The 68198-nt window shown below is 41.1% G+C and overlaps 1 protein-coding gene across 9 annotated transcripts; it reads left to right on the forward strand.

Moving 5' to 3' along the window:
* The first annotated feature begins 25682 nt into the window (after positions 1-25682).
* CAPRIN2 (caprin family member 2) lies at positions 25683-59725 on the forward strand. 9 transcript variants are annotated; one of them, XM_075727373.1, is made up of 19 exons: positions 25683-25943; positions 27941-28003; positions 31729-31815; positions 34373-34611; positions 35983-36065; positions 38054-38218; positions 38733-38776; positions 40152-40774; positions 40883-40997; positions 46242-46373; positions 46555-46642; positions 47361-47416; positions 48060-48161; positions 50593-50745; positions 53697-53880; positions 55402-55587; positions 56766-56866; positions 57629-57695; positions 59157-59725. In XM_075727373.1, exons 1-19 carry the CDS (start codon positions 25695-25697, stop codon positions 59723-59725), a joined length of 3306 nt encoding a protein of 1101 aa, XP_075583488.1. In that variant the 5' UTR covers positions 25683-25694. The 9 variants fall into 9 exon arrangements, with proteins under 9 accessions (XP_075583488.1, XP_075583535.1, XP_075583595.1 ...); XM_075727420.1 differs by having other exon boundaries at positions 55405-55587; XM_075727480.1 differs by having other exon boundaries at positions 55465-55587.
* Positions 59726-68198: the final 8473 nt, after the last annotated feature.

The raw sequence follows: 68198 nt of genomic DNA on the forward strand, positions 1-68198 counted from the left end.
GGGCGCGGGGCAGCGGCTGCCCCCGCCGGCTCCCTCCGCCAGGGGGCGCTGCGGCGGCGGGGCGAGGCCGCGCCCGCCCAGGCCCAGCCCCGGTACCGCAAGATGGCGCCCGGCCCGGCCCGGGCGAGGGGCGCCGGGGGGGGGCGGCGGGAAGAAGCGGTGGTTGCAGCCGTAGGCGGGCGGGCCTCCGCCGTGAGGCATAAGCCCGGCTGCCCGAGCTGCTGCTTCTGCCGCCGGTACGGGTTTTTACACGCAGCGTCCCTTTCCAGGACGGCGGTCACGGCGTCTTGCGGGAGGGCCCTGCTCAACCCCCGGGATGGAGATTTTAATTGCCCTGGCGCGGCCACGGGCCCTTCGCTCGTCGGGCGCTGGCGAAAGCTGAGTCACCCAACAGTATTCGTTTCTCCATACTGCACCGACACGGCCTGCCAGCTCTGCTCTCAAGCCACAAAAAATGAGAATAAACCTCCTCCTTCTCCTCCTTTTCCTCACTCGTGTGCGCAGGCAGGAGCCAGCGCTCTTCTCTACTGTGGCAGGAGAGCACGAGGCTGGCCCTTTAATTGCTTTTCACCTCAGCAATGAGTTAGTGGATAAAGAAATAAGAAAAAAATGCTTTTACCTGGGAAAACCTAATGGCTGGACTTGTAACCAGCCAACAAATCATACCCTTGCGGTGCTCTGACCACCTGGTGGGGGTTTGAAGCCAGCCAGGCAAATCAGCTGGCAGATGGGGCTGGGAGTTGCAGAAAGCTGGGCTTGGCTGTTCGTAGCTCTTCCTTGCTGACCAGGTTAAGAAAAGCATGCGAGAGTGCGTCCTGGAAAGGCCGTGTGCCAAACCCTGAAGAAGAGAAACGGGGAAACGGAGGCAGAACATCATGTAGGTACAGGCAGCTCTTTTTTTGTTTGGATCAGCGTGCCTCAGCAAAGCATTTAATCTGTCTCCGTTATCTCTTGCCTGTGAAGAATAGCTGCTTGGTGTGCTTAAACGGAGGGGAGTTTCGGAGGAGTACTGGATGTGGGGCCCGTTTCCGAGGAGGGGGTGGCCAGACAGAGCTCTGGGGACACAAGGAGCGAGGGCAAGAGGCCAAGGAAGAGGCAGCGTTTGAGCCTTGTTGGCCACAGGGAGTTTCAGAGCACTTGTATGACCAAGAGTACCAGCCTGGCTCAAAAAGGCTCCACTGTGACTGTAGGTAATATTGTCACAGTTACACGTACGCCTGTGACGGCTATTAAGAAGCTCTGACAGCAGCTTCAGGGCTATGGGAGATGCTTCTTTGTTGTCTCAGAGATTTTACCTGGCATCAGCAGAACAAACTGACTGTTCAGTTTCTAGTTTAATTATTTGTTTGTGTTCTGTTTAAATGATGGTCAGTTGTTCCTTATGTGGGTTTTATTGTGAGCATCATCATGGCTCCAAGGCTCTTGAGAAGAGGTGAAGACGGAGCAGAAAGCATTATGAGCCCAGACAGTGCTCAGCCCAGATCAAGGGCTGATCCCAGTTAGCCAGCATGATTTTGGACACCACAAGCTGCTGACTGTTCAGTTGGGCTCAGTGTTGTATCCTCTGACTAATTGACGTGCAGGTGTTTGGAGTAGCGGTAAGCAGGTCAGAGAGCCACCATGCCTTCTCGAGCATGCTCCTGCTGGCCTGGTCTTGTCTCTGTCCTTCAACCCTCTCCTACATCTTCAGAACTAGAACATGGTGAGGGGGTAAGGAAAGGAATGGTGCTCCCAGTCTGCTGAAAAGATTTTGAAAAGCTTGTGTGGCAGGGAAGGAAGTGGCTGGATATTTTCTCTGGATGACTTCAGCTGGTCTGTGTGGTGGATATGGAACAGCTCACTCACCTCACACCCTCTCCGTCTCTCCCTGCCACCTTCCCAGAGTTGCCTGCCACTTCTAGAGGGCAGCTTAAGGGAAAATGAGGCAGGCTTAAAAACACTTCAAGGTGAGGGGCGTAGTGTTTTGTGTGGAAATGGAGATGCCTATCATTAAAAGCCTTCCTGAAGGAAGGGGTGTTAAATGATAGGTTGTTTCTCCACTGTGGAGAGGGAGAGTAAAATTCCAGACTTCACACCTTTGCAGACCCTTTGCTTGGGTATTACTTATTGTCCTTTAAATGACCACTTAGGAACCAAGAAAAAAGCAAACCAGCTGAAACTCTTCAAGCACCATTCTCCGTGCCCTCCCTGCCCTGCTAGGCACAACGACTCCCTCTCCTTTGGATCTAAATTCTCCTTCCATTTTTGTTCTTCCAGTCATCTGCATGATTGCTCTTGGGTTGGCACCCTTGCCAGGCTGTTACCCTTTACAGGGCACAAGGCGGGCAGCCTCTTCCTTCCCCTGGACACAGTTCCCTGATTGTCACCTGCCCAGAAGTAAGCTGTTGAAGAGGCTGGTGCCACTGTAGCACTCTGTCCCCTAACTACAATCTAGCTTTTAATGTGTATGAGATGATAGATAAAAGACAGAAATACACAGTTGTGGGGTTTTTTTTTTTAAATTGGAAGAGCCAGAGGCACTATTATAAAAGAATAAAAAATCCTTTATTTTTGAGAGTCATCATCCAAAATTCCTGTACAGTAGCAAACCTTTTCCCCTGGCACCTTTACGTCTAACTAGGAGGGAGGTCAAAAGTAAGAACACAAAAGGACTAGTATTATAGCAGTGCCTGGTAACAACACCTTCATTAAGGACCTCTTGCATGTTTTCACATAAACTCTTATTTTCAGATTGTAAAACTCGGCCATAAAGTTCGCCTCCTGGCTGACACCAAGCACTTAAGGTTTAAGACTATCAGCACTTCAGTCAATCAAATTTCCGGTTAAAGCAGAGTCCTAAAAATCCTCCTACATATTCTAATTTGAATTTGCTTTTTTTTTAACGTGTCTGTACTTTAAAGTACAGAATGGTTGAGTGAAATAATTTATCATGTGCACACTCTATAGGTTTCCAAATGAAATGCAAATGAACAACAAGTATATTTGATTTGGTACCTTAATTTTTTTTTTTTTGCCTTAAAGCAGGTCTAATCCTGATGGGTGCTGAAGACCCATCAGAAGCCCAGCTTCTTGTTTTGAAGATGATAGGAAAGCCTTTTTAGGAAGGGAAGGGGATGGAGATGGGAGAGACAGCTGTACAGCTGTTTTTTGTAAAAGTCATTGAGCCGCAATGAAACAAAAAGTTCACTAACAAAAAATGGGATAATGTTTGCAGCTAGGTGAAAATCCACTGCCAACCTGGGTTTTGCACACATTCATAGCTAGAGAGAAATCCTTCCTGGCAAATTTTTCTGTTTGCCTCCCTCAAAAGCTCATATAGTGAAGTATTTGCAGTATCCCAAGAGAACAAGGATTGTGATGAGCATGTTTAGTTGTGCTGTAAAGGAACTGAGGATGAAATTAATTTGTCTAAAGGCAGAGCTCTGCAACATGCATGTTTCCCTGTAACACTGGACTTCCATTTATAGCCATCTCAGTTTAGACACTGTTATCTGAAGGAGGCCGTTCTAGGAAATACTCCAAAAATCCCATCTTGGGAACATGTTGAGGATGTCCAGAAATCCACTGCTCAGGTACATTTTGAAAAGCATCTGTATGGCATCAGTCAGGGCCATCCTGAAAACACCCCATGCCCACTCCCTTAGCAAAAAGTACTTTGAAAGTGCCTAAATTAGTGGAGTTGGTTAGAGGACCCCCTCTGTGCTCATTTCAGTATGTTCTCAGGGTCCCACCTCATGGAGAAATAGGAAATACCCAATCTGAAGACCAGTAAGGGAGTGCCCAGGCCACGGGGAGTCCAGTTTGAAAACTACAAAGGGTGATCCCTTGCCTTGGGAAGCTCTAGCAAGTCCCTGTGAAAATCACGGATAGAATTTTTAAATGACTGAGCAGCACCAGACGGGGATTCTTTTGGACGTGCACAAGGTCCCCAAACAGAGGCCACCCTGATGTCCCTCTCCAGCATGAGATCTCTTTCAAAATCATTTCAGTGGTCTGGTGGACAGACATTTATATACATCACTTATAAATCTTCCTGTGGTAGTTTGAAAATGTTTCAACATCCAAAAGTGAGGCTTTATTGAAAACAGTCAAGAAATAACTCTTCACTTTATAACTTCCTCTTGGATCCAACCACAAAACTGGCTGGAATGACAAAACACAAACACTGCAACCTTCCTTCCTGGCTCTCAGTCACTTGTGAGAAACTGAAAACCTCCCAATGGTGTTCATTTCCGAAACAGCCTCTTCAAGCACAAAGGAATCGTTTTTGAATGGAAATGTCACTCTTATTACACTGGGTAGCATTTACCTTTTTTTTTTTTTTTTATGACAAGTGAAGTAAAACTGTTGGATGTAGAATAATTTGAAAACCTATACATTGGAAGAGGAGCTAAAAAGCCATAATTGCAGTCTTCACTGCTCTGGGGTGTATTCCTCAGGCACCACAAGGGTTTGAGAAATAGAACAGGGGGGTTTAAAAGAGATGATGCTATGCTGGCGGGATGGAAAGATGGTTATGAGATGTTGTCTAAACAAAAAAGGATCCCTTTAAAAAATTACCAGCAACACTGATCGCATGTCCCAGTCCCTCCTTTGCCATCTCTTCTTTTGTGGTCTGGTCCTCTGATCCTGAGGAACAGACCTCTGAGTTGGTTTCCTTCGGGCTGGGCTGGTGCCCACCTGCGCACACCCCGAGACCGGCAGCTTCAGGTGGGGCAGGGAAGGGCAGCTCTCACCCTGGGCCCGGGCAGTCCTGTCCAGAGGGAGCACACAGGACCTCTGCCTATGGTCGCAAGGGTCTCTGTATGGGTGCTTGAATACCATGTGCAGTTTTGAACCCTCCAATATGAGAAAAACATGAATAAACTGGAGCAAATTCAGCAGAGGGATAACAAGATGGTCAAGGGGCTTGCTTGAGCACTTTCCTTGTGAGGACCTGTGTGCAGTTTTGAACCCTCCAATATGAGAAAAACATGGATAAACTGGAGCAAATTCAGCAGAGGGATAACAAGATGGTCAAGGGGCTTGAGCACTTTCCTTGTGAGGGCAGACTGAGGAACCTAGGCTTGTCTGGCCTGCAGAAGACAAGGGCTAGGGGAGGACTGACAGCAGCCTTCCCAAGGTCAGCAAGAAGATGGAGCCAGGCTCTTCCCAGTGGTGTGTGATGGGAGGATAAAAAACAAGAGGCATAAACTGAAACAAGCTGGGAGTAAGGCGAAACTATTTCACCATAAGGCCAGGTAAGCAGTCTCCACCTCTGGAGATTTTCAAGACAAGACTGGACAATAACCTGGTCTGACCTCATAACTGATCCTGGACTAGAGATCATCTGAGATCTCTTCCAATCTGAATTATCCTGTGATCTAAAACTAGTCAGAAGAATCGCATCTCAAATGTGTTTCTGCTGAATTGAAAGGTAGCATGGGCAATTGTTAAGGTGTAGAAGTTTATATTGCCAGTATTTAAAATTATGGGTTTATTTCAGCCTGGTGGACAAAATCAGCCAGGTTTTAGTCCTAAGACTTTACTAGCATACAATGAAAAGGAAGAGAGAGAAAAAAGTAAGGCTCTGGTTAGGTAACTATGGCAGTACCTGAACTTTCAATTGTTCTAGGTTAGTTTACAGAATTTAGGGTGTATGTTAGCTGTGCATTGGTCTTGAAGGACCTTACACTGCCAAAGTGATACAAAGCACCCTTGCTATTCCCAGGGGTAGATTCTTTATTGCTAGAAAATAATAATTACAGAAAAACTCAAAACAGTAATTCACCCTGAAGCAGAGCATGGTTTAACACACTCTCCTCCAGTGCTTCCAGAGTGCAGAGATGGAAGCACCACAGGGGCTGCACTCCTCCCAAGCAGTACACATGCTAGTAAATGTTCTCCCCCAGCAGGCACCGAGCAAACCGTTAAGCCCCAGAATATGGTACAGATTCAAAATACAGAAGTGAAGGGCTTGGTTGTCAGCCAGTGTAAATTCGTGTCATTGTCTCGTCCAAGCCAGGTGGCACCAGCTGAAGATTTGGCCCACTAAAAATAGTTGGAGACTATAAGAGCTGCAGAGGAATTACTGCTAGTAGGATCATTTAGCAGGGAAAGAAGCTCAGTGAGTGATGCTCATGTCTGTCTTCGCATCACTGCCGGAGCACCGTGACGTGAAGTGAGAGCCGTAGCTATGCTCTCGGTAATACTGGCCCCTGGTGCTTTTGTTCTCAGTATGTGGCATCCCTGCAAGGTTGTGAAAGCAGCACTCCGCTTGGCCATCCTCCACTGCAAAATAGGCCCACAGTCCCAGCGCCGCTGCAAGCTGGTACACGTGGTGGGCAATTATTTTCTTAGAAGCTGGGCTAGAGATGCTAGATGTGCTTCCCTGCTGCCAGGTCTGTTCCCAAGTATTTAAGCTGTGAAACAGCATGATTCCCTAGTGATCGGCAATGCTGCAAATCATGAGTGTTTCACCTTCTGACATCTAGGAAGTAATTGCTCCCTGATGACTCTCCCTGATCTGGTATAGTTTGACCCTTGGTATTTGTCTCTAAGAGATGATCTTTGGGCTCCCCTTCTGCCTGAAAGGGAGCTGACCAGGGACCATGACCTCTTCCCCACCTTCTGTAACAGTGAGAGAAACAGATCTTATACCCACCTGCAGCCTTTTTGCAACTCTGCTTTAGGGAGGGTACACATTGGGTCATAAACCAGTAGGTGGGATTTGCTGCTACATCAAGAGGCTCTGGCATTCTTCATTGCCCCTAAGCCGCTGGTGCACCTTCTGTGATTTTTATCTTCAAGAAGTGAAATGGTAGGACGTGCAGGAGGCATGCATGGCATTTATCACTTGCAGAGTCCACTAAGTATCAAGGGCCAAATCCTGCTCAAGGATGCAGCCATTTCAATTGAGTCAAAAGACCCTGTTCTTTCATCTGAGAACAGATGCAAATTAAACGGCTGTGAATTTTACAGCTGATTCTCAGACATGACATAACTAGGATCAACAACTTCTGTTCCACTCCAATGAGATTTCACAGCCGTGTGCTGCTGCTACTTGTTAATATCACCTTAATTAGGCCTTGGCATTCCACAGCAGTTTGGTACTGAAGCAGAGGGTTGATCTAGTGTGAGGAGGTCTTCCATGTGCTTGAGAAACCTTACGAAGTAATTGGAAAAATGCAGTGGATCAAATCCAGGTAAAGCATCACAAATCAGTCATTAATGTCTCTTTGCAAGGGTTACTTTCATGGTGAGGCCACCTTGTGAGTAATCGGAGAGCAAACCATAGTCAGAATCCTTTACAGAAAGGCTACAACCTTGTAATGGTGGCACAGGGTGAGTTCACGCAGAGCTAATTAGATCTATGTAAATAATTAATGGTGAATACAGCCTCCTTTTTTAGGTCTGATCCCCTCACACCCCTGGGGGTCAGGGGACTCTGTGCCAAAGAACCACGCTGGGGGACTCGGCAGGGGTTGCGATGCAGTGCTGGACAGGACGGCCGCTACGCAGACGGCAGGTGTATTGGTGTGCTGGGATGTACCCGTGGGAGCGTGCTATACGTGTGCACGCTTCAGTGTGCCTGGGGTGCAGCAGTGCCGTATGTGCCCTGAGTGCCACGCAGCCAGTCCATGGGCTCCTGCTGAAGCAGCCATAGGGACAGAAATGCCAGGGGAGGAAACAAGATGGGCAATTGTTCCTGAAGCTGCTGTAGCACAGAGACTACTGGAGTTAACATGCTATTTCATGTCCTGAAGGGGCAGCAGATTTATTTTTGTCCTTTACGCTGGATTGAAATAAATCGGGAATATAGGAACCCCTTTGTTCCTTTTTCTGTTATTTTTAATCTTCAAAAGTTACAGAGCTTCTAGAAATTTTAAAACAGACATGAACAGAGGTCAAGGTACCCTAGAAAGAAAAGCTAAGTAAAATCTAATCATGTTATATACTAGCTCCCCTAAGTAACATCACCTTCTTAGTCTGATCCCCTCCCCTTTTCTCTCTCTCTCTCAACTTCATCTCTTTTAATGTTTCTGTCATTTCTGTCTATCCTGTTGGACACGCTTTTGAAGTATGAGTGATAACTAATCCTAATGTTTTTGATGCTGACTCTGCACCTTTGGGAGTAGACAGGAGTCCTGATATGAGTTGAATGTTTAAGACAAAGATCAAATGGAAAATGGGAACAGACAGTATCCACGTGGTTTTCTATACAGGAGAACTGAACAAACATGGCTCTTGAGGAAGAAATGGAAAAGAGTAAGTTTTCTAAGCAAAGGAAAAGATGATTTTTCTAAATATAAGTGGTGGCACTAGTATAATGCAAGTTATATTGCAGGTGAGGAAAAATGTGCCTTTTAGGAAAGGTCTGAGAGAATATGGAGATATGTGGGAGTGTGGAATAAAAAAAAGGAGAGCTGACAAATATCGGGACCTGAACAGATTTTCAGTGGTGTCAGCATACAGTAACCATCTGTTGTCTCTTTTGCTTCTGGAAGGCCTCTGTCAGCAGACAGGAAGCAGAAGTTTCGCCTCATCTGTATGACCAGCTTTCCATGTGAGACAGGCTGTTTGCTAGGCAGGCACTTTCTCCTCTTTTGAAGGCGGGTGAGTGAAGAGCCCATCCCCTCTGCATCACCTCTCATCGTTTATACAAGCTAACCCTCGGCTATTGTTTGTGCCTATGTGAATAGTGCTCTGTACCACACGATGTACGGCTCCAAGGCTTAGATGGGAAGCTTGCGAGCTGCAGACGGCTGCACAGTGACAGCGTGGGGCTGCAGGAGGCACGCAGCCAAGCAGAGATCCGCTGGAGTAACAGTGCGGAGATAGCTGGCTTCCCACATGTCCTCCCTTGAGCAAAATCTCCATCCACAGTGACCTGTGTAGATTCCTCAGACCACTTTTTACCTGCAGGGAAAACTGAAAAGAAACTAAAACTAAATAGAAATGACTTAATATCCATGCAGGAAAGTGTAATTCAGACTTCTGTAGGCTTTGAGGGGCAAGGGAGAAGTTACAGAGGTGAAATTTCTGCCGTGGAGTTTGGAAGATGATCTGGCAGTCTGATATGTAATTACATTAGATCTGATTTTCTAAGACAAAAATCTCAGGAAAGTCAAGTCTCTCCCTTTCACATTAGTTCTTTATTGTTTCCTACATTGCTTGAATTAGGTTAAAAGCAGCAATGTCTGCACGTTGTGAACCATGAGGTAGATTTCTCTTACTTTTCTAACTTGGAGATTATGTACCTATGAATTGGCCAAAATAAAAGGGCAGTGTTTATGTAAGGAATCATGCTTTCTGGCTGCCTGTGGCTGCAGGGGAACCCATGACCCAGGACATCCCTCCCAGCTCTATATTTTGTAATGAGAATGGAGATGTGGTTTTAAACTGTGTAAATTATTGCCTGCCTCCTTGTTTGGCCAGTTACTGCCAAGTTATTGGCCAAACATAGTGAGAAGAGAGTTCAAAAATGGTGCTGTCACATCTGCTCTTGTCTAAACTGGAACAAAGTGAAAATTGCTTCTGTCTGTTTTGCGTTTTTCCCTTCTTTTATAGTCTTTGAAGATGAGTAGCTATTTGAAAAGTTAAGAAAGACCAAGAATCTGATTTCTGTTTACACTCAGGTCACAATACCCTGTACTGACAACACAAATGGCCTTTAAAGTGGCTGTAAATGTACATGTAAAATTTACAGATAGTAAATCAGTATTTATGTGCGCAGGGCCCACTATTGCAATGCAGCAATAGTGTTAAGTTGTATGCATATGTGCACAGGATGGGGAGTTTACCCAGGGCCCTTGCTAACTTTAAAGCTGCCCCCCCCAACTTCAAACTGTCTTTCCCTTCTCTTTCCTCATTAGTTCCTTTGCCCTTGATTGCTTACATGTCCAAGAGCATAGTTATTCAAGGGCTAGGATAATATAGCTAAAATACAATAAAGTTATTCCTACTGAAAGGGCGTTCTTGCTGCATTACAAGAATGAATTATTTCAGTTTGACTTAACCACTTCCATAACACACTTGCAAACAAAGCCCACTGAAACACAGACAGCAGGTACTCGGTGGGTTGTACACTCTAACTATGTATTTTTACTTTTGCAACTTTGTTAAGCTTAGATGCATGTGCATTGGTGAACAGATGAATTGTTTGAGATGTTACTGTCTAGGAAGTCACTATAAGCTTGTTAGAAGCTATTTGTCATGGTTTATCTGCTGGAGGCGAGGCTACTGAGGGAGAGGGCTGTGGGAGGAGAAACCCAGCGATGGCAGCGCACGCAGAAGGTCCCATCCCAGTGCTGGCTTGGTAATCACAGGACTGATGCTGTACTGTCATTTCTGCTCCGTTTTTTCCAGTGTTTTGCTTATTACAAGAAGTAACTTTAAAGTAACCAAATTTATGACTTGAATCTCAAAACACATCATAGGACCCCATGTGTAACCATTTGGGGGCTGGATCAGGCCACAAACCCTGTTCAATTAGAGCTGTCTAGCACAGAGCTTTAAAATATTTGTGGGAATGTCTTAAAATCAACGTAAGTAAAATGGCTTGTCAGTAAGGGCCATTGGCAGTAGTGTGAGATTAAATAGTAAAGGATTATTGTATGAAGTTTAACAAGGCCAAGTGCTGGGTCCTGCACCTGGGTCACAACAACCCCATGCAGCGCTACAGGCTTGGGGAAGGGTGGCTGGAAAGCTGCCTGGCCGAAAAGGACCTGGGGGTGTTGGTTGACAGCCAGCTGAACATGAGCCAGCAGTGTCCAGGTGGCCAAGAAGGCCAACAGCATCCTGGCTTGTATCAGGAATAGTGTGGCCAGCAGGAGCAGGGAGGTGATTGTCCCCCTGTACTCAGCGCGGGTGAGGCCGCACCTGGAATACTGTGTCCAGTTTTGGGCCCCTCACTACAAGAAGGACATTGAGGTGCTGGAGCGTGTCCAGAGAATGGCAACAAGGCTGGTGAAGGGTCTGGAGCACAGGCCTTATGAGGAGCGGCTGAGGGAACTGGGGTTGTTTAGTCTGGAGAAGAGGAGGCTGAGGGGAGACCTTATCGCTCTCTACAACTACCTGAAAGGAGGTTGTAGTGAGGTGGGTGTTGGTCTCTTCTCCCAAGTAGTTAGTGATAGGACGAAAGGAAATGGCCTCAAGCTATGCCAGGGGAGGTTTAGATTGGATATTAGGAAAAATTTCTTCATGGGAAGAGTAGTTAAGCATTGGAACAGGCTGCCCAGAGAGGTGGTGGAGTCACCATCCCTGGAGGTGTTCAAAAAACAGGTAGATGTGGCACTTTGGGACATGGATTAGTAGGCATGGTGGTGTTGGGTCAATGGTTGGACTTGTGATCTTGGAGGTCCTTTCCAACCTTAACGATTCTATTCTAGTTTTACTGTCCTTAAAAAATAATCCAGCCACTAAGCCAGGAAACATGAAATTATTACCTTACCCTTAAATGCTTTAGTGGTGGACTTGGTAGTGTTAGGTTAATGGTTGGACTTGATGATCTTAAAGGTCTTTTCCAACCTAAATGATTCTATGATTCTATGATTACCCAGTACTTGAGGTCCTCTGGAACCATTGGAACTTCCACCTAATTTAAGAATTTGGTTTTTTTATTTCAAGTTTTCTAAAAGCTTGGGGTTTTTCTAAATTAAAAAAAACCACACCAAACAACAAAACAAACATACAAATTAATTGTGGCTATTAGCTGAACACTACTGTGTACCTTCAGCCATAGCCCTTTTAAATACACTGGTTGTTGCTAACAACCCAACACAAGGGAAAATGAGATTTTTGGTTTTAAGACTGTCTTTCTGTCATCTGTTGTAAGCTGTAAATTCATTTAAATTTTCAAATTAGTTGAAAACTTATGCCCAACAGAATAAGTAAAATGTTTGGCTTTAAAAAAACCCACACATTCATCATCACTTCTACCTGCCTTAGTATATAGATAGCAATAAAAATAAAAAATGATTCAGCCTTCAGTACATTCATTTAATAATTATAATCATTCACTGGGCTAAAAATATTCAAAGGAAATTAAATGTGCAAGTAACAGGCCTCATGACTATGCAACAAAGTGGGAAATTTTCAAATCATGGTTTTAAAGCATGTGTGTTAGTTCACTCTTCTCTATTATCTATTTAGAAATCACTGTCACAACTCTCTTATTAATGAATGAGACAGAAAATAAATGTATAATAATTCCAATCAACTTCATAATTTTTTAAGACATTGCTTTTAAACTCTCCATTATCATATGCAAAATGGCAAAGTCAGTTCCGCTTAATTTATTTCATATGTTATTCCAACAGCATCACAAATAGTTCATTGTTACATCTCTCTCCAAATAATGAGTTCAAGACATCCTTTCCTTTGCAACACTTCATCTGCATGCTACACACTTCATATTGTGTAATTGTCTGATGAAGAAGGCAAGCAGGTAGCCCAAGGCTATTAAAAAGAAGGAGCGTCAATGAAAAAATGTTGGACACAGGTGTTACTCCCTAAGGACAATGGAATATTTCAAGGACAAATAGAAAAGGAAACGAGATGAAACTAACCAATAGATGATTTAAAAAAAACAGTTTAACATCCCTCCCTCATCAGGATGCTACCCGTCACCACAAGTGTTCTCTCCCAGGGTGGGAAGCTTCCTGACAACCATGAGATTCCCATAAAAGGTGCTGGATAAAATTAACTGAGCTCTGTGTGTGGAACACTGCACTTACAGGATTTGCTGCAACAACGATTAATGTGAGCCTAACAAACCACTTATTAGGTAACCAGTATACTTTTAAAAAGTCTAGAGAAACTAAAAATTCACAAAAAAGGTGTTTAAAATTAAAGTGGAGTCAATTGAATTTCTTGTGCGCTGAAGTATGTGCTTTGCTGGACTGGCAATACAGTAATCACATAAAATGTTTCTACTCAGAAATACCCCCATTTCTTCTCAATCTACCAAATGTGAATAGCTCCCCCACACACATAGTGAAATACATGTTCCTCTTCCGCTAATTGCAGTGTAAAAGAACAGCAACTTCTTCCTTTGCGTGTTTGGAGGGACAGGCTGTTTGGAAGGCTGAGAAGGCATCTGGTCAATTTGCTAAAATTCAGTCTGCTACTTTACATAATCTTCTTTATCCTTGACACTGATTTTCAAGGGAAGTTCCCATGTAAAGTTCTGTTCAACTGCACCTGCAGGCTTGAATGGTGTTCCTACTTGCAACAGTAACAGCAGCTAAACATGAAAAAAAAAGGTTAGAAATGTTTTGTAGCCCATTAAACCGCTCTAATTTTTCTACTTGGAGATGAAGTCTGTATGTAGAATTTCAGAGTAAATAATCATATCTTGATTAGCTGTGAGAAAGGTCATTTGCTGCGAGACTGGGGTTGGGAGGAAGCTTCATAAAAATCTTTTCTTTAAGTCACATTGGAAATTTAGAGAACTAATTTAGGTTCCACCCTGAGGGTCATTCATAATTGTCGGGGTTTGGCACATTGTGTTTTCTCTGCTACATCCCACCATGTAAAGCAAAGAGCAGAAGAGGAGCTGAGCAGTGCTGTTATTGCCCTATGTGGGTGTGGAGCTCTTTTATACTTGGGAACGTGCCAGGTCTGTGAATCCCCTGTGTCATTTGAAAAATAACCCCCACATCTATTAAGTAAGAGAGACTGAGACTCAGCCTGTGAGCCACTGAAATAAGACAAGTAATAAATATAAGAGAACAGTTATAAATTATATTGGCATTTCATATGGCCATCATATCTGAGTATCTTCTTTATAAAATTAAGGTAATGCAGTTTCTAATGGATTTTTAAGATCCTCTGAGATTTTACTGTACATTTCTCTATTCTGTTTCTCTCAGAGAGCTTCTAATCCATACATAAAATGGATTATTGTTAATTATTATTAATATTTAATTATTACTAATGAATCATTATTATTATTAATATAATATCCACCTAACTGCAGTCAGCCACCATTGTAGGGACCTTTCTGTAATGGTATAATATACTCGAACTACACAGCAAAAGAAACTTTTGACAAGAGCAAGCTAAAATGCAAAGCTGAAACTAGGAAACATTTGGTAGCGTGAAACTAACAGCAGCATTATGGGTAGGCATTACGGCAAGGTGAGGGGGGATGTGGAAGGTTTTAATTTAAAGTCTCTCTCATAAAACATATCCAGATATTCAGTTTTGGGTTTTGGTTTTGGTTGTGGTTTTTTTTCGTGTGAGACAATTTTTTTTTGTGACATAAGTCAAATTTAGGCTTGCTCTCAATATACAAGAAGCCCAGTGAGAGTGAAGGGCAAAATACTGACCTCCACGAAACCCATGGCAGTATTTCCAATGGCTTCGATGAAGGCTGGATGCTGTCTTGCAGGATTACTTATGTACTTAAAGATAAACCTGTGAGCAAATATTTACAGACGCAGGGGCTTTTGGTTTTATGCTCAGAGTGACTGAGCATTTCTGGTTACCACAGACGTCAGAGGGAGCTGTAGGTGGCTCAGCATTTCTGGAAGCAGAGGCTTTTAGCTATGGAGCTGTCTGCTTGGCCTAGGGCTACCAGGAGTCCTGCCCCCCGCGGGGGACCTGAAGGGTGCGAGGCCGGGCTGGCTCCTGGCGCTGCGTGTGAGATCTGATCCACTTGCCACTCGCCCAGCCTGTGCTGGGGTGCGCCCAGCCTCTGCCCCGCTGCGCACAACTGGGGGCTCGGGAAGGAAACTCAGGTGCAAAACAGGCACAGTTCATCAGCTCACACCCCTACGTGTAACACTGAATAATTCAAGTGGTTCCAAAGGACCCTGAAGCCTGGGAAGTGTGGCCACCACCCAGGCATCCAGCGTGGCCCAGGATTTTGTGCTCTGGTTGACGTGCTGGTGGCAAGGATAATGCGGCCATAACCCAGGCGTGTTAAGACAGGGCAGCGTTCAAAAGGGATTTCTTTTTTTTTTTTTTAATTTCTGTTAACAATCCTGTGTATCATGCTGTTGACTCTTGAGTCAATCTAGGTCATTTTAGTTTGTAAATGAATGCATACATTTATTTATCACTGAAACATGAAGATAACGACATCCGTTCACGCTACCTTTCAGCCTTACTGTAAGAAAAGATTTCAAGGTTGTGCTTTGTTGCGGTTTTTATAGTTTTCCTTCCAAGCTGCAGGATGGTCACTAAATCTCTGTCTCTCTCCCAGGCTCACCCCTGTCTCTTTGTTTTCTTATCAGCAGTGGTAGTGGTGCAGGAGTATAATGCTGGCCTGCTTTTCTGAGGATCTGAAAACACCCTGCTGCCATTAACTTGACTGGAGGCTGAAGGCTCTAATTATTTCACAGTTTTTTGTCTTCAATCGTGCTCGTGTACAGTTGGTTGAGAAACAGGAAAATTTTAACTATTCTTGTATATCCTGGCAAGCTTCAGAGCTGGTTCTGGCATTTTTTTTTTTACCAGAAAACATTCCTCATATTCCATTGGCTCTAGGAGGTGTAACAGTGGTATGCTTCTGATAACATTATTCACTGCTTTTTTGTAACTACGTTTCTGCATGTTCGAAGTGCTGCAGAAACACTGGTGTTTTGTTTTACATTTTTTTAACCAGGATCTCTGAATTGAGCAGTATTCAAAACTCTTAAAACATAATAATACATATGTGTCTGAATTACATGAATAATACAGAGAGTAAACAATTATTCATAAACACTTTAAGTAAAGTTCTTTCATGTCACTTTTCCATTAGCATACAAATACTATGCTGGAAAGCTGTCAAGATTTTTATCTCAAGGAAGCACTTACTGCTCCTCTTTAAGAAGACGAACAGTCCCATTAAGATCACAATTCTAGTGAGCAGGAAAAACAGCAAATGCAGAAAAAAACCCCGTGCTTTTCAATATGAATTTTTAATAAAAATGAAATTTGCAGACTATCTTGTCTTAATGAAGTCGGTGGGATTAGTCAAATGCTCAAAGTTAAGCATGGGCTTATGCACATGCTTAATTAGGGTCCTGAAACAAACAAACAAAAAAATAATTTGCAGGCTCAACTGCAGTTTATACTCCCTGCGGCTCTGGGCTGCCATGTTCCGACACTTGTGTGAATGGCTGCACTCATATCAACACAGCCAACATAAAAATGCAAAGTACTTAATCAAATTGTTCCAAGTGAAAGCCTGCTTCTTGTGGCAAAACCTAGTAAGTTAAGAGAAAAACAGATTAGTTTCTTTGCAGACGATTTAAGAGGGAGCATTTAAACTACTGTTCGTAACAAATATTGAGAGTAAATGAAAACAGGAGTTAGGAGGCAGGTGATTAAAACCATATCCAATATTTAATTAATTTTAATAGCATAAAAAATATCAAGACCCAAGTTGTCAGGATCCCTGGAGAAATGCATCCTGCTAGCTGTCTAAGAGTTTCATGAAATTGTTGGGGTGGTTTCAGCCCTGTTAGAAATTGTCAACAGTCTTCTATTTCTGATAAAAATCAACTGCTATTTTCTTAAATATATTGATAGATTTATGAGCAATTTATTTGCTGGGGAGTCTACAAAAATCATGGTTGCAATAGAAATATAAGATCTTTTTAGAATACAAATTAATAACAGGCTGCATTTTATTAAAAGGTAGGAAAATGAAGGACTACAATCAAAATGGTATTTCATACTTTGAATTCTACAAGGAAACATTATAGGTCTACAAGAAACAGAGGCACGATTCTATAAATATTTACACTTGTATTTATTTGCATTCATGGGACCAGTATTGTTTTATTTTGTGGGAAAATGGGCAACATAAAATTAAGCACACACATACATTTTTAGAAAGCACCTCTCCATTTTACTAAAGCGGGTTTACTAAAGAGGGTTGTTTTGGGTCTCTTAATTTTTTTTTCTATGATTTCTTACTTATCATGCATTTTAAACTTCTGTTAACATCTTCACCAAATAAATACTGTATTATTTGGTGTAAATTGTAAGTTTTTACAGGAACATAGAGTCATGAAATAAGTTAAGCGATAATAAAAATCTCTGCAGTATTCAAGCTCTCTTCACTAATCATTTTGGGTGTTTTTCCTCTCCTGACTGAATCTCATAATAGCACTTTGTGAAGTTGGCAAATGCTGCCCTTCTTTTTATTCAGTTACGTACAGGTGCATAACATTTTGCATATGAAACTGCTCAGAATTTGCAGAAGAAAAAAAAAAGAGGCCACAGAAATGGAGTCCTGAGTTCAGGTCACAGGCAGATTTCAGGAATGTCAATTTGTCTGCCATTCATCCTTTCTTTCTAATGAGGAGAAGTCAGAAAGTGGGGCCTATTTTTTCTTTCCTCACAACATATTGGGTAATGGTGCAGAGAAAGGTATCAGATTGCAGAGATAGTCTGCGATGGTCTGAAATGAGACCCTAGATTTAATTGAGTCCCAGACTGCAGCTGTCACATAGTAAGATTCAAAGGGAAACACGAGTGAAAATATTTTCTACAGGACCACCTGAAAAGCCTGAGATCAAAGTGGCAATAAGAAGGAAATAAATCTGTCATTAGTATTTCCCTGTGAATAATAAAAACCCATTAGCTTCTCTGGAAGAGTTAGGGTTATTGGTCATAGGACTAAAGGCATGAAAGCTTCTAAGCTGTCCAAATCATTACTATCTAAACCTAAGATGACCAAGTCAGGCTGTTGTAGTTTTAAGACCTATTTGACTTAAGCATTTTTGAGCCATGCACCCATGGTTATAAGGGTACAGCCAGCCAGAGATTCATGCTTGTGAGATGCCGGGACATCCTCTGCTACACAGAGACTGGAGCTGTTAGCAATTACGGGTCCTGCAGCTGAGTCACTGGACAAGCAAGCAAATCAAATTCTGCAAGAAGAAAATGTTTGTGTAAGAACCCAGAAATCTGAAAAAGAAGGACCCCGGATGTTTAAGGAAGGTTTTAAAAAACAATTGGAAGGCTACTTTAATGGAGATGAAAACCATAGCAAAAACAGTGCTCTAACAGAGAAACACAACGTAACAGAATAATATTTTAATGGAGACCTGCAGCATCAAAGGGCTCTTCAGGGCTGCGATGGAAGGACAGGGTCACTAAGCAATTTATAGCCACTTCTTGGGAAGCAAAGAAGCGCTGGGCTATCTGGGCTCTGCCAGAGGAGCAGATGAAGGCAGCACACCTGGCTCACGGTATCCCGTAGTTAGTTAATCCCTGCGCAGAACAGTGCGCACGTGCACTTCTATGGTTCCTATTTGCAATAAACTCTTCCCATCACAGAACTCTCCTTTACGTTTAGGAAAAAGAAAACATTTTTTTCCACAGACTACCAAAACTAAGTAATAAAGGTCTGGTTTGGAAACAGAGTTGGTTTTGAATGGGGAAATACACTGGGCAGCTTTTTATCAGCATTCCTCCAAATGGTGGAGGTGGGATTATCCCCCTTTCCTACAGGCAAAAGTTAAGACACGGAGAAATTGTCACAGGTGCTACTAACTTTGAGCATGTAATTTGAGACACTGAATGCCTCAGTCTCCAGAATACTTCGTATGCAAAGGACTACATTATGCTCAAAGCATCCCCCTCTGTTTATGTTAGTTGCAGCTGTGAATGCTCTGTATCTACAACCAGATCCTAAGCCTTCTAGAAAATTAAGATCATATCCATGTAAAGTTCTTCAGAAGTTTGTAGCAGAGATAGGGATAAATTTAGCTTAAAGGTCAGTGTTTGCTTGCATTATCCATAAAAACATCTTTTCCTGCAGTTATTTTGCCCATTCACTGTAAGTCTTCTAAATCCTGCAAAAACTAGGTATGAGTCCTGAACTCATCAACCGCTTTAATGCACGATCCAGTTTTGTTCTAAGGCCACATCTATGCCAGGCACAGAACAAAAGAGGGGGAAGGGAGGGGTCTCATGGAGAAAATAACACTCTAAATGTGTTAATTTATCAATTTTTCACAATGCCAACAGCCAGACACAAAATGAACTGAATTAATATTGGTTTTAAAGGAAAATGTACTTCTACTATTTTCTAACTTTTCAGGGCCTAATTTTGCAAGTGTACTAATATTTTAACATCAAAATTCCAAGGTTTCCCCAGTAGTCTATCACTCAGACTGCTCTTCTGTCCCACTTATTATCTTCCTCCCTTTTATCTCCTCTGCATCTGAGTTAAGCATCTTCTTGCCCGTGTGCCCAGTAGCAGAAACACAGAAAACGTAGGAGTACAATTCCCGACATGAAAATGAGGGCAGTCCTCGCAGCAGGGCGCAGCAGCCATTCAAAGCCTTACAGTCTGCATGTGCTCCGCACATAAACTCTAGAGAGAGTTTAGCTGCCAATAAACCGAACAAGCACAGGTGTGAGTTGCAACTTCCAAGACTTACGAGTAGGCAAACTTTTTTCATAGGGTCAATGAAAGAAATGCTTCTGACACAAATAACATATCCACTTTCACGTGCCAGTCCCTATTGCAAAGCATTGATGGGCAAATGTTCCCTTTAATCTTAGCCCTGGAAATTAGTGGATTGCTTTTGAAATCTTCACTCACGCACACACACAAAAAGCAATCTCATATGAAATATGAGTGCCTGCTCTGCAATGCTTTCCCCTTTGCAGCTGAGGTTTGATGAGGTCCTAAGCGAGGACGGAGGAACTAACAGAAGCAGATGTTGCTTCTTGCACTGCTTGGACCACAACATCTTTCTCCTCAGCCGGTCCCTCTTATTACTAAGGTTGCCCAGCACTTCCCAATTTATTTTTTTAATTTGCTTTTGCTTTAACAGCTTTTCCAGTTCCAGATGAAATCTTCCATTCTAGGTGTCTGCCTCAAACTGAGTTGAGACCCACGGGGTTAGCCATTTTCAAGAATGGGACTGAAAAAACAAGCAGTTCACAGGGTCCCTTCTGCGCTTTCGCTAAAATTCCAGAAACCCACAGCCTGGGAACAGGAATTTCAGCTTTGCTGTCAAGGAGTGGCTTTTGTGCAATATGCTTATATGCAGGCAGTCAGCACATGCTCCACAGAGAGCTCTTTCAGCTGAACTTGTAAATTCTCCAAAGATGCTTCTGCCAGGGAGCATAACTCTGTTCCCTCGCAGATCTTATAGGTGTTAACGCGGGCTTTAATTAAACATGCTCTGGCCTGGAGCTACATAGGTGAAATTTGACTAAGCTTGTAATGGCTGCTCCCAGGCGCAGTAACTATTTCTGCCTACTTTCATGGCTCCCTTTCCTCTTTCCCTTGAAAATTACAGAAGAATAAAATGTCTGATGCAAATGCAGGAAGTGGGGAGAGAAAAATAAAAGGCGAAATGAGGGGAATGGAAAGGAGTCAATAGAATCAAGAATTCTGGCGAGGTGAGGCCTGAGTGAGGACATTAAAACTGGCTGGGAATTGGAAAGAGTGCCTGGCACTGGTTGTACAAGAAGAGCAGGAATGTGAACCAGTTTGCTAGGCAGGAATTGAATATGGAGGTAAAAAGGAAGGAGCAAAAATTTCTCTACAAGGGAACTGAAAGTAGCATCCTGTGAAGAAAACAGAGAAGACCAGGAGCTGGAGCGTAAAGGGAGAACGGTATCTTTAAGAAGCATTTGCTAAAGTTAGTTAGAAATCATTGTGGTGTGCAGCAGCTTGTGTAAGGCAATGCTGGACACTGAATGAAGCACCCTTTCACCAGACTCCTTGGCTTTGACTTCTGAACGGCAGACAGGTAGCCACAGGGTGTACATGAAAAAAAGCCCTTGCAGCATAGCATAGCCTTGCAGTACCATACTTCCTAAGATCCTCCAGGTTCTTCCAATAAATTGGGTGCAATTCTGACTAATTTAGTCTTCTTTGTGAAATCTAATTTATTCACTCGTTGCTGGTTCCAGAATTCTTCAGCCTTCCTTTCTGAGAGATGCTCCATGACTGAAGCAGGCTTCTCTAGTCCACCACTGTACACTCTTTGCAGCACGTTTACTGTGTGTCTTTCTCTCCTGAAGTTAACAAGCAGCTGATCTTGTTCTACACATCCATTTACTTCCTGGTGTTTCACAATACAATAATAAAAGGGATGGCAGGGAATGAAACTGGGAACCTGGTCTCAGTCTTCACCACAGCCAGCTGGGTGCTGGCCCGCTGTAGCTGGAGGGAGGCAGGCTGACACTGGATGCCGCTGGGATTATAGGAAGGGTTTTGGTAGGCTGGGTGAAGTGTCAGATGTGGAAAACTGGAAGTGGTTGGGCAAAGGGTTGGAGTTGTGTGCAAAGGAGATACTGCTTCTCAGCGGAGCCTGTGACTCAGACAGCATGCAGACCTGGACAGAAAGACCAAGCCTGGAGCTCAGGAGTGGAAATAGGAATGCACAAAAAATGAGAGTGGAATAAACTGCTGGGACTGGGAAAAATGAGGGCAGCCCCAGTTGGAGGGGATAAGCAGAACCAGTCAAACACGAAAAAATGAACAGCATGTTTTTCTTCAGCCATCAGAGTGCAATCCCCTTCAGATCCTGGACTAAAGCACACAAACCCCTGGGTTAGGAATACTGAGAGTCTAGGACTCCGTGGCTGTGATCGATGTGTGGCTAGACTGTGATAAGCTATGACCGTCTACTTAAAAATGATCTCACAATGGATCTGCAAAATGGCATTAAACTAATTAATTTAGGCTGCTCTTAATCCTGGCATTTCCGAACTTTGCTGTGCTTGACCTTGCCACATTAATAATGCTCTTTAAAGTACTCTAGAGACTACACTCATATACTATAAATGTATATAGCATCAGTCTCAAATAGTCATTTTGTATTTGTTTTAAAATGAAGTTCAAATATCCTTTGATTTTAAATATGAATTTGGCTTGTATGAATCTTCAATTTTTTCCTTTTATACAATTTCCTAATTGTAAAAGTGCACTATAAAGTAGATTGCGAGCTGTAATTATGATTTATAGAATAGTCCCAGGTGTCTGCACATTAATTATGACTTATTATTAATATATACATTAATTGATCATTCCTGTTATAATTACTTTGCTAGCCCATCAGTGCTAGCTTTGAACAAAACCATACAAAGAACAGAAACCTACTAGAAGGACTTTCAGTAACTTTACGTTGCTGATCCTGGACACAAGCTGTGTGTCTTATTCATTAGCATTTCTTCTCAGTCATGAAAACTAGCCTCACAAAGTGACCTTATCTGGGAGCTAGGGCTTTAAGAAAAATAAAGCATTTTGAGACTTGTGATTAAACCAGGAGAAGTGGCAAGTTTGTGGATGCTACAGGTGGTTCCATATGGCTGAATCCGATTCTGCGATACTCTGTGAATTCTCCTTATAGTTTGAATCACTTATCATTTGCTTGGTTTTACTGTTAAATCTTTCTTTTGTAGGAGCCCTTCCTCTCCAGTTCTCTCATCCAGCCTGTGTGCTACATGAGCACCTTTTGTGTTCTGTAAAACCTCTCTTCACAATCCTTCCTTAGCGACCCATTTTTGTCTCTCTCAAAATGTCTCTATTTTCATAACTTTCACAACTTCTAGAATCTCTCCGAACTTGCTATATTATTTATTGCTTTTCGAGGTGATGGCCGCAAAAAGAGAAACACAGAAAACATAATTCCATCTTAGTCCTCTGGTCTTTGGAAGGTCTCTTTTCTCTAGCCTTCCAACCTTTGATACCTTGCGCGGCACCGATGGCATTGTTAGAGGTTAACAAAAGTTTGTTTGTGATTATTTTATTGTCTGTGTTCAATGGACATAAGTGCTTTTGCCAGCTATCAAGTGTTTACATGATTGGGTTGCATTTATAGAGGTCACCCACATCTTTTGGTACATAAGATGACCCACAGTCCCGCAAGTCTCCTCGAGGGGCTCTGTACTGGCTGGGAGGAACCCTTCTGCTGGTTTAAGCAGGCATAGACCAACATTTCTTACTGTCCCATGGCCACCCAACCCACGCTAGTCAAAGGGCACGACCAGGCCCTGTGTTGAGAATGGGTGGTAGTGGGGATCCCCTTGCACTGGGGTGACCCTTTTCTCAGGGCCGCCTGGAGAGAGAAGCCAGCCTGTCCTGGGCCAACTCTTTTAAGAGGCTGTTGTGATTGTCATCCAAAGGGACCTGGACAAGCTGGAGAGGTGGGCCTGTGTCAGCCTCATGAGGTTCAACAAGGCCAAGTGCAAGGGCCTGCACCTGGGACGGGGCAACCCCGGGTATCAGTACAGGCTGGGGGATGAGGGGATTGAGAGCAGCCCTGCAGAGAAGGACTTGGGGGTACTGGTGGATGAAAAGCTGGACATGAGCCGGCAATGTGCGCTTGCAGCCCAGAAAGCCAACCGTATCCTGGGCTGCATCCAAAGAAGCGTGGCCAGCAGGTCGAGGGAGGGGATTCTGCCCCTCTACTCTGCTCTGGTGAGACCCCACCTGGAGTACTGCGTCCAGCTCTGGGGCCCTCAGCACAAGAAGGACATGGACCTGCTGGAGCGGGTCCAGAAGAGGGCCACCAAAATGATCTGAGGGCTGGAGCACCTCTCCTATGAAGCCAGGCTGAGAGAGTTGGGGTTGTTCAGCCTGGAGAAGAGAAGGCTGCGAGGAGACCCTATTGCGGCCTTCCAGTACTTAAAGGGGGCCTACAGGAAAGATGGGGACAATCTTTCTAGCAAGGCCTGTTGTGACAGAACAAGGAATAATGGATTTAAACTAAAAAAGAATAGATTTAGACGAGACATTAGAAAGAAGTTTTTTACAATGAGGGTGATGAAGCACTGGCACAGGTTGCCCAGAGAGGCAGTGGAGGCCCCATCCCTGGGAACATTCCAGGTCAGGTTGGACGGGGCTCTGAGCAACCTGGTCTGGTTAAAGCTGTCCCTGCTCCCTGCAGGGGGGTTGGGCTAGATGGCCTCTGAAGGCCCCTTCCAACCCAAAGCATTCTGCGATTCTGTGATACATGTGCCTAGGAAGCGGATCATAGCTTCACCGGGGGCCCGCGCGACCCGCTCCCGTACGGACGGCGCAAGGCAGCATCACGCCGTTCGTCCCTTCCCCGCGAAGCACGGCGGCAGGCCGCACTCTCCCAGGACGCCCTTGCCCACCTCCCGCCACGGCCGTCGCTCGGGGCCCCCGTCCAGGCGAGGCTCCGCAGGAGCGCCGGGTGGGGCCCGGCCGCTCGACGCCCCAGCCCCGCGCCCCGCCGCCCCGCGTGGGGCACGCTGACCTTCACGGGGAGGCGCCCCGCCCCTTGGCGCACGCGGGCGGCGGGCGGCGCCCCGCCCCGCGTAGCGGCCCGCCCCGCGTCACGTGCGGCGCGGCGCGGGAAGGCAGACGGGCAGGTGAGGCGGCGGCGGCGATTGGGAGGCGGGCGGTGACCTCCGCCGCCGGCCCCGCCCCGCCCCGCCCCGCCCCGCCGCCGCCGCTATATGAGGCGGGGGGCGGGCGGCGGGGCGGGCCTGAGCGTGTGCGGGCAGCGAGGTGAGCGGGGAGGCGGGGGCGAGGCGGTGCGGGGCCGGCTGCGGCCCCCGCTGCGGGAGCGGCGGGGCGGGCAGGCGCAGGAAGCGGCGGCGGAGGTGAATCCCCGGGACGGCGACGCCGGCAGGAAGGAGCCCGCTGCTCTCTTCCCCCCCCGCCCCCTCCTCCGCCGTGCTCGGGGAGCGGCGGCGAGGCGAGGGGCCGGCGGCGGCCGTGCCCTCCCCGGGTCGTGCGTCTGCCCGCCGTCCCTGGCAAGGGCGTGATGAGGGGCTGGCCCCGGGCTCCCCGCCTCGGCGGGCCTCGGAGCCGGCGGGGGGGGCGCGGCGGCACCTCCCTGCCCGCCGGCGGGGGCCGTGCGGGCGTCCCGGGGAAATGCGGGTTTTCTCCTCCCCGGCCCCTCGGCGTGGGCGGCGGGTGCCCGCCGGGTGATGGGCCGCAGGCCTCCGTGGCGGGCGGGGAGGCAGAAATGTGGTGTCATTGCTTTCCAGGAGCAGGTGTAAGTAGTTGAGGGTGAGGGTGGTGGAGCATCTCTTACAGGAATTCTCTGTTCAAGGTTAAAGCCCAGCCCCTCCCATCAAAGCTGGTGCCTTGCCATGGCACAGGCACATCTTTTTGGATGGGTGTAGGCAGAGGCCAGCTCCTCACAAAGCATGATGCTGTTGTAACCGAGTGTGCTGTGTGCTTTATTAAGCAATTTTAAGTGATTTCTTTTGTCTTCGCTTTTTCAATTGAAATCTTTTTAGTTTAAATTCTCGGTTGGATTGCTGCAAAGGTCATGAAGGGGTAAAACTGATTTAATGGGGGTGAGAAGAAGAGGGGCTATATCTTCAAGCATGCCACTTCTGCAGGCTGCAGCCTGGATGCAAGGCTGGCAGCGTGATTTGCAATTGCTTGCTTGCAGTTTTTTTCCCTTGTGGGTGATGCATGCAGGAAACCCGCCTAGTTTTATATGGACACTATATTGGGTTTCTGGAATCATCCCCTGTGCTGTCTGATTCTGCCTATGTAAAGGATTTCTGGTGTCTGGATGGATGGGGAGACTTGAACAATACAAAGTTTGCCTTGCTTTGAAATTCCTGCTACAGATATTTTGAAAGGGGGAGGGAGAAGAGTGAAAGATTGTGATGAATTCTTACTGAGGCTCAATTTTTGTGGCTACGCCTTCTGAATGTGTGATAAGAAAAGATGTAACTTCAAAAAACGAGGGGGGGGGGCGGGGCAGGGAAGAGAGCTAAATAAAGGGATTTTCTTTGCAGCTCCATCCATTTCAATGGTGCAGCTTTCCCAAGCCCCTCTCCGTCGCCCATCATCACCGTCAGGCCGGTCAGAGGAGGGGGAGGATAAGAGCATGAAGGCGGCCAAGCAGCAGGTGAACCCGTCTGGGGAGAGCCAGCCTCCCTCCAGCCCCCTGCAGTCTGCGCTGAACTCGGCAGCCTCTCCTTCCCAGGCGTATGAGACTTACATTGATAATGGGCTTATCTGCCTCAAACATAAGATCAGGAACATTGAGAAAAAGAAGGTAACTTGTTTTTCTTTGGCATGGCGCATACTTAAATTGCTAACTGTGAAACTTGGTGCCTATTTTATAATAGCTGGAATAAGGTTGTGTGTGTATATAGAGGTTAATCATAGAATTTTTTTTTAAATAACCCATGAAAGGATGTAAATGTGGATTTGTTAGTTTTTTAGTATCATTTATAAACCCTGTATAGTAAAGAATGGTGTTCTTTATTCCTGCTTTTCTGAAATGGACTACTTGCTTTTGGCATTGTGTGAGCATAACATCATTGTTTTGGGGAATCGGGAATGTAGCTAACTGTAAACCTGTTCTCAGCTGCTGGCTTGACAGTGCATGTCCAATAGTTAGCAAAAGTAACTGAATGTTGGTCAAAACTGGGGGTGCTTCTCTAATAGACTGAGTCAGTTCAGAACTAACTTGGAACTGATTTGGAGATGGTTTGGTCTTGCAGAAGTCTTCATATTTCTTCTATTGATTACATGTATCTAATATTAGGATGTAGAGATGTATATGAAACTGGAAATTAGGAACAGTGTTTCCTCTGACTCCCTCCCTGACAGTGAAGAAATGTCAAATCGTGTTAAATATGTATTGCTCTTCACTTTGCATAAATCTTTGACTTCTATATTTTAAACATAGACAAATGTTATTCACTAGAAAGCCTTTAAACAGAAAGCATCCAAAGCCTGCTGTCTTGCTTTGAACTGTGCTTTTCTGGGGCGGGGGATGGACAGACAGAACAGTCTTAATAAGAATAAGAACTGAGATAATGATACACCTAAAATATTGTTGTTATATATGGACAGGCTTTTGCATTCTAAGACTCTTCACTTGATTGGCAGGTGACTGTGCTATGTGCATGATTTTTAACTGGGGAAAATGCTATTTTCTGTAAGATAAATAATGGTACTGTTGCTTTTGGTACTGGGTCAGGATTACAAGTAAAGCAAATATATGAATACATTGTGCTTCTCTGTATGTCTGAAAAGCTTTGTGTTATTTCGTAGTGTGAGAAGAAGGGAGTAGATCAGACTTCTGGCCATGTGGCTAGGGGACTTGATCCACCTGCAGGAGATGCAGTATTACTGCTGTCTCATGTCATGCATCATGCTGTAATTTTGAAGAATGTTAGATAAGCATGTCTTCCTTGTGTGATTAACCAACTTTGTGTTGTATTCTAATTCTGTCCAAGGAATCTTATTGTGAATTTCTCGAATATCTTTATTCTTTCACATGAGTGACAATATGGTCTCACCAGCAGATGAAAGTATGACTTACTAGAATGAGTAGAAGGTATTCCTAGTCCTAGGCTCCTATAGGTACTGTGTCAGTAAACCCTATGTGAGTGAATGAAATAGCATTCAACTTCATGGCAGTGAACTCCCCTTTCTTTTTCCTGTGTGTATAAAGAAGCTTGTAATAACTAATAGTTTAGTTTTGTATAGTTTACATCAGCTTTTAAAGACTGTTTCAGTATATTAGAAATAATCTTCTTTCTTTCCTAAAGACATTAGTCCACTTTCTTAGGAATATAGTGCTATGAAGTCTTGGTGACATAACTGAAGCCAGATTTTGAAAGACAGGCTCTGGAAAATGAAGTAGGATTATTCAAGGATAAGATAACTAAATGCCAGCATTGACTTGGAAAAGCTAAAAAAGCCTAATTTAAAATGAGGACACTGGATGTGTTTGGAGCCCCTTAAAGATCTAGGGGCAATGCGTTAGTATTTATTAAATGAAACAAAGGTAGCAAGTAAGGAATGAAAGATCAAAGATAAGAAAGGGAAGTAGGCAATCCTGGAGACTGAGATTGCCAAATCAAAGGCATAGCAAAACTGTTCATTTCTCCTGAAAATGGAAGGAAGGAGTAAAATTCCTATTCCGTTGCAGGATGCAGATAGCTTAAAATACAGAAAGAGTATGTAACTTCACTTTTACCCCATACTCCATATTAGACAGAAGTCAATATAAAAAATTTACTTTGGATTTTCCTACAGCTCAAACTAGAAGACTACAAAGATCGCCTGAAGAAGGGAGAAGCCCTCAATCAAGACCAGTTGGTAAGCTTGCTTTATGCAGGAGTGGGTGGCCTCGAAATTTTTAAACATGTCAGAAGGGATAGGCTGCTGAAGGAGGTGGTGATGGTGTTCTACAGAAGTAATGCCTGCAGGCTTGCATTAGCATTTTTTCCACAAAACTGAATGCACAAATTGGTAATTAAGCTGAATGGTGAGCCCACAAGCTTTAAGTCTCGTACTTTAACCTTCTTGCTGTGTACTGGAGTGATAGAAGGTCCTTGTTTATCTTTGCTCTGTAGACTTTCAGCTTCAGTGTGCCTGCACCTTTATTTCTTGATGAGCTGTCTGTATGCATCTTATCTACAAGGCATTGTAGTGTTTGAACACAAACCTCAAGACATCTGGGGTAGCTAATTAATCCTCATGACTTCTTCATTAACAGGTGTTACTTGAAATTGCCTGTTGGCTGCACAGTGCTGTTGGCTACAAGCAGCTGTTAAACTGACAAACAGTCCCTGTTGGTACCAAGGAAGACACTGGTTTAACTTGCATAGGATCTAAAGGCTTCCCTAACACAAGAATCTAGCTATGAGTTACTGACTTAATTGGGAATACTCTCCTGCCTTTCTAGTGCTGCTATTAGATGTCTGGCAGTTGCCAGCACTCTCAAATGCTGTTAGAACAGTATGTCTATTTTGTACCTAAGGTTGCTAGAGTTTGGAATGTCAGGATGCAAGATCACTAATCAACAAATGTGATCCCCTTTGTGGAGCTAGCTTAAACTTGCCTGATGTTAAAACAGTGGTGCTGGCTTTTTTTGTCTTGGACTGGAATGGATTCTAGAACTGAAACTAGATTTCTATAACATGAAAGCTATTGCTTCTTAAGTATGCCTGAGTAGCAGTGTCACATAATCCAAAGGGTTTATTGCTGTAGTCATCTAGGAGTCGCGTTTTAAAAATGTACTTCACACACATGCTAAAGAACAATTGTGTAATAAAGGGCACTGACGCTTTAGTGGTAGTACAGATCCTGCTAATGAACCAGTTGGAAAAATACTTCATTGACTGTTAGCTTTATCACAGTGCAGCGGTATGAGAACACAAATACTATTTCCTTACTCTGAATCATTTGTAAATAAGAACTAGACATAAATGGGATAAGAGGGGGAATGATAACTTGCTACTTAAAACTAGAGTAGACCTATTGGAGTGAATGGTCATTTAGCACTTAACTACAAAATCTGATGTAGCCTCTTGCCATCTCAAGTGCAGAAGTAAATGAATTAAAGCTGATGGTTTGAAGTAGGATGATGACCTTTTCCCTCTAAACTCAATCTGGAATCAGGTGGGCAAGAGCCTTTTGCATTTAGATCATAGGTGTTAAATACAATCTGTTTTCTTCTGTCAGTAACAGTAAGACTATTGAACAGTATTCTGTGTAAGTTTGATTAGTCTTGAACACTTTTAAAGCTACTTATAAATTTGACTATTTGTCTTTGGTATACACCCTGGACTGTAAAAAAACTGTTAGGTGAAATTAAGATGTGGGGGAGTAAGGAGGTGAAGGATTCTGTAGATGTTTTTCTTGCAAATGTATCCAGCAGCACTAACTTTGGAAAACATATAGGCAATTAACTGGTTACTGGCTTTCAGTATTCCCAGCTGAGCTTAACTTTTTAAGTGTTAGTATTTTTATCCCAGTTTCTGGGATATCTCAGGCTTCTAAAATGGGGAGTTGGATTCAGTCCTGCTAGTGAACTGACCAGTGGTAGTCAAACTGTTCAGGTGACTATTGTAGAAGCACATATCAACTCAGTATTTACTTAACAGTCTAGTCAAGGCCTCTGTTTCAGTGGTTAAGATACAGAAATACTGCATTTGTACCCTTCAGCTGTGAATTCCCAATGTATATACAAATACTGGGACCTGGTGATTGAAGCTAGAGCAGAGCTTAGTAGTTTGGACACTTGCCTAAAGAAACCTAACTGCCTATAATACAGTGGAGCTCTAATGTAACTTGATGTCATCTATATTTTTCATTGTTTCTTACACAGAGGAAGAAGTGCACATCTGGTGATCAACTAGTTTTGCAAGCAATTTGGATTAAACTGTAATTACTTACGGTGCATGCTTGCCAGATCTACTGTGTGTGCTAGCCTTACTTTAGGAAACATTTGTTTGAAAATTAGAAGCTTCCAGCAAGTTAAATGCTCTCACTGGCAATACTGTGCTGTTTTGCAAGCTGAGTAGACTTTCCTCAGTACTGTTACTCCAGCATGCTGTTAATGCATGTTAATAACAGCTGTGACAAAAGAAAGCTATTGCTTTCCTGCAGGCTGAGTTATAGCTTGTCATCAGAGCAGTGGTAACTGTTCTTGATGTGTTCAGGTAGGGAGTTGTACTCTGGGATTTGCATGGTTAAAAGCACAATTACTGCAATCTGTCTAGTAAGTTGTTGGTGTTAAATTGTGAATCTTCCTCAAATGTGTGGGCATTAGGGTCTTAGAAGTCATTCTCCCAAGTGCTAAGTGAATTTGCTGATTAATTCTTAAAAGTTGCTTGATAAATTGTGTGAGGACAACTTAAACTACCAGATGAGCGCTTTACAGTAACTTATGTACTTCATTGTGATGAGTAGTGTTTAGGCCTAGTAATGTCTAGTATACTACAAATAAGTGAATACAAGTAACTGAACAATCAAACTGATTGAACAAATGAACATGTAACTTGTTTTCCAGTTGCTTAGGAACACATATGGAATTTGTACATGTCCCAAATCTTATTGGGACAGTAGATTTAGCTTTTGTCACTGCACTGATGAAACACTTAACACTAACACTGCTTTGAAAGAGCTTTATATTAGACTGATGGGTCCATTCCAGAAAAATGTCTGATATCATGTTGTGAGCATAAACCAAACTGAGTGTAAAGCACATATGAACAACTGAAGTTTAACTTAAGGCATGCCTGGGAAGTAACAAGTTATGGTATGAGGATATGGGCAGCATGTCTGAACTGCAGCATTTTGCTATCTTCAGAGCTGTCAGGGAGACTTATAACAACAAACTGACTCCTTAGTGGGGAAGAACTTATAAAAATAGGGTATATCAAAGTGCGATTAATAATCTACTTTAGTCTTTTTGAAGACTGGCTAGTAAAATATTGGTTAAAGCCATTAATGAAGACTCGAACACTGCTTTACTTGTGGAAACTAAATTTGAAAGACTTTTTTCTGAAAGTATGACTTTCCTTCTATATTTTCTTTCTGAAGCTTGAACAAATGATGCATAAAGGCATTCAGCTAAGCATCAGGGTAAAAGATCTGTGCTGAACTTGTCTGTCTCCTATATTCCTTCCAGGCTTTCATATCAGTATCTGATTTTAAGTAGCTGTTTACCTCTGATTGCTGAGACCTGTGGGAACAAAAGGAAAAATGGAATAACTGGTATCGAGGCTTTCCTGTTTCAACATTAGTATACCAAGTGTTGCACAAGATGTTGCCTGGAAAGTCTAGTACAGACAAACTTGTAGGACATCTGTGTGGTGGTGTGAGCTGGCTTTGTACTGCATCTCAGACAGTCATAGGTGGATGATATTCATGACTAAATTTAAAGTACCAGTTACAGACATAGTATCTTCAAAGTTACAATTTCAGAGAAGTACACACTAATGCCTAGTTCTTAATGAGAAGTGAAGTACAAGGGTATTGAGATGCAACCAGTAGTCTTAAGCATGAAAAATACATTTTTATCTATTCCTTTGTAGGAGGCAGTAGAGAAATATGATGAAGTAGTACACAATTTGGAATTTGCCAAGGAGCTTCAGAAGACTTTTTCAGGACTTAGCCAAGATGTAAGTATAAAATGTTCTTCCCTATAGTCAGGAGGTAACTGCAAAGTTTGTGCTGCTTTTCTAATGCCTACACTTATATGCCAATACCCAGAATACTAGGAAGTTTCTATCTTGGAGCTTGGGGGAACAATGTGCTTAAACTGTCTAGAGTAGTGAGTAGAGCAGAGTAAATGTTGACAATTTTGTGTACCACTGACCTCCACAATATAGTTATTCACTGTGTACCCTTCTAAGAATTTGTGCTTGAGTAAATTGAGTCATTGGAACTCAACTGTTTCTGAGATTACTCCAATTTACTTAGGTTTGAAACTGTTAACCATCTTGCTGGTAGCTTGTGCCTGAGGTGGATTCATCCCCTGCATAGGTGCAGACTGGTAGGGGAGCAGCTCTCCTGGAAAGGATGTGCAGGTCCTTGTGGGCAGCAGGCAAAGTAAAAAAATTGTACCCCTGGAGCAGTGAAGGCTAGACTTAGACTGAGGACCAGTAGATTAAGAAGAACTGATTATTTGGTATTTGTTAACCAGTTGTGTCTATTTCTGGTCACTTGGTACACAAAAGCTATAGATAAATTTCAGTGAGTCTAGTGGTGGGCCTCTGGCTGGGGGCTGGCACATGAGACCTGTGAGGAGAGCCTGGAAGAACTGGGCTTGTTGGGCCTGGTGAAGTGAAGGCTTGGCAGGAGATATGATATTAGCATTCAAATACCAAAGATGTTACTGAAAGGATGGAGCCAGGCTTTTTGAGAGATGTGGTAGAAGGAATGATCATAAATTGAAATAGTAGGTTCTAACTAGATAGGAGGAAAATGGTCACTTGAGGATAACTGAACACTAGAGTGGGCTGTCTAGAGAAGTAGTAAAATCTGTCCTTGGATCTTTTCAAGACCTGACTGCACAAAGCTCCAAGCAATCTGGTCTTGATTCAGTGTAGCCTTTGTTCTAGAGGCCAGGCTAGATGACATCCCAAGATCCCTTCCAAACTGAATGCTTTGTTTCCAGCGAGGGGAAAGTGCTGGTGTTAAATCACTTTGGTTTCAGTGAGAAGTACAGTGCTCAGTAAAATCTTACTGAAGCTTGTGGAGTTTGCCACTTATTTTGCTGTAGTTGTTTCTAATTATGGCAAGTCACAGATTTAGTGCTTTATTTAGGTCTTTATTCAGGGTTTAAAGCACTACATATGTTATTTTATGTAAGCAAGTGTTTTATCATTGGAGAAACTGGTCTCTTTGCTCAAGTAAATACTAGCCTTATGAAAAGATCTGATCCAAGATAGTGCTGGGGATGCTAAACGTGATTAGTCACTGCTCTGGCATTATTTCTCTGCCTCTTACAGAATGCTAAAGGACTGGTAAAATGGTTTGTCTCACTGTTGACTGAGACCAAACAATTTTGCTAGAGAGGCTTTTTTGTATGTATAGTAATTCCAACTAGTGCAGTAAATCTCTAAGCACTGTGTGAACAGAGATTTAAGAGCTTTTTCGGCAGCGTTGCTGCTTTGGGTTCCCTCAGTCACTGTATGTTGAACATAGAAACTACTGTGCTGAATGTCAAAACTTGGATTGCTTCCTGTGGCTTTCCTCTGTGTAGCTGCCCATAAAATATCAGAAATGAAGGACTGTGACCCAGTATATCTTTCTGTAGGTGTTCTTAATAATCCAGCATTAATGTCTACCAGTTCATGTTTGTTCTTGAACTTATGCTGTATTTAAAGGCTAACCCACTTTGTTTTTTCCTTGGCTCTACTTCTACCAGTATGGATTCTACTGTCCATACCCATTACTGGAACACTAGGGGCCATTCTGGCAACAACATCCTTATATCCTTTACAGTGTGTTCTAGAAAACTATTTTCATAGATCTTGCAAAGAAACTTAAGATACTCCATACTGAGGCATTTTAAATTCTGCAGTTACTTGGATAGCTTTTGCTGCATAATTCTGTTAACACATGATGAGAAGTTTCTCCTCAAATGCATGAGGGCTATGTATGTTCTGTGACTTGGTGTTGCTTATTTAATGAGTGCTTCAGTCTTCTGCCAACAGAAATAAGAGTAGCTGTAGGATTCTGCTGTATTATTTAAATTGGAATATTCAAAAGTAAAGAGGCAGTTGTCTCACTAAGAGAAATTTGAGACAACTTCTGCATCACTAACTTAGTGTGATAAATGTTAAAGGTCAGCTAAGCTTGGATTTGTACACTGGTATCAATTCTATCAATTTCTTATATTCAGTTGTGAAAGCTGTTATAATAAAGCAACTAGTAGGCATAGCCAGGATCTAAATATCATAAAGGCATATCACAAGTGAAGCTACCAGTATTCAGTTTGACTAAAAGCTAGGTGTGTAGAGAATTAGTAGATAAGCAGGGAGCTCTTCCAGAGGAGGAGCTTGAAAGATCTTGGCTATCTGAAGAGAGAATTAGGAGCTTCTGTTATCTAACCAAAATTAATAGTTATTTTGATCAATGTAGGATGATCAATACTAGAACTCAATGTGTGTTATCCTAGAATCCTCTTACTAAACCACTGCATTTAACTGTTGAATTTATGTATTGAAATAGCTGCTGAAAGCACAGAGGAAGGCTCAGCGAAGAGAGAGTCTATTGAAGCTTGAAGCAGAGAAGAAAAAACTGCGTACAATACTTCAAGTCCAGTATGTGCTGCAGAACTTCACTCAAGAGCATGTTCAGAAAGATTTCAAAGGTGGTGTGAATGGTGCAATATACTTGCCTTCTAAAGAACTAGACTACCTCATAAGATTTGCAAAACTGACATGTCCAGAAAGAAATGAGAGCTTGAGGTAAGTTCAGGATTTTTGTCTAATTGGTATGCTGTGTTCATTACAGTAAATGTCCTCTGTTTGACACTGCCATGTCTTGAAATATGCTTTGGGACACTAATTAAGATTCTATTCAGTACACTTGCTTTAGTCTGAGACTAGGAGTGTAGCAGATTTACCTCACTCTGAGCATTAAAGAAAAGCTGCAGTAATTACAGCCTCAGTTGTGCAAGTTACACACAAGCCCTGCCATCTTATGTCTCCCTGTGGAGTTGAGGGGAGATAGTCCAATACCATCATAAGCATGGAGGTTGGTGGTATGCTGCTTCCCTGAGGTCTCACTGTTCATGAAATGAAAATTGTGGTAAACACAGGAGAACCATTCTATATTCCATTCACATGATGATCCAGATGTGCTTCTTTATTCCAAAGAAATGTAAGGTAGTAGTCCTGAGGCTCTCTTGCTATTAGCTTCAAGTAGTTTTAAAAATTTGACTGAAGGTTTTTATACCTCTGCACTAAATGTCATACATTTTAAGGTAACAGGTTGTCAACAGATGTGTATCAGTACTAACTTGGCATCATGCTTGTACTATGATGGCTTATGTTTAGCATGACAGCCTGTCTGTTTTAAGAATTGTATTTAAATATGGAAAAAGTAGTTATTAGGTGGTAAGTTGAAACACTGATAAGAGTAATTATTTCCATATTCAAATGTGACTTAAGTTCCTAAAACTTCTAATCACTTGTCATATGCTAAACTTGCCTAATCTTTGCTCCTAAGCTAACTTCTGAAGAACAGCTGCTTATAAAAAGCCACACAATAGGAGTCTCTCATCCCAGTGAAATAACTTTATTTCTAGCTTATAATTCTCATTGTATTATACTTCCTCAAGAAGCATAATCCTTTCCTTTGGGATACTAAATTTCATTGTGGTGGCCTTCAACCATTTTCTGGAGGGGGTGGGGTGGATCATGGACCTATGTCAAAGTTTCTCAATAACTAGCAGAGTGTCTGGAGCTGTTGGTGGTTGCCCCTGCACATGTGTGTCCAATAGACAAGGTGATCAGCTGATTAAACAGCAATTGTTTCCCTGCCTGGGAATCCTGTCTTGGAATGAAGTCCAGCCATATGGTCTTGTGGGATAGTGCTAGGCTCTCTAGTCTGTCTTAATTACCAACAAAAGAACTTGTGTTTACTAGATTAAATCATGTACAAACAGACACAGATGAATCACTTTGAGTAGTGGATAATGGGCTTAGGATTCACTCTATGTATACAGCCTTAATTCGGAAGGCTAAACATTAGTGTCTTAAAATGAGAGGTATTGAGATACTACAAGACTTGATCTTGGCTATGATTCTACCTGGTTAAACTGTCATTTGTTTTAGTGTGGAAGACCAGATGGAACAATCATCTCTTTACTTCTGGGACCTTCTAGAAGGAAGTGAGAAACCTGTGGTTGGAACAACATGTGAGTGTCTCATTTAGGGAAATAACTTAGATCTGAAATTTGTGTGCTATTTAAACCTCCTAAGACAAATGAGTATACATGGAAGGCTGCTAAATTAAGCACTTTCAAGTGCTGTGTGTTAACGCAGTTATCCAAGGATGAACTGCTGTTTGTTCTAAGTTCTGTTTTTTTAAGTACAGATCAAAACAGTACAGTAAATCTCTCCCTGGAAAAAGAAAGCATGTTCTTCTACCAATGTACTAGCACCTTTTTGAGAAGTAATTATGGCAGAAATTCAAAAGGTGATGCATGAATACCTTACAGAACCAGCAATGGGAAGCTTTTTGGATAATTATGTGCAAATGTGTTAAGATTGGAACACTGTTCCCAGCTGTGAAATGCTTAGTTGAGTATACTGATGTGTATTATAAAGCTTCAGTGGCCCCAGGCTGAAGATTCCCCAGCACTGAAGGTTTCCTCTTGTAGGAATTCCAGACTCATACCCATTGTCTGACTACAGGGCAGGATACCACACTGAGGAAGGACCGTCATTAATGGAACTTGCTGTGATCTCTAGTCATGCACAGTACAGTCTTGCTTTGACCTATTGCAAATGTCCTAATTTTTCAAGTACACAGAAATCTGTGGGGCTACCTATTTTCTTCCATCTGTGGCTTTTAGTTTCAGAAACTCTGGTTGTAAGCTAACATACATTCTGTGTTCCTATTTAGAACTTGCTTGTGAGGAAGCTGTCCTTACTTGAGTTGTAGTGTCTTTCCTATTGCAAACAGACCTTGCTTGTCCCATTTACTCGAGTCTTGTAATGGCTGTGTGGCAGTAATCTTTCATTTGTCATTGACAACAATGTTGTTGAAACTGTTAGATGAGAGCACTAATGTACTCTTAATTTCCACATACAGATAGTTGAACTGACAGCTGAGTGTTAACTCTTTTCATAGAGTTCTGGACAAAGTGCAAGCTGGCCTTGTAGAGCTGCAGGCTGGTAACTTTAGCCTTGTATCTGTTGATATGAATTGATAGTTGCCTGGTTATCTTGGACTCCAAATTTTTGTAGCTTTTTGGCTATGATCTAAACTTTTGTGATTATTTTGTCAGTATTTCTATCCCTTTAGTGTCAGTCTTCCATCCTTTTGTGCGTAAGCTAAACTTCAGATAAAGCTGTTATGACATCTCATTAGCATTCATTACCTTGGAAGGCAATTTTTTATATCCATATTAAATTCTAGCTACTATTCTTGTTTATATGGTTGTCACTGGTAGGAGTGATCTTTTACTGAATGTTCTTCCTGTTCTCAAGGATGCCCTGTCTCTAGCTCCTCTGAAACAATTTCTGGTATCACTGCTACTTCTGAGGTCTTACTCTAATCTAAGCTGATGTCTCTTTTGCATAAAGGGAACTGGACAATGCTCATTGGAAAGACTAGGCGGTTAAGTTTTTCTTCAGCCATGTCAGCTTTGATTTTTTTTTTTCCAAAACTTCAGAGGATTAAGTTCAGTCTGGAACAATCTCTTGCTTTCTTCCCCCTGCTTGTTTTTGCAGTTCTTAACTTTTCCTTCTGAGACTTACCATCCTGCACTGGGAAAGGGGTCTTGTTAGGGCAGTTCCACAGTGACTTTGTATAGCTTTACCTATGCTACAGTCTGCACAATGTGCTTTTAGTATCAGTGCTGGCTAGTTTATAATGGTAAACAAATCCCTTTCTAAGCATGTGGGAGACCAGGTGGCTCAGTGTTTACCTTGTGTGCATTCAAACACAAGCTGCAGTCTTGCATCTGGATTGCAAAGATGTTTTTGGCTGTAATATAAAGCAGTTGAACAAATGTGTTCTTTTACTAAAACATTTTAGTGCTATAACTCAGGAAGATGTGTGAACTTGGAGAAGTTGCAGCTTGTATAAAGGGAGGAAGTAGGGAGTCTTGATCTGTAATCTGAATACTCCTTAACTTCAAATTTTTGTATCTTAACTTCATGGATTTTTACTCTTCAGATAAACACATGAAGGACCTGTTATCCAAACTTCTAGACTCTGGCTACTTTGAAAGTATTCCGACTCCTCGCACCACTGTGCCAGTAAAAGAATTGGAAGAAGAAGTAAATAGAAAATCTGAGAGAACAAGACAGATGTCAAAAGGAGAGTCTGTCAAAGAACCAGGTGCAATATTACAGGGTTCAATTTCTATAGCATACTGTTGGGATAAGCTTGAACTGAGCATTGACTTTGTGTAGCTTCATGCTAAATCTAATCCTGTGCTGTAGCTTACTTGCAACATAGTAACTGAAATGGAACCTGCAAGGCTTGCAGCCCTATTCTGGCTAATACTGTAGAAAGAAACCTAATTCATACTAATAGGGTGTTTTTGCCTTCTGAGCAAGCCTCCATGTTTAAGATGTGAGAATGGTCTGATGTAGGGAATGTTACATATTACAATAACCAAATTATGGATACTACAAAATGTTTCTTGCTTAACTCTAAACTTCAGCAAATGTAAAACTGAATTGGAAAGTAAAAGCTTGCCTAAAAATTGCATGTTGAATGACAAGCTGAGTTTTCAGAATATCTGTTTTAGCAATTGGGACTACTATTTCATTAGAATTAAAGACTTGCTACTGTTTGGTCTGCAGTTCTGCATTTGATCAGTTGAAACAAATTAACATCCTTTCTCTAGAATCCATTATGGAGCTTATGAAGTCTGAAATACAGCCACAGGAGGTAAGATACTCCACTGCTAATTGCTTTCCTTTAGTATTGTGATTTATCAGAAACATAACTGCACCTCTGTAGCCCTTTTTTAAACTGAAAAGGGGAGTCTGAACAGCAACTTAGGTGTTGCTTTATGTAGAAAGCATTAAAAACTTGGTTGCATTTCTATTTCTAACCCCAAATTCATGGCTTCTCTGGAGTATTTTGTGATAAATGGGGCATTATAGTACTTTAATGCTCTGGCATTTTCCTGAATAAACCAAAGCATCAGCCTTTAGAGTAGAACCATACTGATCTTTTGTGTACGATGAGATAGAGAAAATACACATCTACTAAAACTGTCTCTGAAAGCTAAGCTTATTGCAGTAGACTTGATATTGGTGGGGTTGAGAATGATGTAGGCCTTGCTCTGATTTGTCAGAGAAGTAGGGATCCCAAGACAGACTTGTGTGCACAGGGGTGCCTAGACCTGTTTTGACAGCCCTTCAGACTCCTGAGTTAAGTACTCAAGCTTCAACTGGCAATAGCATAAAACCCATTAGATTTGGTTCAAAAGGTGGGGAGGGGTGTCCTTTTGTAAGTTGAAATACTGGTTCTTAAAATGCTGAATCCCTCTTTCCCAGGTATCCCACTAGAGGGTGTACTCTAGAACAAGTTTTTGTAACCTACTGTAACAGTTACCTGACTCTAAAGCTTTTCTGGTGACATGTCAGAGGAACAATCTCAGCCAGTGAGCCTTGTACATTCTTTGCTTCATACATTTACTTCCTGTTTATGACAAAGTAGTAACTCAGGAAAACTTTAGGGCATCTTCATTGAACTCTCAGACTTATTGACAGTAAATACAGCCTGGGGTTAAAGTCCAGTGGTACTAAATCTGAGAATCTGGTGACTTTTTAGTATTTTGACTCCATTAAGAATGATGGTTATACTTGGTTATTGGAGTTCCAGAGGGTCAAAGACTTTTGGAGAGATGGTGCTGCTACACTTAGCAGAGCATCTAATGTAGTACCACTGTGTTTTAGATGCTTAGGAGGAGAGCTACCTTTATAAAAGTCACAACTGAACTTGATATTGTCACTGCCTAGGAACATCAGTTAGCATTGAGGATAAGGGTAATAAATTCACTCAGCTCAAGTATGTTTCACTTGGGCTGTTCAGGACTGTTTCGTGCTTCTCTGTGGCATGCCAAGCAAAGCTAGTCTGCAGTGTTGTAGGATAAAGCCACGGCTGTCCACATAGTTTCTGTGGCAAGTGCTTAAATTGTCTAGACTCTGCTTTTAGTCAGAAGTTTTCAGTAGCTAGGTGACCTAAACTTAACTGACCTGAACTGTAGTAGCAAAATGTTTTCTTGGGAGCCATTAAGTTTCTTTGGTCTATATAGTTTCTCAACAGGCGTTATTTGCCTGAAGCAGAATACTCTGTCAAGAAGAAGCCAGAAGAGCCCAAATCTTGGGAAGCTGAGTGTGCTAGAAAGCAAGAACCTCCAAAGTCCTGGGAAATGCTTGTTGATATTGAAGATCAGGACCAGAAGCAGAAACAAGAGACCTTAAAGCCTTGGGAAGCTCGTGTTAGGCAGCAAGAACCAAAAAGATCAGATTCTCCAAAGCCTTGGGAAGCTCGTGTTAAAGAAGAAGAACAGAAGCGTGAGTCTACAAAGCCCTGGGAGACCCGTGTTCAGGAGGAAGAACAGAAGAAGCAAGAAGCTCCAAAGGCCTGGGTAGCACGTGTCCGAGAGGAGCAGGAGTCCCCCAAACTTTGGGTAGCAAAGGTTAGGGAAGAGCAGGACCAGAAGAAACAGGAATCACCTAAGCCATGGGTAGCAAAAGTTAGGGAAGAGCAGGAACCGAAAAAGCAGGAGTCCCCGAAACCTTGGGTAACCAAAGTTAAGGAAGAACCAGAACAAAAGCAGGAATCTCCAAAACCTTGGGTAACCCAAACTAGGGAGCAACCAGAACAAAAGAAGCCAGAGCCTGTGAAATCATGGGAAATGCCTGTTAGGGAAGAGCCAGAGCAAAAGAAGCAGGAGCCTGTGAAGGCTTGGGCTGCACATGTTAGGGAGGAGCCAGAACAAAAGAAGCAGGAGACCCGAGAGGCTTGGGAAAAAGCTGACAGGCAGCAACAAGTGTCATCACAGCAGTTACAGAACCCTCCGAAGTCCTGGGGAGCTGCAAGTGTTGGGCCAAAGGAGCAGATGGGGCCAAAGAAGTTTGATATGGAACCCAAAGAAGTGAGTTGGCATATGTAGTATTACCTGTCATAAGCTTTTCACACTAGTGTATTGGACTAAAGCCACCTTTTAGCAGAGGCTTTATAAGGTGCATTTTGTAGGCCAATGTTTAGACTCCTATTTCATTCTTTCTTGGGGGAAATAATTCTGGCAATTAAACTTATAATATGCATAGCAAGATGGTCTGCTTTGCTTTTTACATCAACACAGTATTGCTGTGTTTGAGCCTTGAATAGCTGATTTATGCATAAGACAGAAGAATTAACTTAGTTCATCCCCAGCTATTGGCTCTGTCCACTGTTATCAGTACAAAGCAAGTATGACTCATCCAGGGATCAAATACTTTGTCTGTGGCTGCATGCAAATAGCACTTCAGTAATTTTTTAGGCTTTTGATTAAAATAGCTGCTGATTCAAGAGAGATCTAACATCTAGATCAAGCAATACCAACTGTACAGGGGCTTAAATATGTATTTCCAGATGAATGCATAAGCCATACTGCTGTCCTGGAGAGGCTGACAATAGCATAGTTTTAGAAATATAAAATGAAAGTTATTGCAGGGCTTACAGCTAAGCGTGTTACCTGGTTACATTGCCTTCTTTCTCACCTGTGCTTGGGTAGTAACAATTCTGATACTGTGGAAATAGGTAAGATGGTAGGCAAAGCAGAGTTCAGTTCTGTTAAGAGCAGTGTTTTATTTAGAGTTAGACTTCAGGAAGAAAATATGGGGAATTGAGCAATTCTTTTGTACACAATGCTGTTAGCACTACTACCTTGTTTCTGCAAGAAAGCAGAAATCAATTCATTCCATATTACTTATAGCAAATTATTAAGCTTAAATCTTGTCAGTGAATGTGGCATAACTGAAAAAATTTTGTGCCTAGAGGCGGGAGCGCAAACAGAAGGTTGAACATGAAATTAAAAGAGTAGGTAACATGCAGCACTGGGTAACAAAATGGGATTAAGGTGTTTCAACTTGATTCATCTTTACACTCAAACTGAGTAGAATCTTGTGTCCACTGGTGGTGGTGGTACACGTATAAAACCTGGTTGCCTCACACTAAGTAGCTCTGAGCACAAGTAGGTGTTGTGCACCCAACTATGCATAGTATTACTGTAACTGAAACTATCATATTGTATATTGGAATAGTCTCAGCACTTTAAGATGCCTTGGAATTTCTGGTGTCAGATTAACTTAAAGCTTAAATGCAAGATGCTTCCTAATGAGATGGGGCTCTTATATTTGTATAGGATGGAAAGATGGATGGCTTAAGGGGTGGACAAAACTTTGATGCAGCAAGGAAAAAGGAGAGTCTCCAGTCAGTTGGAGAAACTTGCAAACTGCCTAGGAATCCTCAGAGTAATGTGCAGGTGTGCAAGTCAGCCAAATGAAACTAAATCGAATGTTGGAATGTAAGGTTGCTTAAGCTAGATTCCTGAATTAAGTAAACAAAGCATATTTTTAAGTATTCAAACTTAGATTTATGTAGTAGACCATAGTGAAACACCAGCTGGCTATATTTTTGCTTAGTAGCTGTTGACAAACTCTAATATCAAAATGATATAGAATGAGTGAAAATAGTGTATTGTCAACCTAGCTAGTTTCCATAACCACTTTTTAAAAAATAAGTGTCTTAATTTGACTTGAGATGCATATAGAGAACAATTAAAATCATACTTTAAACTTTTTGAATAATGAAATTTGTCTTGCCTTTGCTTATATGAAGAAAGAAGAGGCAATGCAGTGCTATAGCTGGATCCATTTCACTCCTAGGGAGAACCTATAAATGACCTTGTGCAGGGATCTAGGCATGGTAGATAAAAGGCCTATGTTACTGCTTGCTGCTTTCTGGAGCTGAAATTAGCCTTTCTTTACTCCCTGCAGTAACTGTTAGAACTCTAAGACATCTTTTAATAAACTGCTCAGTTTTGAGATCTTAAAATATGCTTATTTAACTTAAGGTACTGTAAGGTGCAGTACCTAAGAAGTTGGGCCTAAGGCAGAGTGAGCTGATGTGCATGCTTGTTAAACTGTTACTCTACTTAAATGTTTGTGCAACCTGTGGATGAGCAAACTGAGTTAGAGCTGAATTTGTGGCCTGCCGTGTGAAAGCAAAACAGTTTGGCTTTTGCTGTCATCCAGTGCTATTGAATTCATACCTGCTGTGAATGCTGCTCTGAGTAGAAAGCAAATGTTAATTGTATAGCTACGTGGCACAGCTGGTGATCACTGTTGTGATTACAGCTTAGGTCTTGCCATTCCAGCTCATTTAGTACTCCACAGCTAACAAACTGAAAGAGGAATTGAGGTCCTGTATCATAGGATGGAGTTTTACTAGTATGTGAGGGGATTAAAATGTATGTTGGAGTGGTGTTATATATAAGTAGACCTTCAGTCTCTCAAAACCAAAAAAAAATCAAGCTTTAACAGCAGTACCTAGTATATTGACACTTTGACTAGTAAAATTCCAAAGTGGTCAGTGTGCCTTTACATTGGTTCATTTGCAGTGGTTTAGCAGGTTCTAAAACAAATTCTAGGTTTTTCAACTCCATTTTTAGTTAGTTCTCTGGATAGTGTCAAAACAGTTTTTGCTGAATGTGTAAGTAGTGTTGAAGTTAGGTTTCAGAAACATTGTTATGACAAATTAGACCCTAAACTTATCAGTGCTGTGTAAAACTAACCTGAATGTTGCTTGAACCGCTAGTGTTAAGTGATCTCAGCATGTGTAAGTTTGAGCTGGTCTAACATGTTACTAAACTCAGAATCTGCCACCAGGTTGTAATGACTTCCAGAAACAGCATCTAACTGTAGGCTAGAAAGAAAACTTGGTTTAAAACCATCTTAAGATGTCAAGTACCTGCTCTTTTTCAAAGCATCTCTTTTATAAAGGCATAAGACCTGAAATACTTTAACTTTCTGAAGCTTTTTCATGAAGTGCTCTGTATTGCACTTGAATATTCTAGTTTTGAATACTGGTACTTAAGTACCAGTAAAACAGCAAATCAATACGAGGTAATGTCACTATAGCTACTTCTGGCTAATATATTTTAATATATGCAGGAACTGGCAAATAACTTCTACAGAATGGAGAGTCTCAATGTTTCAATCCTGGCCTAAAGCCCTAATATCATATATGTAACACTGTATGCTTGCTCTTCTAGTTGAAGTAAAGAATGCTACCAGTATAATGCCCAGAGTATGAGCTGGTGAAGGAGGTGGAGAGACTAACAAATTGTAAAAGCATACAGAAGATTGTATCATCTTTGCACAAATGAAACACTGCAGTCTCTTCTGCTTCCATGCTCTTGAGGCTGTTTTTACTTATTTGTTTAATGTACAAGTCTAGCTTACATAGCTAGTGGACAATCTTAATAGCTTCAGACACTGCCAGACTTGACTTGGTTAGGTGACTTAAAGGTGAAAAGCTTGTTATCCATTTGCAAACATACATAACTAGTTTTGTAGTGTACTTGTGTTTTAGTAAACTGCAGTGAGGAGGAAGAGGGTAACAGAAGCATTAATCTGTTTGACTCCTAATGAATTTACCATGACAGCAAGTGTTTTAAGATTAAGTCTGCTTGTGAGGGCTAATAACGTGATGCGCAGGAAGATTCAGATTCCTAGTAGATTAATCTATAACTTGATGAGATTTAACTTTATTCAACTGTATCTTTTGTCCTGCACTTAGATCCTTAATAGTTTTAGTTCCTGTTCGTTATTGGAAACCATATAGCAATACAAACTTGCACAGTCAGTAGTTAAAGGTAGTGTTTGTGCATCAGAAATTCTAATTAAGATAGAGTAGTACATAGGTGCACTCTTCTAGCTCTAGAATAAAGTGAAACTTCTCACAGCTCAATAAATAGCTGTTGTGTGGGCCACATAGACAACAGAAATTGAGTCCTCCAAGTTAATGATGTGCTGCATGTACATGGATTATGCTTTGTGAAGCTCACTAAACCCTGCAAGCTTCTTCCCTGTGCATGCTATTGGAATTTCTGCAAATGCTAGTGATTAGTTTCATGAAACTTGAAGAAATGCAAGAGTGTATTTGGGCTTGTTGTCCTAAAACTGGACAAAGAGCATTTTATCAATTTGTTTTGAATTAGTGTGACAATTAAATGTCATGACACGTATATCCTTCTGCCATATAGTTGTCTAATGACTTCATACAAATACTCAACTATACTGTTATACAGCGTGTTGAAGTAACCTCTTATTAGAAAAACAAATGTTTGTACTGTAGGAGAGTAAAGGTTTTCACATGTTCCTGTGTGTCTCAACATTTGGGCTGGTTGAAATAATGCAACTACTTAATGTCTTCAGATTTGCCTCCCTCTAGCTGTGTAGACAAACATAAGAACAACAAAGCTTTAGAAATCACTAAAAATTATGGTTTTAAAATACTTATAACAAGCCTACCTCTTCCCCAAGCTGTTTTCAAAAAACATATTAGGCTATCCAGGTAGTCTAATATTATTGTCACTCTGTAAATAACAGGGCTTCTGCTATTTAAGGAGTTTACTATCATTTTTCTGATACCTTAGACTTGTCTATTCTCTGATAAAACATTTCCCTTTTTTAAAATGAAGGGAGAACCAGTTGCAGTGAACTGTTAAGGGGCCATCTGAAACAAGGAGTAATAAGGCCCTGCAGAAGTCTTTATTTAGCTACAAAGTTAGGCTCCCACATGGGGGCCTAGTTGTAGGTTTCATGCCAAACTGAAAAGTTTGATGTAATATTTTCTGCAGGAGCTGGTGCATTGAGAGTATCTGGCTTGTTAGTGGAAGCACTTTGGTCTAATCCTGAGTAACCTGCTTGCAATGTATCTCTTGGGTGCAGTATCTTTGGAATGTCTGGAAATGCCATCCTAATAAAGGATCTATGCTCACTGACATGGGCTCTACTGGGAGGAAGTATGTTTTAAACCTTTAGTGATGCAGCTTTGATTTTTAAGTTTGGGCCTTCAACTTAAATATGTGGGTTTCCTTAGATGGAGGTACCTAATTTTGCACTAAATGCAGGCAACTTATTGTCTTCGGTACATTTGACTGTAAGAAACTGAAGTGAATTAATTCTGTGGTTTAGTTTACTGTTGCCACAACTAGTTGACTTTGTTAAAAAAGTGAAAGCTTGATTCAGGAAATATAACAGTACAGAATTCCTTGGTCCACAGTGTCTGTGACACCTATAGGTTGCTCTGGAAGCTTGTCCTAGATTTAATATTTTTTTGTCATTATTAGGTGCCTAAACCTGTACATCAGCCAGCTGCGGAATTTTGCTCTACTTCAACTCTTCCAAAAGATCCAGTATTGAGAAGGGAAAAACTTCAGGATCTGATGACTCAGATACAAGGGACTTACAACTTCATGCAAGTATGTTTTTCTCTGCTGTTGTAGCACAAAGCTCCAATTCCTGAGTTAGGGAAAACAGTGCTGACAATGTGTTTGCACTGAATGAATCTAACTCTAGCTAACAGCAACTTGTCAAATGAGAATGTTTCATTTGTATTGAGAGTTTAATTTTTTTTACTCACCAATGATCTTTTCTCAAAAGGAGTCCATTCTGGATTTTGATAAAGCTTCACCAAGTGCCATTGGTTCATCCCAACCACCTTCAGCTACTCCAGCAAGTAGTCCTGTAGGTAGGTAATACCGTAAGTGTAAATTGCATGTAGGCTTTTGCAAACAGTAACAGGGTTTGCTTGGGCTGTAGATCAGTAGGCATGGTGAAGACAGCTTGTCTAATTATAAAGAACATCAATATCTGATTAAAAACAAAGACAACTTGAGCCACTTACCTGCTTATTTGTTGCTGGAGGTGGCTTAAGTTGGTGCATCTGCCTGGAAATGGATTGTTTGTATAATCACTGACTGGCATGTGCATCTGAACCCAGCTGCAGAATTGACATGCTGTATCTGTGTAACAAACTTGTCTAGATGTGGTGTCTGATAGACACAAGCTGTGGATGAGCTTAGGATAAAGAGCAGTTATCTAGCTGTGCTTAGAAAAGTGGAACTTTCTACAATGGGCCATGTCAAGAAACTGTTTGGGTGGCTCTTGGGCTGTAAAACACGATTACCCCATTTATTAAACATTTAATTTCTGCTTTTAGTCTGGAAAGTAGATATCTGTATTGTGGTAGGAATATTTTTATTAACCTTACCTGTCCTCTTACAAAAAGAAACCGAAGCTTTCAATTGGGTGTAGTTTACTGATGCTAAGTATTTGCAGTGCATACACTAAAAATAGTGTGTATCTTCATGCACCAAATAGTTTCAGTGTGCAGTTCTAGTTTTGAAAACATATGCAGTGTTTGAATTTAAAAGTAAATGCTGCTTAATGCATTCATTTTTTTCCAGCTTCAAAAGAACAGAAACTGCCAAGTCAGAGTGATTTCCTTCAACAGCCCCTTCAAGTAAGTTGAAGTTAAGACTGCCCTGAAGAGGCAGAGCTGTAGCCAAGGAATTGTATAGAAGTTATTCACTAGAATAGACTTAGTACTTCAATTGTTTTTCTTGTTGTTAGTAGTTTTGTAACAAATTTCATATGACTTAGTTGCTTGCAAGTCTAAGATCACTCAAATGCTGACAAAGTTGCCTGCTTTTCTGCTTGAAAAGCAGCAACAAATGTTTGAAATTTCTTGAAGTAAAACAGTATGTTGAAGACATGCTGAAATAGTTTGAATGTTTAACCCATAGAGTCAAGTCATAGCTAATAGTTGTGTGTAGGAGAACATGCTGCTGCTTTCCTAGACAGTGCATGTCTTCATCTTTGAGATCCTCACTTAGGCCAAAGATAGTGTCTCAAGATTTGGCTACCATGGTTAAGTGAACCTTACATTCACTTACTGTGCTTGTGTGTCTTGCTACTTTGGCTTTTAAATAGGTTTCTTTGCCACTAACAAGAATTCCTAAGAAACTTAGACTAACTGGTCAAAGCACTTCAGCTCCTGCCTCATTCTGAGGTTTACTTAGAAATGGCCAGAGTGTGAGTTTCAGTGAAACCAAATGTTTAGGATAATCTTTCAGAACCTTATCTCAGTTTTCTCCTCTTGCAAGGCTGCTGCTTCATCCATGACACTGCATGGTTCAAATACTTCCCTAGCATCTGCTGATCAGACTCTTTCTGGCTCTGAAACTGAGGACTTGGTGACACCACAGGTAATGTACCCTGGGGTTCAGTGGCATTCAAAGATCTGTGCAGTAGCTACCCTAACAGAAAGCTGTGGTGGGGCCTCTCCTGAACAACTATTTTTGAACAACATACAGGGACAGAATACAAGTAACAGCAATAGTATAGCCTACATTCTGGAATATGGTCGTCTTAACACTGCATGAATGCAAAGTGAACAGTCTGCCCCTTGAAATGGGAAGGGTGTGGGATGAAAAATGCAGGCTGGAAAGTGTGGTGCATATTCTTGTGGGAACATATGAGTAGCATAAATATTTGCTTTGGTTACAGTGTAGAATAGTCCCTGCAATGACAACATAGAGGATGCATAAATTGGGATGGATATTGTTGTGAAATAGACTTCTGTGTAAGCTGAAAACTGAGATGTATTCTTTCAAGCACTAGCTGAAGAAATGCTGGGAATCTGACTTCCTGATGTTCAGCCAAGACCTCAAACTTTGCTTTCTTAACTGTATTTATGTGCAGTTAAATATTCAACTAGCATTCAGTGATTGTTTAGAGCTGAAAATAGTGTTTTCATTTGTGCAGATCACTGTCTCAAAGATCTCTTGCTAAGTGCCAGGTCTTACCTGTTGGAGTCTCTAGTACAGTTTGTAGATTATAATGGGGAAATGTTCATGCTTTTGAAATGTTTTTTTTTCCTGATGTACATGCTATCAGTATACTGTGCATGTAGCATTTACTCTATTCCTTAATATACTGTATAGTTGAATATAACAGCCTTGACAGGGATGTTATAGTCTTGCTGCCTCTTGAATCAGCAGTTTTGGCCTGGCTCTTGACACCTTCTTTCACATCTACAATGTCGTAAGACTACTTGTGCTGACAAGGATTAAATAAATTCGCTGTTTAATATGCATCCAGAAGACTTTTGTTGTGCTATAATGTAGAACATCCGATTTAGTAGAATGTTCTGAGGTTTTTTGCAAACTTACTGTTTGGAATTAGGGTTGCTTATGCCCAGCATATCTCTAGTCCCTTAGGCTTGAAGTGTGGTGTCTGTCTTTTCCAGTCCTGCTTCTCATGGAAAGCAGAAGATAAACTTTGTTTGGTCCCAGCACAACCATGGAATACACTCCATGGTGACAGTGCACTCTGCTGGTATGCAAGTGCAGTTCTGTCTAATGCACCTGTGATGGTATACATGGTGAGAATGGGGCTGGTAGTCTTTAGCCCCAGGCTGTGTATCTAAGTATGAGCAACTCTTAAACTTAGCTTTACAAGTGTGAGCTAACTATAGAACATACAAGTTTTGTAAAGGCAAACCAAAGCTTGGCTCTGAAGCCTTGTTTGACAGAGCTTACCAGGAGCTTAACATCAGACATGCCTTTCTGTTTAATTCATTGGACAGGTGTGTCACAGACTTTGTAAGTGCTTGAAGCAATCTACAGTTCTTAAAATTATCTGACTTTGCAGGGTTAGTTGTACAACCTGTTGTGTAAGAAGGGTAATCTAAGTCTGAATCTCTAAAGCTAATTACTTGAAGCTTTTGGTTAAGGTGACTATTTAGTATGTTTACTTTCGACTTAGTGTTTGTCATGGTCTTTCAAAATCCACTTGTTTCAACTTATGTACTGGTATTTCATAGCTGTACCAGAAGTTTGTGCTTTCTGCAGTACTTCTTGTAATAGTAGGTACATGTATGGCTTCTTCTAGGCATCAGCATCACTTTCTCAAGAGACGGAGAAATACGCTTCCCAGCCACTGTATCAGACAAGTTCACGTATTTCTGAGCCACTGATACCTAAAAAGATTGAAATTGCCCAGGTAAGCTATCATGAATACAGGTAAGGTAAATATATTAGTTGCTGAAATGCATCTAGAGCCTTATATTCCTTTTGACTTCTGATATCTATAAATATTGGTATTCGAAATCAACACTTTATTTTGCTGTCTGCACAGATGAGACAATGCTGGTTAATATTTTGTCTGGACAACTCAGCATTGTTTCTAATCTGAAACATAATTGATTAAGTTGAGGGGAAAAAAAATCAAACCCCCTAAAATTTCCACAGTTCCTTTGGAGAAGTCACTTTTAATATCAGCCAGAGAATCATCTTCCAATAAATGGAACAGAAGGCATTCTATGTTTCTACAGTGGTGGGAAAAAATACCTAATGTCTCTTTATTGCGACATTATTACACTGAGTGGTATGTATAGTAGCTCATAGGCACATTTCACTTAATCAGCACAGACTGCAATAGAAGTCCTGTTTGCTGAGGATGCACAGCAAGATTTGAAATTGTAAGCAAAAGCTATTTTGTAGCTCTACTATGTCCAAATGTCATCCTGTAGAAACTGCTGACTTCTGTCAGTCTAGGCTTTAGAGCAATTTAACTGTTTCTGTTACTGCCTGATAACTATCAAGTGACCTTTCATTACATTTGTTCTTCCCTCAGGCAACTATTCCCCTCCCAAGTGAGCCACAGTCACCATTGCCTACTTCAAGCACCTCCATGTCACCAGTACCACCAGCGCAAAGCTTTCAGTCTCCTCCAGCAAGTAGCAGTTCTGTCACAATAACAGCAGCTCCCTTTCAGGCTATGCAGACTGTAAGTATGCAACTTGAGGCCACAGAAGAATAATTGACAATAATGCTAATAACTTAGTCCTAATACTGGGGAGCTGGCTCCTCTTGATACAGTACAGAACTTGATAGTTAATTTTGATGTTTTAGTGTTAAACCTAGATTAGAACTCTGCTTGTCAAATGCCTTCAGAACTTAAAACAGATCACTAAGAACAGAGATCCTGATTTTGCTCTGTGTAGTCCCAAAATCTCATACTGGGATATCTTAGCAGCCTCAAGGAACTATGAGGGAGGAGTCAGACCTGAAATCAACAGATTTATAGCTGTGCCCCAAGGTCAAGTTGACTGTACTTAAACTGTTCTTATGCATAGATTTCAAATAATAAAGACTGCAGAGGAGAGGGAATCCTGAAGTATATAGCTGTGAGGACTAAAAGCTTTCTGAGGCCTGAACCTGTCTTGCTGCTTTTTAAAGTGTTTAGTTTAGTGGGGTAAAACTCAGTCCACTGGAATCATGGAAAATGTGTCCTTGATAAATACTGGTGTAGCTCATCCTATCTTGTTAACAAGTAGTCAATATAGATGTCTAGGGAATAGTCCACACAGACTGAGTGGTGTTTTTTGCAAATGGATACTATTTTTTCAGGCCATACATCATTACTAATGTTCTCTTAACATTACTAACATTGCTACTGTCTGGTAATCTGCAGTGCAAGCTTAGAGGGACTCAGAGGAAGGGTCTCCATTTAGTTGTTATTGTTCCCTTCCCTGTACTTGGTCTTATTTACTCCTCTGATACCTTCTTCAGAAGATGCTAGAAGCCTTCATTTAATGTTCTTGCTCAAAAGCAAGCTTGAAAGAGGTCACTGAGATTCTCTAAGGGCATTGTCCATTTCAACGAATCTACTAGTGCAGTTCCACAACTTGCTGGACAATCTGCATCTTGCAGTACTGAGGCATATGTAGTAGGATTTGGTGGAAGAAAGTAGCTAATAGCCTTTCAAAGCACAGAAACTAATGACTAAAATATCTGACATGTTGGTGTGGTCTGTAGTAAATCACTACCATGACTCTTTTCCTTGGTCTTCTGTATTTGTAGAAGAGGTCCAAGTAGAACCTTCCTCAGAGGTACAGAATTTTGATATACATTATAAATAAGGCAATTGGTGGTAGGGAGGTGGTGGTTCTAAGCCAGGTCTATTTAAATTATGCTCAGTGACTAGGTGGTGATTTTTTTTTCCATGAAAGTGGAGAAATAGCAGCATGCTTTGATCAAGGAATCTGAGTCTGTCTGGGGACCCAGTCTATAAAATGTCTGTCATGATATAATACAGAGTCTTGGTCTCATTCTGTTCATATCTGAACCTAGTGTCTGTGTTCAGAGTGCTTTTGATCATAATGGTACCACTGAAAGTTCACTTGAATTAGTGCTGTGGTGTTTTGAGAGATGTTAAATGTTCAAGATTTCTCTTGGTATTTTGGGGTCAAACTGGCAAACACCTGTCACTAAGTTGCTGGGATGTTAATTCCTCTTGTAGTGGTAGCAGTCTTTAACTTTGCAGTGCAGGGTTTTCTTCGTCCCTATGTTGCTTAGATTCTCCTTGCTACCAGGAAAACACAGCCATTGGATTTCAGTAGATAGCCGGGAGTCAGATGGTTCCTTGCCAAATAGTGGTAGTACAGTGATGGCAATTGAAGCATCTGATTACATGTCCTCAGATGTCTGAACATCCTATTGCTGCTATTGTACTTAATGGAAGCTTAAAGGCAGATCCTACCTGTAGCCCTAGTCCTTTATTAGAATTCTACCTGTAACCATCACTGTAGGAAAAAGTAGACCACTTGTTTCAAATACTCCAGGATGTGGGTGTTGACAGCCTGACTGCACAGCATCCTCAAATTTCTTTTAGAAAGAGGATTACTTTGGATCACTTTGATCACTTAATCTGGTAAAGTAAAAAAAAAAAACCAAACCTGAATTTGTTACTGTAAAATGGTTCAAAATTTATACTGACCGCTTCAGTATCATGAGGGGTTTCTGTGCTAGCTCCCTCTTAGCAGCAGTACTTGGTTTCTTGACCCTGGAAGAAGTGTTCATTTCCCATTTTAATTATAGAGGCTTCTGCAAATGACAAGAGTTGTCAAGCTGTGAAGCTGTTTCTTGCATCTAGCTGTAGTTTTGCCCTGGTCTGTCTTAAGACAGTCTTGGAAAATGGTCAGATACATCTAGACTCAGTGTCAGTACTGCTAACAGCTCTTTATGTGAAATTTAGATCCTTTTACTCCAAATAGACTTCTTTCTGATTTGATCTTGATACTAGTCACTTGACAGCATCAATTCTGGTAATTTTGGGTTACTGGCTATCAGCAATACAGTCACTGGAGTGACTGAACTCTGGCTAATTAGATTTAACTAACAGTAATATCTGCGCACCACCCTACTGCCCAGGCTATAATGTTAAAATTTGAATTACAAGACTGTTACTTAGGTGACATGTTTACTCTGAGGGAACTTTAAAACGAGTAGGAAAGCTGAGGCTCAATTTTCCAAAGGGGTGAAGGCTGTCTAATATAGTATTTGAGTAGATAGTAGTGTTGCGTCAGGTTCCAAGACATGTATAAAGACCCAAATTCTCCCAAATGTGAATATCTCAGTATAGGCTGTCCCAGCTTCAGGTCAAAAGCTGTAGGACAGGTAGTCGGTGAATTTAATAGTGGATTTCCTATAGAAGGAAAATAGCTTATTCTATGGTAGCTGTTCTGTTGATCAAATGATAGCTATGGTCAATCAAGCTATGTTTCTTGGGTAGCAGCTATGTTAACAGGAGTAAGTTCTGTAAGTTTACTGAGAGGGAAAAGAATGGGTTAAGTACAATGTCCTTGATTATTTCTAAGAGACAGTTGGTGTTCTAGGAACTGATCTAGGCATATGGATTTAAACCATGGCAAACACTTGTCTTGAAATGTGTGGTAGGTATTTAAAGTGAATGCGCCACTGCCTCCGCGTAAAGACCAGGAAATTAAAGAGGATTCTTCGTATTCGTCAGGATATAACCAGAGTTTCTCTACAGCAAGTACACAGACTTCTCCTCAATGCCAGTTGCAATCCTCTCATGTTGCAGAACAAACCTCTCTTTCACAAGAATCTCTCTCTTCAGGTGAGAACTGTACTTGCATCTGTATTTCAAGTAGTCTTTAAAGATCTTCAGGTTATAGTAGTATTTTTAATTCATTAACATGTGCTGTGAGTTCTAATTCAGTGAAATTCTTAAACACTTATGTAGCACCTGTTAACATTAGGGTTACATCAACTCTAATGTAGTTGATGGTATGGTATGTAAATTTAATTTCAAAACTGCTAGCAGGATGAAAGGCTGCTTCAAACTAGTTTCTGTACTAGTTGCATGGACAGTGTCACTTACATGCCTGAATTTCCTAGTAGGTGGGAAATTCAAGTATGCGGTGATACTTGTCAGTCAAATAATTGCTTGGAATTGAAGCAATGATGAAATACTCTTATTTGGAATCATTAATTTGGTCTCTAGTAATAGACACTAGTGCTGGGAGCTGCTGAATGCTAAATAAGGAAGCTGGGACAAGTTTTCAGTCTAACCTGAGGAATACTAAACTTCTGATAAAGTGGGGTCTTGAGCTGCCTTAGTCAACACAACTGACCTGCTTCATGTTCAGGTACTGTACCAGGTGAATTTGTATAGCTGACACTAAATTTGAAATGAAACTAGCCCTGAAATATGCCTGAAGCAGGTTCCAGGATGAAAGGAAGCTCACAACTAGGGATCTGGATTTATAAGACATATGAAGATTGAGAACTCCAAAGAACAGTATAAGTATAGCAGTCAGGAAAGCATGTTTAGCTTGAATGCTCCTTCTTGTCACTGAGACTACAGGTGATCAGCCTTCTATATAGTTTCTTTTTGATGGAACATCATAATTTTTTGATTAATCTTGTGCAGTGGCTCTGCACAGACTTCAGAAAGGGGTTTTGACTGTCACTGCATCAGTTTTAAGCTTTTTGGATTGATACAAAGCATGGTCCTGTAGAAACATTCATGGTTGCAAGGTCTGTACTTAAAGCTAATCACTCAACCACCCTGTGAGTGAAAAAGGCTTCTTGAATGCCTGGTGCTTGAGGTTGAACTGCCTAATAACATGGTAGGAATGTCTGTTGAAGAGACTGAACCCAAATATCTAGCTTTCCACTGATGTCTTACTGCTATCTAGATAAGACTGAGTTTGTCTCATTTTGAAGGATGTCAACACTGAGGTGACCTAGTTTATCAGATAGATCATTGAGGTCTTGCTAGTAGAACAGTGTTGGTCCTAAGTGAAAATTCTTAATCAGGTGTTACTTTTTTTTTCTAGCTTGGTTATTTTGATGCTGCTAAGCAAGCTTGTTCTGACCTAGGTGACTGAATCTTGTTGAATGCCTTAGAGGCTTACACTGACAGCCTGGGCTGTCTACAGTACACTTTAACAAGCATTACACTCTACAGAACAAAGGGGAGGATCCCCACTTATTTGGAGTAATGAAGGGGTACAAGAACAGGATATTCAGAGCAGCTTAATCAGTCTCAACTTCCAAATGCTGCCCTTGCTTCTAGGTGTGATAACTTATTACAGTTAAAAGCTTTGAATTCATCTGTGCCTTCTGTTTTAAGCAGTGAATTATCAACCTGATGGAGCTGTTCCTGTTAGCAATGGTAGCCTTGCCTTTTATCCAGCACAGACTAATGTTATTCCCAGACCCCCCCAGCCTTACCTTAACAGTCGTGGGTCTGTCAGAGGATCTGCTAGAGGTGGAAGGTCACTGGCTAATTCATACCGTTCGCCTGGTGGGTACAAAGGTATGTATGTATTTACTATCACCTTAAAAAACTAGAACATGATCTAACACAACATGGTGTTAAATTTAAGTTCTATATGTGAAACTTCTTAAAACAAGACTTTAAGAGCAATGTGCAGAGAATGGGGTCTTCATTTGTAGAATTTAAGCAAGTTCATTCTGACTTTTATTTGTAGTCCCTATACTTTGGGTGTCAGGTGAACTGGCAGAGCAATTTCATAGCCTTTTGAATTATGAAAGTCGAAACTTTGACTAACGGGTTATTAAATTACTTAATTGTATAGACTTTTTTGCTTGCTATTTCATTTACCCCTCTGAACTTTTTACCCCCTTTATTCTTTCTCTTGGCATGTCTTACTAACATTCTGGGCAGGTATTATCTCTTCAGATGTCACTTGCAATATTTGCCTAAAACAAGATACTTTTTGCTTAGCATTGCTGGCTTTAATATTACCAGCAGAAACTGGGATGGGGAAGAGGTTCCTGGTAGTGGAGAGCCTTTCTGGGTTAGTAGCAAACTGAAGGGTTTTAAGAGAAGGATTGCTTGGTCTCTGCAAATCCATTGCTGTTCTGCTAGCTGAAGTACTATGGAAAGTTTCAGCAGATACCAACTTATGGTTGCTGATAGCTGTGGCCTATTCCATTTTGAACTGGAAGGGCACTTAGTCTGTGATAGAAATTGTTTTGGTTACTGGGCTGAGACTGCTCAATACATTGTACGAACATGTACCAGAAAGAGTTATGTAGTTCTAACTTATCAGCAGTTAAGACTTTGGTAGTTTAATAGCTAAAGATGTTAAATATTGTAGTACTTAAATGTGTAACAGTCATAGCTAAGCATCTGTAATAGCAAAAGAAAGCGTTTCTTAATTCTGCTAAATCCTGTCTCTGGATCTAGCAAGTTTTTCAGCTGTTCTGTAAAGTCCCATTAATACCAAACAGGCAGTTGTTAAGGTCTGATGTTAATACTTCTAAACATGTAATTCTGATACATACATTGGGTAGTTCAGAGTAGCTAATGAAAAGCATTCTTTATAGGAGTAGGGAGACTCTGAAATAAGGAATAGATGTGTAATTCATAATGGAATACATGTAACTGCTAAAAGGGAGCTCTAGTTGTATTCTGGACTTGTAAACCAAACAATGAATAATATTGAATAATCAACTTTATTTGACCAGGGTTTGATGCTTACAGAGGCACACCTTCAATAACTAATGGTAACTATGGCCAGCTGCAGTTCCCTGGTAGAGATTATGCTGGAATGCCATATTCTCAGAGGGTAAGCATTGACTTTGTTTCCAGTAGCCTTCTTGAGCACTGTATGGGGGAAGTCTTCTAATACTGTAGCTTTTCATTATCATAACAGGTGCACTATTCTTTACAAGGTAGAGTTTGGTTTTGTTTCCTAGATGAAGCCCTTTTTTTGGAATGGTAGACAGCAGTTGAAATAGGAAGTCAGTTCAGACAGGTAACATATCTGTATGACGGGTTGATTTTAGTCTGAAGGGAATCTCCAAAATGCAGACAGATGGCAAATAAGATGTGGCATAACAAGTCCACTTTACTATGGATTTTAAAGTTAGCCCTCAGTGCCTCTGTAGTTTAAAATAATGTATTCTTAAATGGATTACTGAGAATGTGGTTAGGAAAAAAAATCCAAAAACAAGTGTGTAAGAAAGCAAAGGTTCCTGGTGGGAGGAGGGTCTTCAGCTTTGAAATGAAATATGTGCTTCTGTACAGACTCAGACTTGTAACAGACCTGAGATTTAAGGTAATGCTCAATGAACTGAACTGAATGTATAGTTCAGAAGCTAACTTGCTAGAACAGGCATTGAAATAGCTCTTCAGTTTCATACAAGCTATTGTAAAAGTAAATCTTCCATAAATGAGGCTATTTATCTCCATCTTAATTCTGAACTCTATCATTGTCTATTCTAGACCTTGAATTAATCATGCAAATGAAAAACATAATATATTTGGTAGTCCCACTTGTTTTCAGATTTGCTCATATCAATCTTACTAGTACTTCTGTTCTTTTTAGGATGTTAATTACCAGCAGTGCTATAAACGAGGTGGGATAACTAGTGGTCCTCGAGCAAATTCAAGAGGTAAGGCTAACATCAGGTTCCCAGTGGTATGTGTATGTGCTTGGGCACAGCAGATGCTGAAGTGGATAGTGAGAAAAAAGTATACTATCACTGATGAAACAGACCAGGCTTGGTATAAATTAACCAAGACAGATGAAAGCTTAAGTACTGCTCTTAGTCAGCATTGCAGCAGATTTAATGTTGCCTCTCAATTTGGTGTCTTCACATGTCAAAGTTTTGACACAATGGTACCTTACTGAACTTTCTTTACAAATAAACTGACCAGGAAATACAGGGTGGTTCCCATGTTGCATTTGGCTTATCCCTTAATTGTATGGTCTTACCTGATTCTTGGTGAGCTATCAGATCCCAAAACTTTAAGATAATGTTTTTCTATGAAAAACAGTTTGGGAATACAGATTTACTCTGTACTTCCATGCTGGTGTACAAAACCTAAAGAAATATATGACTAGCTGTTTCAGTCCAAGCATGAATAGGGTGCATTTTGAAAAGTTGTAAACAAGATGACTTAATCCTGGAAAATGTGCTCAAAAAAGCTGGACTTACAGTGCTATAGGTGAAAAGAAAGATTAATAGTAACTATAGATCACTACTTTGAAGAATAAAGGGAAATTATGGCATACTATGGAAACTGTTGTAGGATAAAGCAGGTCATCTCTCAGTCAGGGAGGACCTGTAGAACACACCTCAAAGAGAATTAAAAGAAATGTGAGATTTGTTGTGAGTTAACAGTAGATATCAGTAATATACCAGTAGCAACTTTACTTAGTTTTATTTGATACCTTAAGGTGTTCCTTTCCAGTGGAAATAACAGTGGCTTGAAACTTGAGGGTGACTGCTTTACATTTCTTAGATCTATTAATGTTTTCATTCTAGATACTTTTAACTTGGATATTTGAAAAGATAAATAGCTTCATTGTGGGGAGTGGGGTGCAGAAAGCTTAAAAGCAATTCTAGTTTTCAAACTTAAAATATTCTAGCATTGTAAGTTGATATGACCAACTAAGAATGCAGCTCCAGAAGAACAGTACTGAGGTAACCTGAAATGCAAATTCAGGTCTTGAAAGTGACTAAATGACTACTTGGCTCTTGGTAATCCTGTCATTTTTTTTCAGAAATTATGTTTTATCTCTACTCAGAAGCTAGCATACGCTTTTTTGTGGTAATATATGTATGTGGCAAATGCTAAAGCTATTCCAAGCTAGTGCCCTCTCCTACTTAAAAGTATGAAAAGTCATTACTTATAGTTAAATTACGGTCCATCCTGCTGAATGCTGCAAGTGTGATGAATTTAAACCAGCTTCAAAGTTCTAATCTCACTGGGGCCCTCTGACAACTTCCTGTGGCTGAAAGACAAATCTGTTGCAAGCCCATACACTTGCTGCTTAAGATTATGCCCACAGGTTTAAGGGTATCCTTCTGTTACAATACTTATTTACCATTGCTAATGATCTTTAACAGCAGGGTGGAGTGATTCCTCTCAGGTGAGCAGTCCAGAACGAGACAATGAAACCTTTAACAGTGGGGACTCTGGACAGGGAGACTCCCGCAGCATCACCCCCGTTGATATGCCAGTGACGAGCCAAGCTGCCACCATACTACCAGTGCATGTCTACCCCCTCCCGCAGCAGATGAGAGTTGCCTTCTCTGCTGCTAGAACATCTAATTTGGCCCCTGGAACTCTAGACCAGCCAATTGTGTTTGATTTGTTGCTGAACAACCTTGGAGAAACTTTTGACATCCAGCTTGGTAGGTTCAACTGTCCGGTGAATGGTACATATGTCTTCATCTTCCACATGCTGAAACTGGCTGTAAATGTTCCCCTGTATGTGAATCTCATGAAGAATGAAGAGGTCCTAGTGTCAGCATATGCAAATGATGGGGCTCCTGATCATGAAACAGCTAGTAACCATGCAGTCCTGCAGCTGTTCCAGGGAGATCAGATCTGGTTGCGTCTGCATCGGGGAGCCATATATGGAAGTAGCTGGAAATACTCCACCTTTTCGGGATACCTCCTTTATCAGGACTAAAATCCAGTGCGATGTTTACAAAAGAGCTGCTCCAAACACCTTGGTGGAGGGGGGTGGGACTAGCTTTGCACTTACTACTGACTTTATAGAAGATATGTGGTTCCATTATTGGGGGAAATGATGGTCCTGTTGTGCAAGGTGAAATCATGGAGTTGGGGTACTGAATCAGCACTAATTTGGCACTTTATCAGTTGTGATGTAGCCTTGCTAGTAAAGCTGTGAATGTATATTGTTTGCACTTACCCTAAACTGTATTAATGTCCAGCTTACTACACTATTGATTGCCTCAAGTATGGGCTATTCACAATGCCTTGTTGTGCCTCAATAAAACAAGTTAATATGCATTTTAGTATTAATCTTGCCAGTGGTCTTTATTTTTAAAATATATCAAACTGAGCTTGTGCCTGATGTGGGGTGTACATGCATGCTGTTACATAGAACTGGTCTTCAGGTTTTGATAATTCAGGGTAAACTGTATAGTTTAAATGGGATTACTTGTTTATTTAGTTCTTGCTTGATGCCATTCTCAAGAATGTTCCCTTGATCAAAATTACTTCAAGATTTAGTTACATACCTGCTTCCTTCTTAACTGAAAGGTCAAGAAATTAGAAGTGAAATGCTACATACTTTATTAGAACTACCTTAAATGCATATCCTGCCAAAATCTAGCTTTGTCACATCACCTGTCCTTCAGTAGTGAGGCAGTTGAAATTCTTAAACCTCCAAACAGCCACTGAAGGGCTGGCTCACTGTTTGTTACTCAGCTGCAATGTATTTTAAAGTTAAAACTGACCCTTGTGAAGCATGAACATGGGTGGCTTCGCTCCCCCGTGAGACTTGAATAGGATTGTAATGCAAGTTATCTCCTCCTTTCAGAGAACTGCTGAGGAACTTGGTATTTGTAGTTGAAACCTGCTGCTTTCATTTTAAATCAACCCTGAATACAAATGCTAGGAAGCATTTATGAAATTCCTTTCTTACAGCTAAATGGCTGTGTGACCAGTCTTCAGTGATCTCTTGTGGCCTGAGAACTGAAAAGCCATGATGTACATCCTTGTCTAAGCTGCAGCATGTCAAATACTATAAAGCATTTCAGTGTTTAAAATGGAAGTATGAACTAGTAAGAAGCCTGTAGGTCACTGACTCTTTCTACTTTTAAAAGCTTCAACAGTTTGTTTTAGCAGTAGGAAGTACTTTACCTGAGCGTGCTAAGGTAGCTAGTGCAAATGCCTGACTGGTATATCTAAGGATGAGCTTATTTAAATGAAACTAAAAACCTAAATGGAATATACTTCAGTATAAAGCTGCTGTTTCTTGGTAACTGGCTTCACAACTTCCAACTTTAAACAGTTCTCCCCTGCTACCATCCAGATGCCAAAGCAAGTTGTCTGGCATGACTTCATAAAGTTACTGCCATAAAGATCTTGGGTTTATTCTCAGCTTAGATTTCTTTTTCATATAGACTTTTAGAGGGTGATCATACTTCAAGTCTTGGTTTAATTCCTTTGTCAAGTTCTGAGATGAGAAATTTGGAATAAAGCTTTAGGGAACTAGGGGTTTTTTTTACCACAATGGACAAAAACATCAAGCCTTAATTATTGAATGCTAAGCCTGTATTTTGTGTTTTTAAACATGCTAATTCTGACTTTAGCCAATAAAGAGGCTTATTTCTAGAACACTCTCAGTAAAGGCTAAGTGGCAGGAGTTTAACTAGTACTTTTTGCTCAAACTGTTAACTCTCCTTGTGCATTAATATCAGAATGCAGTGGATAGGCCTAAGTGCTAGGATAATTTTCAGCTTGCAATAGCTTTGCAGCTGTGGACAGACTCCATTGCTTTTCTGACACACCTGCAACTCTGGATTTTTAGATGTCTAGAGCACTGACCCAGTTGCTCTTCTCCCATGCTGTCTGCATACGGACTAGTAAATAAATGAGCCCTAGTCTGCATATAGTAGCAGGGTATCCCTTGTGCTTCAGACTGCTTTAGTGCAGGTTTCTTCATTTAGCATGCAGCTTATCCTACTTGGTTTTATTATGTACTTGCATGATGGATTTCTTAGAAGTACTGGTAACTTGTTCTTAAAACTAAGCATTGCTAATAAGCTTGGCCTTTGGCAGCCTCAGATGCGATTACTGTGAATACATGAAGTGCATGTTGCTTTCTAATGCTCCAGTTCAAGTCTGGACAACCACTTGGTGGACCCATTTGTTTGAGGCTACCTTATTTCTTACTGGCAGATCTAGCAAAGCTTTTATGTATCTCTAGATTGCATATATATAAGATATCCAAGGTAAGCATCTCAATTTCAGACCTGGTTGTCCATCTGTATAAGATGGATGTTTTAAATTCCTAACTAAAGGAGTACACACTGACAGAGCAAGGACAGTAAAGATATGATGAAACATGAAATCTAATCATTACACAGTTCCTTGATAGTAAACTTGACTAAATCATATAATGGATGGCTTTAAAAGACTTCATACTTTTGTAAATTTTATCAGCCTGAATTGGAATAACCTCTACAGTACCAGCTACTTTAAAATGTCTGGTTTTTCCCCTGATATTTGTTATTTAAAAAAAATACACAACTCAGACAATTCTCTTCCATACAGTAACTGAACATATTATCTATTTCATCCTATAGCATTCTCATGTAGGATCTCCTTAGCTAGAACTATTGGCTTTCACTGTGTTTCTAGTTAGAGCTGTGAACACAGCTCTAGCTAACCTCTGTTACAAAAAGGAATATAAGTACAATTGAACAGGTACTATCATAAAAAAGTTTTCAGACTAGATGTGACTCAGTAGGTTAGTACTGAACTTTCAATGTTAAGGCTACATTTAAAAAAAAAAAATACTGCAAAAGATGAAGTGAAGCACCTGCTTTCCACACCAATAGCTGGTGTGGCCAAAATCCACTGGTCAAAAATTGCTATTCTAAGCTTCAAAATACCTAGAAATACAATTTCCATAATAATAACCATTAGGATATTGATACCTCAATCCTCATTCTTTATGTTTCTAGATTAATACTTGTTTTGAAAGTGTCTCAAAGTACTTCAGAGTATTTCAGTGCATTGTTTACCAACTGACACAGTTTTAGTCTACCTCAGTATGTCCAGACTGAGGACCTAGATCCATATTTGGCTTCTGGGTGATGCATTTAACAGGTGAGTTTCACAACTTGAAAACATTTGACGTAAGACCAGTAGAGACTTCATGTAAATGCTGTCTGCAAATGCTTTTTGCCTCTGTAGTTGCTAAATGAAGTTGCTTGAGTTGTTGCACCAAGTAGCGTGCATTCATTATATAGAGATGATAATCAGGTCTAATTAATACATACAAAGGGGCATCATGGTTCTGCTAACTTCCTATTGCTGTCTTCTGCTATGCAAATCAGATATCACGTAAATTCTTTCGAGTTTAGTTATCTTGTGCAGCCTGCTGAAGATAAACCATAAGGATATGGAACTAACACTAGGTTTTGATTTGGAGTGAATTTCCGTGTTTCCTTCTTTGAGTTCAGTGAAATACTGGAACAACCCTGAAACAGGAGGTGTACTGGTTTTGGCTGGGATAGAGTTAATTTTCGTCAGAGTAGCTGCTATGGGGCTATGTTTTGGATTTGTGATCAAAATACTGTTGATAACACAGGGGTGCTTTAGTTGTTATTGAGCAGTGCTTACGCAGCATCAAGGCCTTCTCTGCTTCTCATGCTGTCCCACCAGCGAGGAGGCTGGGGGTGCACAAGAAATTGGGAGGGGACGCAGCCAGGACAGCTGTCCTCAACTGGCCAAAGGGATATCCCACACCATATGACATCATGCTCAGCATATAAAGCTGGGGGAAGCAGGAAGGGCGGTATGTTCAGAGTGAAGGTGTTTTCCCAAGTAACCGTTCCACGTGATGGAGCCCTGCTTCCCTGGAGATGGCTGAACACCTGCCTGCCGATGGGAAGCAGTGAATGAATTCCTTGTCTTGCTTTGCTTGTGTGTGCGCCTTTTGCTTTACCTATTAAACTGTCTTCATCTCAACCCACAAGTGTTCTCACTTTTACCCTCTGATTCCCTCTCCATCCCACCGGGGCTGGGGGGTGAGCAAGCAGCTGTGTGGGACTGAGCTGGCTACCACGGTTAAATCACAACAGAGGATTTCTTAAAATTTTCAAAGTACTGATGGACTTGTGACTTTTGTGTTTTTTCCAGATTATGGAAGTGAGAGGAGACCATGAATGATCTACCAGAATTGTCATGCAGCTAAGGAAACCTCCATCCTGTAGGCCACAGTGGTGCTGCAGAGAATGTCACTGCTCTGCTGTACTGGTTCAGTTTATGCACCTTTTCCTCCCTGACTGCTGTAAATTATCTACTGCTGCTCTGACAGAACAGTCAGTGGGGGAGACGGCTTCGGAATTTTACCTCTGATCAAAGTCTTGTAGCTGGTGGCCTGGCATACATTTATCTGCTGCAGATCATCCTTGCTAGCTCTTTATCAAATCTATACGTGTCTTTTGAGAGAATTAAGTTTGAGGCTCTTGTGGAGGATATGAAAAGTCTGATGTGTATTCTAATTGGAGATGTACTGTACCATAACCAGATAAAAATCAATTAACTCTACTTACACGGTTGTTCACAAGTCTCTGATCAACTTGATTTTGTGTCTTGTCTCCCAACGATGAACAATTCTATTGAGAATGAAAAAATTTATACACTTGTATCTGCTGACCGAACATTTCCAAGTGGTGGTGTACTTGGAAAAAAAAATACTGTGAAGTACTAATTTGACTGGAGAGTACTAGTTCATACAGCTTTTGGACAGTTTGGATCTTAGATGAGTAAGGGCTGTGGTTGATTTGGAATGAAGGCTTTACGCTAAGTGCAAATCCAATCACTTTGTCATTAGTTTACTACAATGAAGTAAACCCCGTATTGAAAACAGTGGATTACTTTTAGCTTGTAGCACATCACACAAAGGATCATTGTCGTCTTCCTCATACTTTTCCATGAGTATTTCTTATTAACTACAACTTACAACCAGATGCTATCCTAAAGGAGCTTGGTTGGCAGGATAACGTGGCAGTCGTTTTAGGCCAGTAGAAAGTATGTTACACACAGCATTCAGCTGAAAAACTACCTGCATTTCAAACCAACCAGAAGTCAAAGGACTAATTCTAAGTAACCTGCAATATGTAAGGCTTTTCTAGTTGTTGTTTGGTTTTGGTTTTTTTTTCCCCATCTCCCACAGTTCTTTAACTTAATCAAGTTATCTTGATAGCAACTCTGTCAGGAACTTGGTCTGATTTTCCTTGAGGTCAAATTTATATTGCTTTAAATATCCTTGGTTTCAGCAACTGAGTTGCAAAATATGATTGCTTGTTCTAAATCCTTTACAAAACTGTTGTTACAGTGCATCTGAAGAGTTTTGGAGCTTTTAAAAAAAATACCTTTGTTTTCCCTTATCTCCCCACCTCCCTTTTATTCTCATCCCTTTTTTTCTGTACTTGCATACTGCTACAACTTGGATTTCATTTACTCGTTTTCAGTTTCTTTGTGTATCACTTGTCTCTTTCACTTGGGTCTTCTCTAAGCAGCAGCGTTAGATAGCTGACAAGAAAATCTCAGAATTTTACCTCAGATTCTTTATTTTGCAGAGTAGCAAAACAGATTTGAAACCCCCCCACATATTCTAATTCAGTTCCAGATCCATTATTTTGAAGCAGATGAAGCCCAAAATATTAACAGGATTTTTGCTCTAACAAAAAGCCATACGAGTTCTTGCTTGTAAGTAGTTACTTCCATTCTGAAGTTGTTACATAAAAATATTTCAATTAATGACTAAACATTTTTAAAATAACATCCACTGGTATCTATGGAGGCTCATGTTTTACAGAAAGAAGTATCACGCTTACATCAAACCCAGCGCACAGGTAGACTAAAATGCTTGCAACAATATTATCCACAACTAAATCACTGCTGACATACTACAAAGGAAATAACTATTGTTGCACTGGATGTTACTTGATGTAGAGGCTTGCTGGCATTGCCTCATTGATTCAAGCATTGGAACAGGCTGCCCAGAGAGGTGGTGGAGTCACCATCCCTGGAACTGTTCAAAAAATGGGTAGACATGGCACTTTGGGACATGGTTTACTGGGCATGGTGGTGCTGGGTTGACGGTTGGACTGATGATCTTAGAGATCCTTTCCAACCTTAATGATCCCTAGTTTTTACTGCCATTAAAAAATAATCCAGCCACCAAGCCAGGAAACATGAAATTATTACTGTACCCTTAATTGGTTTAGTGGTGGACTTGGTAGTGTTAGGTTAATGGTTGGACTGGATGATCTTAAAGGTCTTTTCCAACCTAAACAATTCTATAATTCTATGGCTGTGTGCATAAAAAGTGGGTTTCAAAAGCAAAATCTTTGGTGTAAAATCTACACTTTTTTTGTAGTGAAAGTTGTGTGTTGAAAGTGCCATTTTTAAATACAAGTGATAAGTGCAATAAAATTATGAAAAACTTTTTAGGAAGATGTTAAAAGAGCCTTTAGGTATATTTTGTTCTTTATTGATATGTTTTATATCACCAGCTCCACAAGACTGACGTCCTTCAACAAATAAATTTCATAACTTTTAAGTTCTCCTACCACAGATGAATACACAGAAATGGAATAAAACAGAACTGCTTTTAAACTGTCCATAACATGCTAATTTGGGAAAAGGAAGTAGAGATATAACACTACAAATCCCTTGAAGTGATTTGGTTTTAGTATGATACATGATCCAAGATCTTTAAAATGGGCAGTTTTCACTGGACTAGTCTTATTTATGATCTTAACCAAAATGGGAAAATGACAAAGAATCACCATAGTTAACAATATATGCTTTTTACACTGACATTGTTTTTTGTTTATGTTTTATGATTACTGAACATATTCTCGCTTGCTTCTGAGAAGAAATGAAAAGGTGAAAGAAAGAACCTACAACTTCTTGCTAGATGCTGAAGAGCTGCATTACTGGAGAACAGAAAGACAGTTCTTGAGTGCACCACTTCAAAAACTGACAAAACCACAAGAGAGTGCACAATCTCCAAAAGCTAGGTAGGTGTAATTCATTTTTACAGCTAGATTCTTTTTTAATTATAGGCAAACTTATTAAGGGACAATTTTTTTTGTATGAAATCATTATAGTATTAGCTGCTTGAACATTTTCTGTGTAAACAATTTAGGAACTTAAGTTATTTAGTGGCAGTTAAGACGTTGTGGCAAGCATTACCATATAGTCAGTCCCCTTGGTTAGAGAAGGGTATCCCTACCATAAATGGCACTCCTGTGCATTCAGCATTGGTAAGGAGAGTATTCTTCAGGATAGGTCAGGTAATACGTAAGTTGAGAGAAGCACTGCTCTTTTCTTAATTCAGAAGCAGTAATGAGAAATGATGTTTTATACTGCAATTACAATGAACAAATGACATATTGTCCATTATATGTATCTATATAATATAGATATTATATATATCTATATAATGGGATGATCTTGTAATTGCCCTTGTGTTTGACTCTTCCAAAACACAGCAAATAGTCTTTCTGTTCTTCCTACCAGTTAATAACACATATCTGGTTTGTAAATGTTATGTAAAACATCACCTACAGAAGTAACTGAAGGATTTGGCTCACTAAGATCATATTAGTCATGAGGTTTTTCTGGCACGCTGTTGGTTTGTGAACTGCACCTTTGATAGTCATCTTACACCTGCACGGATGTTTAAATCTTCCTTTGGTTCACCTGCATGTTCTAGGATTTAAGGGGAAAAATAGGAGGACAGAGGTGGAGAATCACAGTGGGGCAAACGCTTGCAGTTATAAGTGGTGATTGTATATTCCTGACAACCTGAGCGGTAAGCACCTTCCACCCCCTGGAAGTGGTGTCTGTGAAAACACGCAGACACCATTAAGACAAGCAAACCATTTTCAGGGTTTACTAATCTACATAATGAGGAGGACAAGTATCACAAAGAAACACGCTCAGCAGTTTAGTAGGAATTATGTGTCACCCAACTACACATTTTAAGCAGCTCCTTGCAGCAAATTTCTGTCTTCCTGCATGTCGTGAGTCTTTCTTGTCCAGCTGCACATACCTTAGGTACGTGGGTAACTGTAAATAGTGTCCATTCTTCACCATGGAACTGACCTCACCACCACTCAGTCTTGGTGTTCTCACTTTAATGCTCGTGCAAACAACTCTATGTGGTAGCAAATACCAAACAAACGTGGTATGCAAGCTGGAAAGCTACTAGAAAAAGGAGCAAACTATTAAGAAGGAAAAGTGGGATATTTTTTTAAAGTGCAGTGAAAGTATGTGCTCACAAAGAAGGACGGCGCAGAGGGTCTACAAGCGTCCCGTGGGTTGAGCAACCAAATGTCTGGGGAACTGGTGGGCCTTCGCCAGCGCTGCCGTTCACTGTAAGGTCC

This window comes from Pelecanus crispus, chromosome 1 (genome assembly GCF_030463565.1).
Source record: "Pelecanus crispus isolate bPelCri1 chromosome 1, bPelCri1.pri, whole genome shotgun sequence".
Taxonomy (NCBI): domain Eukaryota; kingdom Metazoa; phylum Chordata; class Aves; order Pelecaniformes; family Pelecanidae; genus Pelecanus; species Pelecanus crispus.

Bases quoted from the DNA above. Each gene is read 5' to 3' on its own strand.
- CAPRIN2 (XM_075727373.1), top strand. From the start codon at position 25,695: ATGGTGCAGCTTTCCCAAGCCCCTCTCCGTCGCCCATCATCACCGTCA. The intron at 36,066-38,053 runs GTGAGTGTCTCA...TTTACTCTTCAG, and splicing joins ACCTGTGGTTGGAACAACAT to ATAAACACATGAAGGACCTG. The intron at 47,417-48,059 runs GTAAGTTGAAGT...TCCTCTTGCAAG, and splicing joins TCCTTCAACAGCCCCTTCAA to GCTGCTGCTTCATCCATGAC.